This window comes from Ovis canadensis, chromosome 21, assembly GCF_042477335.2.
Source record: "Ovis canadensis isolate MfBH-ARS-UI-01 breed Bighorn chromosome 21, ARS-UI_OviCan_v2, whole genome shotgun sequence".
NCBI lineage: Eukaryota > Metazoa > Chordata > Mammalia > Artiodactyla > Bovidae > Ovis > Ovis canadensis.
Genome location: NC_091265.1, coordinates 58,273,103 through 58,323,577, shown reverse-complemented (window position 1 = coordinate 58,323,577; position 50,475 = coordinate 58,273,103). Strand labels below are relative to the sequence as shown.

The 50,475-nt window shown below is 41.2% G+C and overlaps 1 protein-coding gene across 6 annotated transcripts; it reads left to right on the top strand.

Moving 5' to 3' along the window:
- Positions 1-2,774: 2,774 nt before the first annotated feature.
- ATL3 (atlastin GTPase 3) lies at positions 2,775-46,834 on the top strand. Of its 6 annotated transcripts, none has more exons than XM_069566033.1 (14): positions 3,007-3,100; positions 13,296-13,407; positions 16,179-16,393; positions 16,532-16,675; positions 23,172-23,276; positions 23,779-23,829; positions 26,564-26,620; positions 27,444-27,536; positions 28,487-28,625; positions 38,531-38,658; positions 39,215-39,271; positions 40,350-40,421; positions 40,800-41,231; positions 41,988-46,834. In XM_069566033.1, the coding sequence occupies exons 3-14, from the start codon at positions 16,187-16,189 to the stop codon at positions 42,072-42,074; spliced, it is 1,572 nt and encodes a 523-aa protein (XP_069422134.1). In that variant the 5' UTR covers positions 3,007-3,100; positions 13,296-13,407; positions 16,179-16,186; the 3' UTR covers positions 42,075-46,834. The 6 variants fall into 6 exon arrangements, with proteins under 6 accessions (XP_069422130.1, XP_069422129.1, XP_069422134.1 ...); XM_069566030.1 differs by having other exon boundaries at positions 3,011-3,429; XM_069566031.1 differs by lacking the exon at positions 3,007-3,100 and adding an exon at positions 8,621-8,789.
- The last annotated feature ends 3,641 nt before the right edge of the window (positions 46,835-50,475 follow it).

Below are 50,475 nucleotides of genomic sequence, written 5' to 3'. Positions count from 1 at the left end.
ACAATAACAAAGCAGCTGATAGATTTAGAGGTTTTATTCTGTTACTATATTGAGGGCCTGATATTCAACTTATAACAGCCTAAGAGTTAGGATTGACTTTTCTTTTGACAAACTAGGACAACAAGTTATTCCCCCATTATATACGCAAGCAAAGTAAGGTATTTAAATGACACCCAGGAATGCCAGTTGTCCAGTCTGTCCCTTGTGAGTACCTAGACTGTTGCTTAAATGTGGATCCTGCGAGTCGGTGGTAGGAGAGGAGTCTGAAGTGTGTCCCAGCACAGTGAGTGAAGGTTATTTATTTGGCTGGCTACCCCACAAGGCTGTGAGTCTCTGGAGGACAAGAATGTGCCTTATGTATTGTGGCAGCATTACTGCCTATCACTGTACCTGGTACATAACAAACACCCTGTTTTTGGAAAGCTTTGGAACCTGATTCACAGTGGATCTCACTGCAGAAAACAATTTTGCTATTTTTGTCCTCTGTAACATACTTTAATATGTTGAATATGTATGACTTTGTTTTGCTTTTCCAGAAAGAATATAATTACCAATTTTTGAGCACTAATCATGCATCAGTCATAATTACCAAACACATCTCACTTAACTAACTATGACAACTCTGTGGCTTGAGTATTCAAATTATTTGGCAGATGATGATGAAATGAGTTCAAAGAGGTAAACTAACTCACCCAACTGTACACCTAGTGAGCTAGAGTTCAGAACCAGGTCAGTCTGACCACAAAGGCAGTGGCCTTGACCATTCAAACATATCTATATGTCACCTACTTCTTGAAAACCACAAGGAAAGCTCAGCCTCTGGTCATACTATATTATCTCCAGGGTTTCGATGACCATGAGTACTTGAGAAGGAAACAGTAATAACAAAACAGGCTTCTTGTTTACAGGAGTTGTTTTTTGAGTTGGGACTAATCCTAGTCTACCTATCATTTGTATTGTGTTGTTCCGAGTGCCAAAAACTTCTACAATATATGCAGAAGGCTGAGGTGCTGACCTTGACCTTGATGATGTTATACTGAGCAAGATGTAATGTCAGTATTTGCTGTCACTTCCTGACAGGGTGCATTTCAATGTATCTCTATTGGGAACCCTTAAAATAGAACAGTGGAGAAGGAAATGGCAAACCACTCCAATATTCTTGCCTGGCGAATCCCATGGACAGAGAAGCCTGGCAGGCTATAGCCCATGGAGTCACAAAGAGTTGGACACGACTGAGTGACTACCACAAATTAGAACAGGGTATGTTGTTCAAAAGCAAAAATTAGATATTTAGTATTAAAGGAACAAAAAGAGAGAGTGGGTAGTGTTACGTGTAACATGCACTTTCTTTATTTATCCTTTCAGTAAGTATTTGAGTTTCTACTTTCTGCCTGGCACTGTTTGGGGGCACTGGAGATACAAGCAGTGAACACAAACAAAAATTCCTGTCTGTTTGTAAATTATGTTCTAATGGGAAGACACAAACAAAAAGAAAAGTAAAACAGAAGTTAGATGTTGAGCAGTCTTATAGAGAAGGATGGGAAGGGAAGTATAGGGGTTTCCCTGATAGCTCAGATGGTAAGAGTATGCCTGCAATGCAGGAGACTCAGGTTCGATCCCTGGGTTGGGAAGTTCCCTGGAGAAATGGCAGCTCACTCAGGTATTCTTGCCTGGGAAATCCCATGGATGGAGGAGCCTCCTGGATGGAGGAATCCATGGGGTTGCAAAGAGTTGGATATGACTGAATGACTAACACTATATGCTCATCACCACCATGTTCAATTTAACTTCTTAAATTGTTTATTGCAATTGTGACAAGTCATTAGTCTCTGGCCCCTTTCTCAGAGCATGCCGCATACGCCTTGGATTTGTGTAACATCTTGCAGGTCCTGCTTTCTGTGCAGACAATGTGAAACCCAGGTAACCACTTGTCCTGATATTCACATCTAGTTTCTCCTTGGTCAGTTACTTTAGCTTGAATCTAGATTCGCATAAAATGCCTGGAGGAGGTATTTAAATAATCTGGAGAGTTTGCAGAGAATCAGAAGGAGCAGGGGAAAAGAAAACAAAACAGGACCTCTTTAGGTAACTTTAGGTAGAATTATCTTTACTTCTTCACTGCTGGCCTAATCACTCTGGGAATGAAACACAGATCAAGGGCATAGCACAGCCTAGAGATGGCTGGAAGGAGGTTCTGGGTAGGTTATAAAAGGTAAGACAGAAGAAAGTGGAATTATGTGTCAAGTGAATGAAGCAAGGGTGATGCAAGAGGTGGTGCTGGTGGTGGCGACAGACACTTTAGCCTCTCATCAGCTACTTACCCCCAAGACAACTGTCCCTACCCCAACAAATCCAAAATAACAATATTCTTCAATTGTGACAACTGCCAGTTTTGCAATCACATATGAGCGTGAATAAAAGCATTTTTGGAGAACCGTGTTTTGTATTGATCTACCATACAGTTTAAGTAAGAGTGTCATTGCCAAAGCAACTTCAAGACAAGCTCCAGGAAGCCAGAGGTTTAAAAAATACGGCCATAGCTTAGAAAGAACAAAGCCAGTGGAAGGACTTTCCCTAGAAGTTCTTATGTTAGCTGTTAAGAGTAGCGATGGTGGGCCATCAGGCTTGGGCAGACAGGAATATCGGGAGTAGCTGTAATGGTGATAATGAAGTCACGCCCTCCTCTCCTTGTGAAGTCAAAATCATTTAAAAAACCAGTGATGCTCACGTCATCCGTGGTTGAGGCCTCCCTTCGGTCCTTAGGGTAGAGTGCCGCCTACCTATGGCTCCGGCCAGCGTTAAACATCGAAACCCTCTCAAACGCGGCCGGTGGGGGTCTGATGCCGGTTCCACCAAGGCCTCGGACCTGGGCCTGGCCTCAAGACTAAGCTGGGCGGGGACCACTGGCCGGCTCCGTTCTCCCCGCATGGCCTGCTGGGAGTTGTAGTTCAGTCGTCGAAGAGCCGCGACAATCCCAGTCCCTCTCTTCCGCTTCCTCCCCGCCCCGGATGAGTTCGCCAAACGGGAACCGCTGGCGGGTAACCAGAGAACGAGGGGCTACAATTCCCAAGGGACCGTAGCTCCCAGGGCGCAGCCCCAGGTATTCCAGACCGAGAGTCTGACTCCAGCGCACGCGCACTCGCGTCGGGCGGTGGCGGGATTTTGCCGCGTGCGCTTTCCCGCCCCAGTCCGCTAGGCGCTCGCTGCGCCTCGGTCGACCCTTGCCAACCCTCTGTGTTCTCGCTCTCTCGCGGCTTCGCGCGCCGGTCCTCGCTAGTTTCTGTTCGAGCCCAGGCCACGCCCGTTTCCCGCCTCCAGGGCCTGGTTCGTTCCCGCCCCAGCCCTGCCCTTTTTGCGCCCCTGCTGCTTCTGCTGGAGGCGGAGGCTCCATGTTGTCCCCTCAGCGAGCGGCTGCATCGGGAGGAGCAGGTGAGGCGCCCGATTGCCCCCGAGCCCGCTCCGTGGCCACCTCCACCGCCCTCGCTGCTGTAGCTCCGAGGAGACCGCACGCCCGCGCCGCCACCCTTCCTCGTCCCGGGGTTGGGAGCGCGCGCCCCTCCTTGGTGTCCCTTGGCCGGCTTATTCGGGTCCAGGGGCTGCTCGCGGGGTCGGGACGGTAGGGCACGGGCGGGGCCTTCCTCGGCCACCGTCGGAGGTCGGGCCCTGCGCTCGGGGGAGACTGTTAGTGCCCCTTGGGGCTGCTGCCGCCCGCCTGGCGCCTCCCCTCCTCGCCTGGGGCGGCCCCGAGGGTCGGTGGTCCCGGGGCGTCGTTCCGAGGCTTTGCCCCGCGGGCCCCGCCCTGGTTGAGCTGGGCGCTCTTGGCTGCGGGCCCCTTCCTTCCTGGGCGCTTCGCACACTCGCGGGCCGAGTGGCTCTGGCCTTGTTAACGGACCCAGGGAGCTGAGAAAATATAGATGCCGTATTGTTCAACCTTTCAAAAAGCTGTGGAGGCTGCGAAGTGTCTTTGAGTTGGAAACTATTTTTATCCTAACGACCTTGAGTTACAAGAAGTATTAGGAAGGTTGATTTTCAACCCACACTTATCTCCCTAAAGGAGATAATAGAATGTGGCCTAAATTGATTTTTAAGAAGTTTTTTTAGTACGTGTGGTACAATACGTTCTTTTGCTTTCTTGAGGACATAACGAATAGTGAAAGTATTAAATAAAAACAAATGGTCACCATAAATTCGTGGGTTTTGATTTCATCTATCATTTTACCTGACTTTATTTTTGTTTGCTGTGGGTTCTGTTGAAATGGCCAGACGTTTCATTTGCGAAATCTAAAGGCAACAACAGAACATTGAAGACTCTTCAGTAAATCTCAGCCCTGAAATTTGAACACGAAGTTGGGTAGAATGTTTTGGGAAGGAGAGAAAAGAACTAACGGACCAAAAACGGTTTCCCATTCTGGCTGGCTTTTGGAGAATCGAAACCTATGTAGTTTTAAGCCAAGATACGTATTCAGCATTGCAGTGTTGAATTTCAAATGAGTGCTTTTTTTTTCAGTCCCCACAGAAAGTAGCTCATGGTGTCGAAATCTCTTTTGCTGCTTTAACACCTGTCAAGGAAACGCTTGACTGAAGATCTCTACCTAATGAGGCATTAGTTTCGCAGAGCAGGTTGTTTTATTAGCTATTGTTTACTGTCTTACTGGAGTCGTAAAGTTAAGAAAAGTAGTAGCAGAAAAGAAATGTGATGATGTGTGCTAGCATAATTGTCCTAGTTTTCACTAAACAGGGCTTGTTCAGTTGCTCAGTCGTGTCCCATCCTTTGTGACCCCATAGATTGCAGCATACCAGGCTTCCCTGTTTAGAATAGGCCTTTGTAGAATTGGTTTTCTAAGGTGTAGCACATGCATTTTTTCATTTTTATGATTCCTAAGTCATAGAAGATATACTCACTAATTATTTAAAATGAAATAATGGAGACTTGTAAGAAGAAATGTAGTCTTCTCTACCTCCCCAGTTCCTCAGTGGTAGCCATTACTCACAATTTGGTCATATAGTCTTAATATTTCTTTGAAATATTAGGGAACCCTTGGGCGTGTGAACTTGTTTGAGAATTGGTTTAAAATTTACCTCTGATGACTAGGCATGCCTTTAAAGTTTCTGTGGCCTTGTGTTTCATGTTGAGAAATTGTTTAAACAACACAACTATAGTTTAAAGTTAGTCTGAATTTTAAAACATTTTCCTGACTTTGAGATTCTAAAAGCATATTCTCTAAAAAATATCAAGGGGGAAACATGATGGGAAAGCTTTTAGTTAAAAGGAAAAAAAAATCTTTAGTTGCTATAGAGCTGTGGTTCCCAGCTCTGCTGCACTTTAGAATAACTTGGGTTTTTAAAAACCTGCCAATGCTTGGAGCTAACTCACAGATTCCAATTTAACTCATTGAGGAGCCAGGCAGTAGTGAAAAAGCTCCTAAAACCCAAGCAACTTAATTTTTATATTAATAGATAAGCAAATTTCCCTATAGGTTGTTGCTTAATTTGAATTGATTTGTTGCATTATAGGAAGTATAGTTTGTAATGTCAGTATTTTTGTATTGAGTTGTTACTCTTCTGGGTTTCCCCAGTGGCTTGGCGGGTAAAGAATCCGATTGCCTGCAATGCAGGAGACAGGAGACAGGGGTTCCATCCCTGAGTTGGGAAGATCCTCTGGAGGAGGAAATGGCAACCTACTCCAGTATTCTTGCCTGAAAAATCCCATGAAAAAAAGAGCCTGGCGGGCTACAGTCCATAGGGAGGCTAAAGTATATTACAAATTAGAAAGTAGATTTTACAGACATAGTATGTGAAAAAGCAGAGAAGTAGATTCATTCTTTATGTTTTGAAATGATGAGGAATCCAAATCAAATATTGCCAGTTAAGAAAGTCTTATTCAACTGAAATACAGATAATTCAAACCTTCAGGTAACCAGGTTGATTTTGGTGGTGGTCTTATTTTTAGGGTAAAGTCAAATAAGGTGAATATTGAATTCTTTCTATTAAAAAGATTTTTTCTCATTTTTAGATTCGGTCTCTGCATTTCTGACATAATTGATTTTCATAAATCCATGAAGCACTGCAGAATTCTTAATTGACTAAGAAAAAGTGCTTTTGTTCAACATTCTGTGCGCTAAGCATTCTGTGGAGGCTTCTCTCATAGCTCAGTAGGTAAAGAGTCTGCCTGCAGTGCAGGAGACCTGGGTTCCATTCCTGGTTGGGAAGATCCCCTGGAGAAGGAAATGGCAACCCACTCCAGTATTCTTGCCAAGAGAATTCCATGGACAGAGAAACCCGGCAGGCTACAGTCCATGCACTTGCAAGAGTTGGGCATGACTTAGTGACCAAACCACTACCTGTGCTAAAATACAAAAATTTTCTACGACAGATGAAAATAATCATCCTTGTAAACTTTTAATTAATTAGAATGTCAGTTTCCCCTAGTATTCTATTGAGTTGTGTTTAAATAGTATTTTCATGGAAACAACCTTTGAAATATGTGTATCTACCAGTATACTACCTTGAGACAAAAGGCACTCCCACCATCAGCAAAAAGGAGCCACACCCAGGAGTTCTAGAGTTGGCTGAGAGTTTCCCGGTACCTTTGTATGTGATGATGTGTTTTCTTTGGCGTTCTTTGTGAATTGGGAACTTTAAAAGACTGCCAGCAAGAACAAGGCATGAAAATGGTATGCTTCTGTTTTTGGGTGTGTTGCTTTTGCTCTTTAGAAACTGGTATTTCAAAAGGAGACTGGAAAACTCAGGTCATAACTTTACCCTGAGTCATGCACGCTGCTCAGTGAAATGTTTCTTTAAGTATAGTTAGGATTTACTTTTCAGAACTCTCTGGACAGGAAGGATGAGAACTGAGGCGCGCTCTGCCCCAGTGGTTTTTAACCCAGGGTGGTTTTGCCTGGTTGGGACACTTAGCAATGCCTGGAGGCGTGTATGAGTCTCCCAAGAGGGAGTGCGATTGGTACCTGGTGAGAAGAGGTGAGAGATGCTGCTAAATATCCTACAGTGAGTGGGATAGTTCCCCGTAACAAAGAGTTATCCACCCAAAATACCAGTGGTGCTGAGGTTGAGAAACCCTGGTCTAAACTGTTCAATTGATCTACTAACTTCTGTCTGAATTACCTGAAATAGCAATTATTGCTTCCAAATAACTGGTTTCGTTGAGTTTATCACTGTTTTCAAATATTTGAGGAGCATTTAAACTTCTTTCCCCCATAATGCTTTTCCTGATAGAACTTGTTCCTTAAAATGTATGTTTCCCAGGGTTGGGAAGGCCACTTAGAATTCAGTTGTCTCATCTGCTTCTGTTTAGCCTGTGCTGCTACGTGGTCTTCTGTCCTTTAAAAATTCAGAAATCTAGAAGGCAATGGCACCCCACTCCAGTACTCTTGCCTGGAAAATCCCAGGGACGGCGGAGCCTGGTGGGCTGCAGTCCATGGGGTCGCTAAGAGTTGGGCACGACTGAGCGACTTCACTTTCACTTTTCTCTTTCCTGCATTGGAGAAGGCAATGGCAACCCACTCCAGTGTTCTTGCCTGGAGAATCCCAGGGACGGGGGAGACTGGTGGGCTGCTGCCTATGGGATCGCACAGGGTCGGACACGACTGAAGCGACTTAGCAGCAACAGGATGAATTAGCGTTGTAGTTTCCATAGTCTCTACAAATCTTTCCCAGTAATAATTTCACTTGTTAGTCTTTCAGCCATTCTGTTTGTCTGTCCTTTTGGTGAAGTTGTTCAGTTGCCTAGTTGTGTTCAGCTCTTTGTGACCCCACGGACTGCAGCATGCCAGGCTTCCCTGTCCTTCACCATTTCCTGGAGTTTGCTCAAACTCATGTCCACTGAGTCCAATTATACATCGATTAAATAAGCATATTTAAACCTAGTGGTTAATCTGGATTAAGGTGTGTATTAAAAAGGAGAGGCTAAATCAGTGCTTTAAAAGTATTTAGAAAAAACGTCCATGTCAGTTATTGGAATCCTTTATAATTATCCAAATATTTTCAACATTTCTACATACTTTGAAATGATGACTGATACAGTGTTACTTTGAGCTATTTACAGCACTGATAATTAGCAGTATAATAGTTTTACCACTCACCTTCTTTTTTTTAAAATTAGATTTTAAGCTCACTAAACTTCAATTTTTCCTAAACTTAGGTTTATAAGTTTACTTAAATGTAAACGGATGGTCTGGGAACTGGGAGCCCCCCCCCCCCCCAAAAAAAAGTGTATACTGAGGATAGATATGACTGGTCAGGCCGTATCTTTTGTATGTATATAAAATGTCACATCTGTTGTTCATGTAAGTGAACATAATAAAGCATGAACTCTTCATATACTAAACAGATATTAATTGTTCATATAAGTGAGCGTTACTCAGAAAATGTCAACTTGGAAAATGATTACTTTGCTAAGGGAGAAGGCATATAAGGTTACCACTTAAAGGTTTTTCTAGTACCATCCCTGGAGGTTAGATCTCCAGTATGATTCCAGAGAAATGGAAGTAATTTCACTGCAAATGGGGTGTCTCTCTCTCCCTTAAAAAAAGCCTCAAGTCTTTTGTGGAGTCCTTCCTGTGCAAGTTGCTTTTTTTATCATGAATTTTGATCTGTTCTTTAGCCAGGCCTATACAATTTAAGTTAAACCAAAGCATGAATAGGTTCCGTAACAAGTTTGGCCAATTTGGATATTCAGGAAGTTTTCAGTTGTTGAAGAAGCTGAAGAAGTTTTAGAGCTGGAAAATGGCTTTACCTAACCGCCTGATTTTGTAGAAGAAACTGAGACATAGGTAAGTGAAATGATTTACTCATGCTGTTACAGTGAGTGCGAAACTGGGCCCTGAAGTCTGGCCTTTCCTGATTGTTAGGAAGGCCTCTCTCCTCTACATACTCCTTCACTTGCATAACCATGTTTGCCAAACCAGGAGCTGAAGTTACAGAAGGAAGAGATGATAGTGTTTGGTGGTACATTGCCTATGAGTCAGGAAAGCTGTGGAGGCTGAAAGGCAGAGATTTGAAAGAGTGGAGTAGCTGACAGGATTCACTTTGATGATACCAAATGACTAATGATACTATATTCAGAGTTATAAAATGGTAGAGGTTTAATCTTGACTCATTTTACTGTTGAGACTGAAGGCTGGACATGCCTAGAATCACACGGGTTGTTAGTGGGAGAACTGGAACAGGAACTTGTCCTCTGACTCTTACACCCATTTATTTCTATACAGTACTCCTCCGAGAGTGGGCTGATGGTGGAATATCCAGGTGAATGTGTGCCTTAGGCAGTTGCACATTTGAATCCAAGTCCAGGTTAGAAATGAATGAAGTTGCATCACCAAAGTAGAGGGTGTAGTGAAATTAATTAATTAATGGGCTTCTCTTGTGGCTCACCTGGTAAAGAATCCACCTGCAATGCAGGAGACCTGGGTTCGATCTCTGGGTTGAGAAGATCCCCTGGAGAAGGGAAAGACTAACCACTCCAGTATTCTGGCCTGGAGGATTCCATGGACTGTGTAGTCCATGGGGTTGCAAAGAGTCAGACACGACTGATTTCACTAATTTCAGTGAAATTAATGAGTAGAGAGCTCAATCAGGGAGAGGATGAGAACTGCACAAGGCTTAAGCGGCATTGGTGGGTATCACTGGCTGAAAAGAGGTTGATAAGAGGCTGGAAGGGAAGGAGTGGGCACTGTTGTAGAGTCCAAAGCTTTTAAGAAGTGTTAGAAGTTGTGGGCCAGTGTGTTTTATCACCAGTTAGGGTTGAGTGGGAATCAAGAAAGGCCTATTGCATTTGGCAGGTGAGGTCACTGATGGGCTAGAGAGCGGTTTCAACAGAGAGACTGAGAGGAGACTCAGATGGCAAGGTGATGAGAAGGGAATGAGTGCATGAAGACAGACTTGAAGGAGGCCGACAGTGACAGAAAGGAGACTGGGAGGAGGAAGGGAAGAAACTGACTTTTACCGCAATTCTTCGCGTGCACTGTTAGATTTAGTGTTCACGATACTAGGAAGCTATTATTCTAAGGTAGGTGCTGGGCCTGAACGTGACAGTTTCCTTACTCCCCAGGAGCTCATTACGATATAAAGTTGTAATGAGTGGAGTAATCAGTGAAAATCACTCAGTGGTGTCTGACTCTTTGAGACTCCATGGGCAATATATAGTCCATGGAATTTTCCAGGCCAGAATACTGGAGTGGGCAGCCTTTCCCTTCTCCAGGGGGATCTTCCTGACCCAGGGATCGAACCTAGGTCTCCCGCATTGCAGGTGGATTCTTTACCAGCTGAGTACAAGGGAAGCCCCAGGTAGAATAATAGTATGTGCTAGTAGTCTTTTTTAAATTAATTTATTTTAAATTGAAGGATAATAGCTTTGCAGCATTGTGTTGGTTTCTGTCATACATCAGCATGAATCAGCCATAGGTGTACATATGTCCCCTCCCTCTTTAACCCCCCCCCCCCAATAGTATTTACTAGTAGCAGAAATAGGAAGATTGAGTCCATAATATGTGTCATACGGGCTTCACAGGTGGCTCAGTGTTAAAGAATTCACCTGCTAAGGCAGGAGCCACAGGAGACCTGGTTTTGATCCCTGGGTTGGGAAGATCCCCTGGAGAAGGAAATGGCAACCCACTCCAGTATTCTTGCCTGGGAAATCCCATGGACAGAGGAGCCTGGCAGGCTACCGCTCGTGGGGTTGCAAAGAGTCGGATGTGACTGAGCACGCTCGCAGTTTGCGTCAGACACTTGTTGCTTTGAGATGGTATTCATTTTATAAATAAATGGAACTACAAACGGTTAGATGTGTATCCACAGTCACATTGTGACTAAGAGGTGGAGTTTGCTTCTTTATTATGCAAGTGTATACTGAATGTCTCCTGTCTGTGGCCACTGTTCTGGTTCTTAGGGGACATAGCATTGAACAAGAGACAAAATTTTCTGTCCTCATAGATCTTACATTCTGGAGGTAAGAGAGTAAGGATTCAAGCCCTGTGGGCTCTGTTGATTGCTTTTTCGTGTAAAGTGATGAGCTGTGAGAGGACTGGGTGGGAGGTCAGGCCTGAGGGAGGGTGCAGGTGAGTGATGAAGGACGAGCAAGTGTTGGCTGGAGTTGAGCGGAAGGCACATTTCAGGCCGTGGAAACAAATAGTTGAATAGGCTGTATATTTGAAATTTTGAGGTTAGAACAGCATGTGGATCCTAACTTTCTCCTAGGAGGAGTATAAATTTACTGGGGAGGATGAGGAGAATACAGAATAACAGAAACCAAGGCAGCAGGGTGAATGGTGAAAGGCTTTGACTTACGGAATTAAGATTTTAGCTTTGAGCCATCAATCCATAAAATGTTTTTGATAGCTTTCTTACGTAGTTGCTGTCATGTTATGTTTATGTACTGTAATGAAGGTGTTCAGCCCTAGGGAATGAGGTGACAATTCAAAGCAACACTCTGGAGATGTTGACTTGAATGATCAACCTGATAGGCAGGAAATGTTGGAAGCTGGCATGGCTAAAGGAGAGGGCCCTGAGGTTTTGATTAAGGGCTTTACGGGATTGGGGGGATCTGAGATGCAAAGATAAATGAACAAAGGATATTTACGTGATACCTAAAAATAAGATTTTTACTTGGATGATCAATAATTTAGTTTTATTGTCTTAGGAAGTGAGAGATAAATATGGTATGGTGAAAAGTGAGCACCTGTGTTTGAATTATTGATGTGTATAGTTCAAAATGGTTTTTCCCTTAAGTGGACCCAAACCAAGATCTTTTAATGTCCTATGTGCCTAGTGCACTGTTAGAGAGAAATGCAGGATCTCCCCAGCTCCCTCAACTAAATATAGCCTGGTTCTCTTCCTTTTCACTTTAATATAGGCAGAAAGAGGAAGAGATGGGGAAAGGTTTTATCTTTTTTTTTTTTTTCCAACTGTCCTTAGTGGTCTTCATCTTTTCTTGAAGTGCAGTTCATTGCATACAACTGCATGTATTTCTGTCACGGAATTTTTCTGTCTTGTTTGTAGTCCAGGTAACGTTATCTTCCGTGCCTGTTGCCCTGACAGTACTACCTGCATCCTTAAGGGTGGGTGGTAGCTTTCAACTGTATTACATACATATGTTCTTATTATACATACATATGTTCTTATTTAACAATTGTTTATTGTGTGCCTGCTTTCTGTTGGAAATTCACATTGCTCAATAAACTTTAATGGTGAAATAGATGAGATGGAAGGACCCAGTACCATGAAGTTAATTGTGAAGTCCTGGATGACTCGGTTTGGCTGTCTCTCAGACCCTCCAAATAAGTGACTTAAACAAGGTAGACATTTTCCTCTCATGGGAAAGTGAGCCAGCAGTGGCAGTTTTGCGCCACTGAAGTCCTCAGCCCTACCTCTCTGGTTGCTCTGATATTCCTGAGGTGTCACCCTCACACGCCTGGTCCAGGGTGACTTGCTCCTACTTTTGGATCCAGCCAGCAAGAAGGGGGGAAGATGCATGATCTGAAAGTTGCTGTGTCATCTCCAGTCAGAACTTAGGCACACAGTGATACCCTACATACAGGGTTGGTTTGGAAATGTGTTTCTTCTGAGTATTTATATGCCTAGCTAAAAATATTACCATAGCAGCAGGAGAAAAACGGATGCTGGGGGAGCAACCAGCCATCTCAGGGACTTTGGTACTGCTTTGAGTATTGCATAGCACTCAACCCCGTGCCTTATCCACAAGGTGTGAATAAATTGTTCTCATTTGTTCTTTTATATGAAAGATTGAAGGTCTTCACGCCCCGGATTCACCTGCTGTTATGTCAGTAAGAACTCCAAAAGATTATTCACAAAAATGTTTTTTTATAATGGGAAAAAATGGGAAAGAAAAGTGTGAGTATCTGTGTATTATAATGCCAGCATCACATTTAATCTATAGATACAGGTTATTTTCCAGTAGTTCGCAAAAAAAGTGAAAAATGGCCAGCCTTTTGTTGCTGTCTGATACTGTAAGTTTAAAAAATGAGCAGCAGTGCTTACTTCAGGGGTAGAGTCTGGCAGTCAGCCTGTTTTGTCTACTTTGCCTGCTATCATCATTCAGCCTTTTGTGCTTCCCAGATGAAAGGGTTTCTGGGACCATATGTATGATTTTGGCCATATCTAGCTATCTCTAATATGCTGAAGTGACTTAGCAGCAGCAGCTACTATGCTCAAGTTAATATTTGTTTTTCAATTTACTTAAAATTCATTAGTTTTTTTTTTTTTTAACTTAGCCTCCTTCTAAGCAATAATCCACTAAAACATGGTTTTGTTTTCTAATTCAGTTCAGTTCAGTCACTCAGTCGTGTCTGACTCTGCGACGCCATGAATTGCAGCACGCCAGGCCTCCCTGTCCATCACCAACTCCTGGAGTTCACTCAAATTCATGTCCGTCGAGTAGGTGATGCCATCCAGCCATCTCATCCTCTGTCGTCCCCTTCTCCTCCTGCCCCCAATCCCTCCCAGCATCAGGGTCTTTTCCAGTGAGTCAACTCTTCGCATGAGGTGGCCAAAGTACTGGAGTTTCAGCTTCAGCATCATTCCTTCCAAAGAACACCAAGGCTGATCTCCTTTAGAATGGACTGGTTGGATCTCCTTGCAGTCCAAGGGACTCTCAAGAGTCTTCTCCAACACCACGGTTCAAAAGCATCAATTCTTTGGCACTCAGCTTTCTTCACAGTCCAACTCTCACATCCATACATGACTACTGGAAAAAACATAGCCTTGACTAGAAGGACCTTTGTTGGCAAAGTAATGTCTCTGCTTTTGAATATACTATCTAGGTTGGTCATAACTTTCCTTCCAAGGGGTAAGCATCTTTTAATTTCATGGCTGCAGTCACCATCTGCAGTGATTTTGGAGCCCCCCAGAATAAAGTCTGACACTGTTTCCACTGTTTCCCCATCTATTTCCCATGAAGTGATGGGACCAGATGCCATGATCTTCGTTTTCTGAATGCTGAGCTTTAAGCCAACTTTTTCATTCTCCACTTGACTTTCATCACGAGGCTTTTTAGTTCCTCTTCACTTTCTGCCATAAGGGTGGTGTCTGCATATCTGAGGTTATTGATATTTCTCCCGGTCATCTTGATTCCAGCTTGTGCTTCTTCCAGCCCAGCGTTTCTCATGATGTACTCTGCATATAAGTTACATAAGTAGGGTGACAATATATAGCCTTGACGTACTCCTTTTCCTATTTTGAACCAGTCTGTTGTTCCATGTCCAGTTCTAACTGTTGCTTCCTGACCTGCATACAGATTTCTCAAGAAGCAGGTTAAGTGGTCTGGTATTCCCATGTCTTTCAGAATTTCCCACAGTTTGTTGTGATCCACACAGTCAAAGGCTTTGGTATAGTCAATAAAGCAGAAATAGATGTTTTTCTGGAACTCTCTTGCTTTTTTGATGATCCAGCAGATGTTGGCAATTTGATCTCTGGTTCCTCTGCCTTTTCTAAAACTAGCTTGAACATCTGGAAGTTCACGGTTCATGTATTGCTGAAGCCTGGCTTGGAGAATTTTGAGCATTACTTTAGTAGCGTGTGAGATGAGTGCAATTGTGTGGTAGTTTGAACATTCTTTGGCATTGCCTTACTCATTCATAATTTCCTAATATTCATTAAATACCCAGTTATGAGAATCTGCTTGCTAATGCAGGAAACATGGGTTTGATCCCTGGGTAGGAAAGATCTCCTAGAGAAGGAAATGGCAATCCACTCCAGTATTCTTACCTGGAGAGTTCCATCTAGACCGTGGGGTCACAAAGAATCGGATGTGACTTAACAACAACAGGTGTCCTTTTAACTGCCTAAGAACATCTCCTTTAGTACAGGAAGTAGTGCTTTGCTTCATTTCATAGGCTCCACTGCTGCTTTGTTTTTTTTTTTTTTTTTTTTGGTATGCTTTCCATAAATCCACATAGCTAAGTGGCTCTGAATTTGAAAGAATATCTTTGTGTTTCGAACTCTAGAAGAGAAACTACGAGTTAGTGTTAATTTTGAGCTAAAGAATTGCTTGCCTCTAAAACCTTGACTAGGTTTTTAAGAGTGATCTGCAAAGCATAGTCCCTACAGATCTTTTCAAGTTTTCTCCAGGACTTGTTGGGACCTGTTACTTTGTAGGCCTTAGTTTCTTTATTTTTAAAATGGAGCGATATTATTTACTTGGTAGAGTTCTAAGCATTAAGTAAAATGATGTATGTGAAAGGCTTGGCAGTGGCAGGTGCCCTTTCTGCTCTTGGTGGACTTTGGTTTATTTTCAGTTTGGGACCATTTTGAATGAAGCTGATGTGAACACTCTTGTGTGTATGTTTTTTGGTGGATATACACATTCATTTCTCTTAGGTATATACCTAGGAGTGGAATTGGCTGGGTTAAAGTTAGGTTTAGTTTTAGTAGTTACTGCCTAACAGCTTTTCAGAGCCGTTCCATTCCCATCAGAGTGCATGAGAATTACAGTTGTACCTCTCTGATGGGCAAGTAGTGGTATCTCCTTATGGTTTTGATTTACATTTCTTTGTTAAGTAATGGTATAGAACCTTTTCGTATGATTATTGACCATTTGGATATCCTTTTTAAATTAAATGCCTGTTCATAATCTTTTGCTTATTACTCTTCTTAAAGGTGGAATAGTTGTCTTTTTCTTTGGGATTTCTCTAATGATTCTGGATATGAGTCCTTTGGATTTAGGTGTTAAAATATTTTCTTTTAGCCTGTAACTTGCATTTTTACTCCCTTAATGATATCTTTTAATGAACAAAAGTCTTAATTTTAATGAAATCTAATTAATTTGTCTTTTTTTTTTTTTTTTAATGGTTGGGTGCATTTGTGCTCTGTTTAAAAACTTTTTACTCTTCCATGCTAATGGCAACCCACTCCAGTACTCTTGCCTGGAAAATCCCATGGATGGAGGAGCCTGGTGGGCTGCAGTCCATGGGGTTGCTAAGAGTTGGACACGACTGAGCGACTTCACTTTCACTTTTCACTTTAATGCATTGGAGAAGGCAATGGCACCCCACTCTAGTATTCTTGCCTGGAGAATCCCAGGGACGGGAGAGCCTGGTGGGCTGCCGTCTATGGGGTTGCACAGGGTCGGACACGACTGGAGCAACTTAGCAGCATGCTAAAAATACATATATTTGAAACTTTTTTTTTTAATCTCTATAACAACATAGGTGATGCTATGGAGAGTGGAAAGCCTGGTCCAGTGCAGGTTGTTTTGGTTCAGAAAGACCAACATTCCTTTGAGCTAGAAGAGAAAGCCTTGGCCAGCATCCTCTTACAGGACCACATCCGAGAGCTTGACGTGGTGGTGGTGTCAGTGGCTGGTGCCTTCCGAAAGGGCAAGTCCTTCTTTCTGGACTTCATGCTACGATACTTATATTTCCAGGTAAGGTAGAGTTATTTCATTTCAAATTGGAAAGTGGAGACTCTTGTGTCCAAAAGAGCAAACTCACCTCATGAGTTATCCTTGATGTGTAAAGTTACTTGAATAAGTTTTAATGGAAATTTCTTATTTCTCCTACAGAAGGAAGGTGGCCATTCAAACTGGTTAGGTGACCCAGAAGAACCGTTGACAGGGTTTTCATGGCGAGGGGGCTCTGACCCAGAAACCACCGGAATTCAGATCTGGAGTGAGGTTTTCACTGTGGAGAAGCCAGGTGGAAAGAAGGTAGGGAAGAAAAAGACTTACAAACTAACAAACAGTGAAATGAAAACTTTGATGTGTAGTCTGATAATCCAGTTAAAATGATTTTTGTCAAAATGATATAAGTTCAAGATTTAAAAATAATGCATGAATGCAGTTTAAAAGGCCAGTGGTAACAGAAGGCTTCTAACATGACCTAGTCCTCCATCTGCTCATTTTCACTTCCAGAGGCTAATGCTCTCAGCTGTTCAGAAGTTACTTTACATTCTTACATCTGTCAACATTCACTCCACCCACCCCCCGGCTGTCAGCAGCTCCTCTCATGAGCCTCCTAAGCTTCAGTTGCAGAGCTTCTCCCCAGATTTCTTTGTAAGGGTCAGCTGGGGCAAGGTATATGTCTCCTCAAGTGGAAAGAGAGAATTTGGGGTTACGACTGTTTCTTAAATAGACTTTAACCCCTTCCTTCTGTTTTTAGTCTCACCCTAAAGCATGTTTTCACGGTTGTTTGTGCCTCTCATTTTTTGAGTCTTTCCAAGGCTTAAGATTTCGTATCTCCCCTTCACATTGTTCAGTTTCAGCCTTTTCCTTGATGTTAAGTTATTAAATATTTTGGGAGACGGAGAATTGATGCATGACTCTTGATCACTGTTTCCACAGCTTCTGTTTTATTTTATGAATTTCCTTATTATTTCTTTAAATATTTTGTTTCTCTCTGTTTTAGTGAAGTTTCAGGAGAAAGGTATATTAGAAAACCCTCTAATTTTTTTTCAATGCTTAGATATGCATACAAAAAAATGTATAGCAAAATAGGGAGATTTTTACACTTTTTTTTTTTAAAGGAAGAGAATGTAGAGGAATCCCTGGCAGTCCAGTGATTGGGGCTGTGTGATCACTGCCGAGTGCGTACGTTCAGTTCCCGGTCAGAGTACTAAGATCCCATAAGCCGTGGGGGCGAGGGGGTGGGTGGGTAGGAAGAGCCTGGGAGGAGAATGAGGATTTTTTGAAATATAACATTAGAAACTTTTGCTTGGAGGAATCTTTAGATATTATTTTATCCATTCTTTAATTTTTTTAACAGCTTTATTAAGATGCAATTGATATTCCATTTCTCCCCTCCCAACTTTTGAGCTTTTGTCATATATTTTACTGTAATAACATTGTTTTTATTTTTATTTATGTTTAAATGTTCAGTTATCTTTTAAAGATATTTAAATAATAAGAAAAAAGCCATGTACTTACACACGCAGTTACCATTAACTAACTGTACTTCACTTTCTGCGTCCAGATTTCTGTTTTTTGTGTTCATTTTTCCTCCCACTTGAAGGACTTCCTTTAATAGTTCTTATAGCGCTACTCTTCTGCTGTGGAAATCTTTTAGCTTTTGTTCTGTGTCTGAAAAGTATTTCACCTTTGTTTTGAAAATAGTTATGCTGGGTATAGAATTCTAGGATGGGAGTTTTATTCTTCAGTGCTTCTGAGATGTCAGTCCCCTGCCTTTTTGCTGACATTGTTTCTACTGAGAAATCTGTTATTATCCTTATTTTTGTTTGTCTCTGTTTAATGTGTCTTTTTTTGTCTGGTTGCTTAAAAATTTTTTTTCTTTATCTTTTTTTTTTTAGCAATTTGATTATGACATGTCTGTGTTTTGAGCTTTTTCAATATGCAGATTTATAATTTTTATAAAAATCAAACATTTGGGGGGCCATTGCTTCTTCAAATATTTTTTTGTCCCTTATTGTCTTTGGGGAGTCCTGTTATACATGTATGTCAGTCTGCCTGAAGTTGTCCCGCAGCTCACTGATGCTCCATTCATTGAAAAGATTTTATTTCTCTGTTTCCTTTTGGATGGTTTCTGTTGCTCAGTCTTCTAGTTCACCAATCTTTTAAATCTGTTGTTAATCCCATCTAGTGTATGTTTTTCTTTAAATATCTTTTCTTTATTATTTATTTTCACTGTACTGAGTCTTAATTGTGGCTCACAGGGCCTTTGTCACGGCATGGGGGCTTCTTCGTTGTGGCAGACGTGGTGTCTAGTTTCCTGACCGGGGATTGAACACAGGCCCCCTGCATTGGGAGTGTGGAGTCTTACCCACTGGACCATCAGGGATGTCCCTCATCTAGCGTGTTTTTCATTTCAGACATTGAGATTTTCATCTTCAGAAGTTTATTTTAGGTCTTTTTTTTTTTTAATGTTTTTCATGCCACTTAACTTTTTGAATGTATGAAGTACAGGTATACAGAATACTGTTTTAGAGTCATTTTCTATTTTAAATCTGTGACAGTGATTTTTTTTCTCATTTGGGTGGTATCTTTGCATGCTCATTTGGGTGGTATCTTTGCATGCCTGCAAACTTTTGGTTGGATGCCAGATGTGTGAATTTTAACTAGTTGGATGCTGGATATTTTTGAATTCCCATAAAATACTTAGCTTGTTATATGGGATGCATTTAAGAAACTTGGAAGCTGATGGATCTTTTTGGGTCTCGCTTTTGAATTTAGGGTTTGTTAAATGAGACAGCTGTATCTAAGCTAGAGCTATTTGTTCCTTACTACTGAGGCAAGACTTTAGAATTACAGGGCTTTTGTAGTCTGACTGGAGGGAAGAGGTGCTCTTCTAGGCTCTCTGTGAACAGTGGGTGCTCTTCCCTCTAAGCCTTTTCAATGGCTCTTTCTCCAGCATCAGGTAATTTCCTTACATGAGCTTGTCAAGACTCAGCCGAACACTTGATGGGGACTCTCTGCTTTCTGTGGTGTTCTTTGTCTCTGTAGCCCTCTCCTCTCAGGTGCTGCCTAAGAGTCTCGTTGCCTTGGTCTCCCTGACTCTCAGCTGTATTTTCTCAACTCAGGGACTCTGTTGCTCTGCCTGGGTTCCCCCTCCCCGTGCCCTAGCCAGTTAGCTGTGTCACCTGCAGGGCTGACCTCATCTGTTTCCTTTCTCTCAAGAATCATTATCCTTTGTTACCTGATGCCCAGTGTTTTGCAACTGTTGTTTCATAAAGTGTTAGTTGCTCAGTCATGTCTGACTTATTGTGACCCCATGGACTGTTCTGTTCATGTAATTCTCCAGACCACAATACCAGAGTAGGTTGCCATTTCCTTCTCTGGGGGATCTCCCCAACCCAGAGATTGAACCCCGAGTCTCCTGAATTCAGGCAGATTCTTTATTGTCTGAGCCACCAGGGATAGTAATCATCAAATGAATATGTTGTATTTTATTTACCTATCTCCCTGTTGGTGGGCATTTAGATTGTTTCTTTTTTTTCATTTTGTAATCCCTGCTGTAGTGAACAACCTGAAACATGTTTTTGTGAGTAATGTGCAAGCATGTCTCCTGGGCACAGTTTTTTGAACTGTGTCCATGACCCAATAAAGAGTAGAGAAATCAATTTATTGCTTATGACCAATTTTTTTTTTCAGATTAGTTATTCATTGTATTTTTTAAAATTAATTAAATAATTTTAATTGGAGGCTAATTACTTTACAATACTGTGGTGGTTTTTGCCATACATTGACATAAATCAGCCATGGGTGTACAGTTCAGTTCAGTCGCTCAGTCGTGTCCAGCTCTTTGCAACCCCATGGACTGCAGCATGCCAGGCCTCCCTGTCCATCATCAGCTTCTGGAGTTTACTCACACTCATGTCCATCGAGTCAGTGATGCCATCCAGCCATCTCATCCTCTGTAGTCCCCTTCTCCCGCCTTCAGTCTTTCCCAGCATCAGGATCTTTTCAAATAAGTCAGTTCTTCGCATGAGGTGGCCAAAGTATTAGAGTTTCAGCTTTAACATTAGTCCTTCCAGTGAACATTCGGGACTGATCTCCTTTAGGATGGACTGGTTGGATCTCCTTGCTGTCCAAGGGACTCTCAAGAGTCTTCTCCAACACCACAGTTCAAAAGCATCAATTCTTTGGCGCTCAGCTTTCTTTATAGTCCAACTCTCACATCCATACATGACCACTGGAAAAAACATAGCCTTGACTGGCCAGACCTTTGTTGGCAAAGTAATCTCTCTGCTTTTTAGTATGCTGTCTAGATTGATCATAACTTTTCATCCAAAGAGTAAGCGTCTTTTAATTTCATGGCTGCAGTCACCATCTGCAGTGATTTTGGAGCCCCCAAAAATAAAGTCTGTCACTGTTTCCACTGTTTCCCCATCTATTTGCCATGAAGTGATGGGACCAGATGCCATGATCTTAGTTTTCTGAATGTTGAGTTTTAAGCCAACTTTTTCACTCTCCTCTTTCACTTTCATCAAGAGGCTCTTTAGTTGTTCTTCACTTTCTGCCATAAGGGTGGTGTCCTCTGCATATCTGAGGTGATTGATATTTCTCCCGGCAATCTTGATTCCAGCTTGTGCTTCCTCCAGCCCAGTGTTTCTTGTGGTGTACTCTGCATATAAGTTAAATAAGCAGAGTTATAGTATATAGCCTTGATGTACTCCTTTTCCTATTTGGAACCAGTCTGTTGTCCCATGTCCAGTTCTAACTGTTACTTCCTGATGTGCATATAGATTTCTTAAGAGGCAGGTCAGGTGGTCTGGTATTCCCATCTCTTTTAAGAATTTTCCGCAGTTTGTTGTGATCCACACAGTCAAAGGCTTTGGCGTAGTCAATAAAGCAGAAGTAGATGTTTTTCTGGAACTCTCTTGCTTTTTCGATGATCCAGCAGATGTTGGCAATTTGATCTCTGGTTCCTCTGCCTTTTCTAAAACCAGCTTGGGAAAAAAAAAAAAAAACCAGCTTGAACATCTGGAAGTTCACGGTTTGCATACTGTTGAAACCTGGCTTGGAGAATTTTGAACACGGGTGTTCATGTACATGGGGGTACATATGTCCCCCATCCCGAGCCCCCCTCCCACCTCCCTCCCCATCTCATCCCTCTGGGTTGTCCCAGTGCACCAGCTTTGAGTGCCCTGTCTAATGCATCGAACTTGGACTACTATGACCAGTTTTTTAAAAATAAGAACTAGAAAATATTAGAGTATATATAGTACAAATGAAAATTAAGTTTCAGCTTAATACATGTGCACATTTAATTGTAATATAAAATATATTTCTTACTGTGGGTTATAGTGAAAAACATTGGAAAATCTCTTAAAAGTGGAATTACTGGGTCTGAGAATACCCATTTCCTCTATTTCTCACTATTGTCAAACTGTTCCTGAAGGTCGTTAGGGCATTTTACTATTCCACTACATGATATGTGAATACCATTTCCCTCCAAATACCCAGCACTTTAAGTGTACATATGACTCCCACTCCTCAAAGAGCTTCTCTTTAGTATTTCTTCTTTTTCCCTCTAGTTAGCCTCCTTTTTCTTATTAGCAGATGTTATGATTTTCTTTTTCATTGAAATATAATTTGTCTACAATAAAATCCATCCTTTCAAAGTGTGTAATTCAGTTATTTTTAGTACACTCACAAGGCTGTGCAAGTATTACCATGTAACGCCAGAACATTTTCATCACCCCTCAAAAATAACTCGGTCACATCCCTTTTCCCTCTTCTCCCAGCCCCTGGCCACAACCGATCTCCTTTCCTCTTCATGTTTGCTGTTTCATACAAATGGAATCGTATAAATATGGGTCTTTTGTATGACCTCTTCTAGCCAGCCCAGTGCCCTCAAGGCCCTACCATGACGTAACATGTATTGAGACTTGACTTACTTCCATGGTAAAATAATCCAATGTATGGATATCTACTCCATTTTGCTTATCTGTTCATCAGTCAGACAACATTTAGCCTGTTTCTGTACCTTGGTTATTGTGGATAATGCTGCAGTGAGTGTGGGAGTACAGGTATCTTTTCAATTATAGGAAGTTATGTAGGGATGGTAGATACTACATCTTTTTTTTTTAACATTTTACATAAATCTCCCTTTGAAGGTGGCACTGGGTCATTAAGTTCTTTTTGGAAAGAATGAGGCTTCATGAAACCTGGTTACATAGAGTGAATGATAGCTTTGATTCTGTTGCTTTCATTTGGCATCTGTGGTGTGGTCTCTTTTTTGTAAAGATTGAAATAAATGTTTGTTTTTCTTTTATCAAGTGACCAGAAAACCCTATAAATTAAAGAGAAGTATTCAGCTTTGCAGGGAAATGCCAACAAGGCCATATGTTTTATTTTTATTGGATAAAGCCTGAGTTTAAACTAAGTCAGTATTTTAAATTTGTTTTTCCTCAACAAAAACATCCTCAGGACTGGCTTGGAAAGTGAGCTAATTGGCTTCAACATTTGGCTGTCTTAATTGTTAGGGTGATTTTGCTCTCTGATCATATTGCTCTGTACACCTCTGTTCTGTCAGAGCAGATAATCTTTTCCAGCAAAGTTCTCTGGTCAGAAAAAAACCAAGGCATCTAAATACTTATCTTTATTGAAAAAAATCTGCATGTAAGTGGACCCATGTGGTTCAAACCCATGTCGTTCAAGGGTTAACTGTAATTGTGCTTTTCTGATAGAACCTGCAAGCATGTGCTTCCCCCTTCTCACTTGAACATATTTGTGTGTGTGTGTTTTATAGGTGGCAGTTGTTCTGATGGATACCCAGGGGGCATTTGACAGCCAGTCCACTGTGAAAGACTGTGCTACCATCTTCGCTCTGAGCACCATGACTAGCTCTGTTCAGGTAAGACCACTTGACTAGGAAAACATTTTGTAGAAGAAATGGGATAAAGAGGACACATCTAGTTTCAGCTCTTGTTCTGTTATCAGAATTCCTATGGTGACATGAAAATGTTCTTTTTATACTACAGATATCAGTGAAGCTCTTATAAGTTCAAGAAGCAGCCAAAATTATTAATATTTTTCCACTTTGGTCATAATATAGTTATTCCAGGAGAAGTCTGAAAAGTGGAAATTGAAGTTAAATCAGTTGCATTATATGGGAAATGTAGACTTGGTGTAAAAAAGTAAGAAAATTGTATTTTGAACTATAAAGGAAGAATTATGCGATTTCAGCCTTATATGCATAGTTCTCCAAAAAGACGGATAATATTACTGTTCAAACAGACCTCGTGTTCCTATATGCAGACCTTTGACTGTACAAGCTTCTGTTCACTGCTTTAGACTTACTTGATATTCATCTGAAGTAGACTAGAGTAGTATCAATCTGAATTTTTGTTTTCTAGATTTATAATTTGTCCCAGAACATTCAAGAAGATGACCTTCAACAGCTGCAGGTATGTATTCCTCATAAAAATGTTAATAATGTCATTTGGAAGTTTTGAGGCCGAGGTGCATTTTAGAACTGAGTAGTTTCAGCAGAAGATTGAAGCGTGGAGGAAGGTGTGGGCTCGTGGTAACCCTTCACTCTGTGTATCTTTGATTGGAGTGGTCAGGGATGCTCTTACTGAGTTAAGCAGGGGACCGAAAAAAGTGAGCAGGTAAATCCTGCAGATATTTTGGGGGGAAAGTGGTGCAGGGAAGGAAGCAGCAGGAAGGCAGAGCGTGAGGGGTGGAGTGTACTTGGTGGGGTCCAGGGACAGCACGGAGGCCAGCGGGTGGGGTTGGAGGATGAGACAGGAGACGGGCGAGTGGCAAAGTCAGAGAGGCGGGCGCTCGGCTTCCAGTGATGCCCTGCTTTGTAAGGACTTGGGCTCTTCCTCTGGGTGAGATGGGAGCCGTGTTTTGATCAGAGGAGTGATATTGCTTGACATGTGATAAAAGGATCATGGTGACTGTTGTGTTTATAGAGTATATTTTTAGAGGTGCAATGATGCATTCAGTGAGACTGCTTATGAACCTACTGCAATAATTCAAGTGAGGCTAAATAAATTAATATTTATAAAAGGCATAGGGTCATTGCCTGGAAAATAGTATGTGCTTAACATGTGCTAGCTATTACTTATTAAACCTGTTACTGTTATTAGTCATTGTCCTCTCTTCTCCGTAGCAGCAGTTCTTACACGTTTTTCCTATAAAATCCTCTTCATTGGGTATCCCAGAGTTGGATGCAGTCTGGCATGCTTCTCGAATTCTACTCCTCCCACTGGCATTCAAGAAATATATCAGAATATGAGAGTGAGGGTGTCATTTATTATAGAGATTACCTTGAATTAGTTTTAATTTATATGCCTTTAAAAAAAAAAAAACTCCACAATTTTGGCTCTTAATGTTACTGTTAGCAGTTACTTGTACTTCATAATTGGTGGTTCTACACCAGTGCCATGATTTGGTGGTTGAGAGCTGTTGCTCTGTGATACGTATTCGTCAAAACTTGTGTTTGATACCTTTTCACCTGAAACTGACCCCTTTCTAAGCTCCTTTCTTTCACACATTTTTTTGGAATACCTAATTTGTGTGAGGGCTTCCCTGGTAGATCGGTGGTAAAGAATCCACCTGCCAGTGCAGGAGACATGAGTTTGATCCCTGGGTCAGGAAGATCCCCTGGAGAAGGAAATGGTAGCCCAGTCCAGTATTCTTGCCTGGGAAATCCCACAGACAGAGGAACCTGGCGGGCTACAGTCTGTGGGGTCGCAAAGAGTCGGACTTGACTGAGCAGCTAAACGACAGCAATAGCAATTAGTGTAAGGCAGTGGGCCAGGTGCTGTAGATGCACTGGTGTGTGAGGCACACTTGATTCCTTATGGATGTTGTGGTCCAGTCGGTGAGAGGGTGCAGGAATGACTAGGCACGAGTGATGTGTCAGGACGACTGCATACACGTCAGAGTGCCACAACCTGGGTGGCTTAAAACAGTAGAAATGTATCATCTCACCGTTGGGAAAGCTGGAAGTGATATGTGTATATCATATATATACAGACTTCCACCCATTTCCTTAGTCATTAGCCCCGCTCCCTCACCTCCTCTTTCAGGGTAACTGGCGCTTTAATTTCTGAACCTTTCAGGGATTCTGCTCAGAGACTCTGCTTGTTACTTTTTGGCCCCTGCCTCATAGATTTCTTATTCTTAGCGGGGTGGAGAAAGCCAAAACCCAAGGCAGTTCTCATTTGTTCTCTTTCTAGAGTGTGACGACTCTTCTTTTTCATACCCTTTCTCTTCCTCTCTTTCCTGTGAGTTTATAACTTTTGCACTTCATTTTGCTATACTTTTCGGTGCAGCTGCATGGAGAAATAGAGGTTAATGTGTAAACCCTAAATTGAAAGAATTCCTTCATTGGGTCTTCCGAACGGCATGCATCCTACAGGTCTGGCACATGCTGTCCTCGGTGCTGGAGGTCCCATAGTGCACAGAGCATCCCTGCCCTCATGGACTTTAAATGCTAGTAGTGAAGACAGACATTAATCAAGATGAGTAAAGGTATAGTGTGTTAGATAGACAAGTGAGAAGAAAAATTTGAAAGGACGCGGGATAGGAAATCCTGGGTGGAGAGGTGTAGTGTTTTTAGGTAGACGGCCATGGGAGGCTTCATTAGGAAGGAGTCATTGGAGTGAATACCTGAAGGAGTGATGTAGCTGTTCAGGTGTTTGGGGGGAAGGACGTTGCAGGCAGAAGGAGGCATCTAGGATGGCAGTGCACGCAGCAAGTTTGAGGAACATCAAGGAGGGCAGTGTGGCCAGATCACACTGCAGGGTCTGGCTTTTATTCACAGTGAGGTTGAAGGCTTTCGAGCAGAGACATCATGTGGTCTAACGTTGCGTATAACAGAGCCACTGTGGCCGCTGTGTTGAGGAGAGTCTGTGGGGCTGACACAGTGGGAAGCTATCGCAATATTCTAAGCCATGTGGAAGTTGCACGTGGTTGGATTTTGGGTTTGCTAATGAATTGGAGTGAGGAATTTCTGAGAGAGAAATAGTCTAGATTATTTTAAGATTTGTGACTCCTGTGGGAGTGTAGAATTTTGGTCTCATATAAGTAGTATTCAGTCTGTTAAAAGAATTATTTGCTAAAGAACAGCCATTAAAATACTCCATGTAATATTGCCTTACAAACCATAACGCTTCTTTTTTAAAGCTCTTCACAGAATATGGTCGTCTGGCAATGGATGAAATTTTCCAAAAACCCTTCCAGGTAGGCTGTTAACTGTAAATATAAGTCACATCTTTGTTTTAGTTCATAGATGAGCAAACTATAATCCACAGGCCAAATATGGCCAGCTGCCTGTTTTTATATGACCTGTGAGTTAGGAATGGTTTTTTAAAAAATATTTTTAAATGGTTGAAAAAAGTCAAAAGAGAAATAATATTTCATGGTATGTGGAAATAATCTGAAATTTAAATGTCAGTTGGCCATAGTGAAGGTTTTATTGGAACACAGCTACACTGATTTGTATTGCCTATGGCTGCTTTTTGCTACAACAGTCTGAAATATTTACTCTCTGGCCCTTTACAGAAAACGTTTGCTGACCCCAGCTTTAGCTAAATTGCTTTATGAGGATGAGAATGCACAGTAACCTCAGTAAGATTAAAAGATCTCTAAGCATTATTTTTTATTTTAGTTTCTTTTCCTGTCTGATATTAACAGATCTCATTTTATGATTAGCTAGTGCTCTTTTTTTCCTTGTCCTTCATCATAGTCTTCATACTTGCCTTTTGAGCAGACCCCTGAATGTAGCATTTTCCCATCAGTCTGTTTTCATCAATCTTTTCCTCTTAGCCCATGAGGACAAAAATATTAGATGGGATATACTGACCTCCCAAATGGCTTATACATGTCCTTCTAGTCTTTATAGGGTTTCTAAGACATTACAGGGTAGGATTAGGTAGATAAATCCTTTAGCACATTTTCTTGCCCCTTTTGAAGAAGGTGGCATTTTGCAAAGAAGTGTTTCAGTGGTTATTTTGAAAATACATTTATGCAGTTTTATAATGCATTCTGCTCTTTTTCTAAATAGACACTGATGTTCCTGGTTCGAGACTGGAGTTTCCCTTATGAATACAACTATGGATTACAGGGAGGAATGTCATTTTTGGAAAAGCGTCTACAGGTAAATAGAAATATAGTCTTCTGAGGAAGTACCTAAAAGTAGTGATAACTTTCTCATTTGCCTTTAGCAAATATTTAAATACTTTGCTTCAAATATTTAAAGTATTTAAATATTGTAATACTTTAGCAAAGTATTTAAAGGGATTCCCTCTTAGCTCAGTTGGTAAAGAATCTGCCTGCAATGCGCAGGAGACCTGGGTTCAATTCCTGGATCAGGAAGATCCTCTGGACAAAGAAATGGCAACCTATTCCAGTATTCTTGTCTGGGAAATCCCATGGACAGAGATATCTGGCCGGCTACAGTCCGTGGGGGTCACAGGAGTAAGACACGACTTAGCAACTAAACCACTCTCCACCACTGTATTTAAAGCAGATTATGGAAAGTTACATTGTGCGTTAAATACTTAGGAATATTAATTAGCACAAACTGATATTATTCATGGTAAGGTTATAGAACCCGTGTATGTAACTCACAGGGATTGGAGAGAAAAACCCCAGGCAAAAGCCCAAACTTTGATTGCAATTTCCATTTCACAATTCACATGTGAGTCTATATGTGCTTTTGGTTTCTGGTGTGAATACAAACAGGCTTAGCCTGTTTTCCAAAATTTAAAACACAGGGGTCCTTTGTCAGTTACTGCTCACTGGTGCCCACAAGCCTTTCCTTGTCCTTTGTGCCCACAAGCCTTTCCTTATTCTTCCTAAGTCTTGTGCAATACTCTTTTAAGAAAGTCTTTAGTACCTGTTCTTTGATAGCTCTAGGAGCCAAGCCATAGTTAATCAAATTTGTGCATTTATTGCTTCTCAGGGTTCTGAGGTTTCTCACTGGACAGCACCTGGGCCACTATGATCTTTTAGAGTTGGAACGTCTTCTTCCCTTTGTCCTATACTAGTGAGTGCTGGTTAGGAAAAACACATGGTCGTTTGTAAACTGTTGGCCTTTATCGGCAGGTAAAAGAGCATCAGCATGAAGAAATTCAGAATGTCCGGAATCACATCCATTCCTGTTTCTCCAGCGTCTCCTGTTTTCTGCTACCACATCCGGGACTCCAGGTGGCCACAAGCCCTGACTTTGATGGCAAATTGAAAGGTGTGTTGCAAATGATGTTATTTATACATGTGATTTTTATCTTTGGAATTAAAAAGAGTGACCAGAAAATATCAATTGTGAATAGTAAGTCCTTAACAGAAATACTGTGTTCTTTTAGAAAGAATAGTGTTTAGAGTCTAGTTCAGTGTTTTCCTCTTGCCTTAGTGTGACCATCAGAATTATATTATCTTAGTTTCTCCGTCTGAAATGGTTGTGGTAATACCCATTAATGATCTTTCTAAGAATGATGTTGTGATTCCTGGTTTACAAGAGATAAAAATGCTAGGTAAAGGAAGACTTAACATTAGTCAGCTCATTTTTATGAAGTAAAACTAAAGTCCCAAACAAAGGTAGTATGATGCACGGCAAGGCTGTTGTTTTCATCTTACTTGTGATTATAGCAAACTTGATGCTGGGTCGTGAGTTACTATCAGGAAGTGCTAACCAGACGGTAGCTTAGGGAAATCAGAGGCGGGACTCTTGGGTTCCACTGTCTTATTTTTGATCCTTCCTCACTGAAACCTTGAGTCGTTTGATGGCTGGTCCTCAGTGTACCCATGGGTTTAACCAAGCACTTTTGTTTAGTTCAATCACTAAGTCCAGTCTGACTATTTTTGCGACCCCATGGACTGTAGCCCACCAGACTCCTCTGTTCAGGGGATTTCCTAGCAAGAATCCTGAAGAGGGTGGTCATTTCCTTCTCTAGGGGATATTTCTGATCCCCTGAGATTGAACCCATGTCTCCTGCATTGGCAGGTGGATTCTTTATCACTGAGCCACCAGGGAAGCCCATTTGAGCTTCTTAGGTTCCTAGTAAAATTGAAATAATAATAGCTGCCATTTTTAAAGGCCATTTGTATTCCCAGTGGTCAGTCTCTGCAGGCTGCTGTGACAAAATACCATAGACTGGGTAGTTTATAGAAAATAGAAATTCATTTCTCATGGTTCTGGAGGCTGGATTTCCAAGATCTGAGTGCCAGCAGGATCCGGTGAGGTGGTCTTTCTGGCCTCAAAACGTCTGGTTGTATCCTCTTGGGGGGAATGGGCTAGAGAGCATGGTAGGATCTCTTTCACAGGAGCACTGATCCCACCTGGCTTCACTCCCATGACCTAATCACTTCCCAAAGGCTCCGCCTACTAATACTATCACCTTTAGGGGTTAGAATTTCAACATGTGAGTTTTGGAAGGACACAGATATTCAGACCATAGCAGCAACACTATGTGGAGTAGGAAATGGCAGCCCACTCCAGTATTCTTGTGGAGAATCCCAAGGACAGAGGAGCCTAGTAGGCTACAGTCCATGGGGTCGCAAAGAGTCAGACACAACTAGAGTGACTAGCACCAACACTGCGCTAGTTACTTTTAGACTTAATGCTCCCAGTAATTCCATGGAACTGATATTATTGCCTTTATCTTACAAATGAAGAAACTGGCTTAGAAAAGTTACATAACTTGCTCAGAGTACTCAGCTAGTAGGTGGTAGGGCAGAGATCCACGTCCAGATCCTTCTTGCTCAAAGCTGTAGTGTGCTAGAACAGAAGTTCTCCTGTACTGGGCAAGTCACTTAGAGGATTTATACTGCTTAGTTACTAGAACTTGCCTTGTGAAGTGGAAGTTTTTTATTACTTTGTATTAAACATAAAATGCATAATTTTCAATTTATGTAACTCAGTGGATTCAAGAAAGTTAATATGCTCATTCAGCTTAAGATTTACATTCCAGCTGGTCTTATTATTGCAAAAAAAAAATTGAGTCTGAAAGGCTTACTTTTACCTTCTGTTTGCCGCCTGTGTGACATTTTATGTAGTTGGCAGCTTTCCTGAGTGGGAAACTTTCATAGCCTATAGGTTGGCAGTTCAGAAACCCAAGGTGGGGTCTGCCTTTGGAGAGAAATCTGCTCAGGCAACACTGGTGCTGAAACAAGAGCAGCTGTGAGGGAATTCTCTGAGTTGCTGCTGCTGCTGCTGCTAAGTCACGTCAGTCGTGTCCGACTCTGTGTGACCCCATAGACGGCAGCCCAACAGGCTCCTCTGTCCTTGGGATTCTCCAGGCAAGAACACTGGAGTTGATTCTCTGAGTTGAGTAGGTGAGAAAGTTGAGTTTGTAGGTGAGGTGTTCTTTAGGATTTTAACCCTCCATTATTAGACATGCATTTACCAAATCTGAGCTCTGGTATATTCATCACTGGTAGGGAAGCTATCCAGTGGAATCTTAACTGAAGATGGTTAAGAGAGGATGGGAGGAAGTAACTCCTCATACCTTTTGTCTTGCTTTAGGGTTGTTTCAGGTTATTGGGCATCAGTTCAGTTCAGTTCAGTTGCTCAGTCGTGTCCGACTCTTTGCAACCCCGTGAATCGCAGCACGCCAGGCCTCCCTGTCCATCACCAACTCCCGGAGTTCACCCAGACTCATGTGCATCGAGTTGGTGATGCCATCCAGCCATCTCATCCTCTGTCGTCCCCTTCTCCTCCTGCCCCAAATCCCTCCCAGCATCAGGGTCTTTTCCAGTGAGTCAGCTCTTCGCACGAGGTGGCCAGAGTATTGGAGTTTCAGCCTCAGCATCAGTCCTTCCAATGAACACCCAGGACTGGTCTCCTTTAGGGTGGACAGGTTGGATCTCCTTACGAGTAACATACATAATATACAAACATGACATTCCTCCATATTATTCAACATCTAAATATTTCAGAATATTCTGTTTTAAAATTAATTTTCATCATGTTATTCTAGGGAACAGGAAGAGCCTTTTACAGTTCTGTAACCTTGACTTTTGAAATTTTCTGTCACCCTTGGGTATGTATTTTATGTTAGTTTCCTAGGAACTGCTGTAAAAAAAATGCCATAAACTAGGTTTCTTAAAGAAATTTATCCGCTAACAGTTCAGGAGAGCAGAATTCCAAAATCAGAGTATTGTCAGGCTAGGCTCCTCCTGGAGGCTCTTGAGGGGAATCTGTCCTGTCCTTCTCTTGGTGGTCGCTGGCAGTCCTTGGAACCACTTGGCTTTAGTTTCATCACTCTGCTCTCTGCCTCTGTGGTCACATGGCCACCTTCTCTGTTCTCTCTTCTTGCAAGGACACTGCTCTTTGAATTTAGGTCCCACTTTCATCTAGTATGATCTCAACTTACCACGTCTGTAAAGCCTCTATTTTTAAATAAGGTCACATTCTGAGATTCCAGATAGACATGCATTTTAGTGGGGGACACTCCAGAGTACACAGATTTACAGGTATGAAGGGTTTGTCACTAAACATTAAGGGTGCTAAGCTTCATATTATAAAATAGGGAACAAATTCTATATAAGCAACCTTTAGTCTTATAATTATTCACTATGCGTGATAAAACGATAAAACACATTTTTAGGGTTAAAATCCTCTTTTACTACGTGGAAAGGCAAGTCCCAAAGGAAGAAATATAGATGGTCAAGCATAATTCATGAAAATATGTGTTGCCTACAATAATCAAGAAAGTGCAGATGTGTTGGTACAAATTTGTATTGTCTGTACCACAGTAGCAGCATTGTAGATGTTCACAACTTTTGACCCAGTATTTCACTTTTAGGAAATTTTCCTAGGAATTTCCTAAGGAATTATGCATATATAAGTAGATAAAAATATGTGGACAAGAATAGTACCCCTGTTGCATTATTATAACAGTGAACTATTGGAAGCAACCCAAATATATATTTCTGAGGAATTGATTCAATTACGGTACATCTCACAAAGGGCTGAAAATAAATCATTTAAAAGGAAAAAATAGATAGATGGATCCATCTGTATTTACATAGAAAGATGTTCATGATATGTTGTTAAATGTGGAAAGTGCAGAGTAGCATATATTGTATGATCCTAAGGATTTAAAACTGAATATTTATGAGGTTGTTTTTTAAAAAGGAAGGTTTTGAGAAATAAAAATTTCCTTTGTTTATTTCACTTTAAAAATATGTTAATAGTTTGCCATTGTGTGTCTGTTAAGGAAACTGTAGTCATTAGGAGGGTTGTTGATGAATTCTTGTTAGCTCTGCAAAGGTATATGTATGTGGGTATTTGTAATTTTAGGGAACCTTTAAAACAAGATATTGAAGGGTTTTGAGTGAAGAGCAAATTGAGGATGTTACATTGCAAGTAGTGTGAGACTTGTGAATATTTGGCAAGTAAGTGCTTGGCTGAGAAGCACATAAACTTCGTTGTGGGGGACCTTTAAGTAGAGTTGATAACATTTCTCTGAGTTAAAAAAATTACCTAGACATTGTATTTTCTCAAGTATATACTTGTACATTGACTTGGTTGAGATCCTGCAGCTCTGCTCTATATAACCTGGATAAGACATTAGCCTGAGAATGTTTAGGGGTAATCCAGAAAAAGACCTTCATGTAGTTTTTGTAGAACATTTAAATTTATTAAGAACTGCATTCTGAAGCTGTTTCTGCAAATGTTCCCCTAATTACTTCAGGGATTGTTTTACTGGTCTTTATTTTTTAAAAGAATAACCATTTATTCAGAGGTGAACACTTGCCAGACAGTCTTAGTTATGGTATAATCAGTGCTAAGCTGCTGCTTCCTACAGTAGTTAGCTAGGAGATTAGCTCATTTTTGAGACTCCTTTTCAACAGACACAGGATGACTGTCATCACCATAAAGAAAACTGTCTTCCTTTTTTACTAGAGCAGAGAGACGTAATACAGTAACTACTGAGACATTTAGCTAGAAATTAAACAGAAGACCTTGTAGGGAGCAATCTTCTTGGACGCCATGAGATGTTGAAATTGTATAAGTCATGCGACAGTAGTTCTTGTCTGCTCTTAAGTCTAAAACTCATATTTTGGTGGTACAGCCTTCATAGAAACATTAATTGCTGAGGGTCTGTTAAATCTGGGTAAAACCATGGACAGTACCATTTGTGGTGTCTATAGATCCTGCTGTTTCTTGCGTGAAATATTTCTGAAGCTCTCAGTCTTTCAGTGTGATGACCATTGAAACCTTTAAAAAAAGTTTTTCCGAGTGGATAATGCAGTCATGTGTTTTAAATCCCAAAAAGGATTAAAATGTATTCAGTGAAAAGTCTCTTTTTTGTAGGCTTCCAGAGTTTCTTTAGTATATGCAAAGCAAATATAAATGTGCATAAGATAGCATATTATTAATATGCTTATTTGTTTTTCACTTCAGGGTTTTAAAGAATTTGTCCCACTTTTTCTTGAAATTTTGGGGTCCCATTTTTTCACATTATAATTTATGATCCAGTTACAGTTCAATTCTGTTCAGTCACTCAGTCGTGTCCGACTCTTTGTGATTCCATGGACGGCAGCACGCCAGGCTTCTCTGTCCATCACCAACCTCCAGAGCTTGCTCAAACTCATGTCCATCGAGTCGGTGATGCCATCCAACCATCTCCTCCTCTGCCGTCCCCTTCTCCTCCGCCATCAATCTTTCCCAGGGTCAGGGCCTTTTCCAGTGATCCAGTTTGGATCCAACTTATTTTCTGAATGACTACCTGTGCGTCTCAACACTGTCGAAGAGTCCAGCTTGTCCTCACTGGTTGAAATGTCACCTTTATCAAATGTTAAATGTAGGGATCGACCCCTTTTTAAAGTTGGTATAGGGCCATATTTTGGTTCCATCCTGAGAGGACTATGAAATTATGGGTATTTAGATGGAGATCGGTATCTGTTTATTTAGGTATCTCATTAAAAAACATATTTTTTGATGTCAAGAGATCTTATGATTGATTATTTAAGATGGTGTAGAAATCAGTGATTAGAAGTGTATGTTACTACTTAGAAAAAAAAATCTTATGCAGATTTCAATTTATGAGCAATAAGTAAACTCTGATAAAATTGAAAGCATGGGGAAAAATTAATTTTATTTGACCTCTGGAATTGGGGAAGGACTCTTTAAAATTAGAAGGAATAAAAGAAATTATCAAGAAAAAGTGCTATAGTTTTGAATAAATAATCTTATGCATGTTTATAAAAAGGCAAACAAAATGGAGAAAAATTTCAGTTATCATAGTATACATAAAGAACAATATATTTATTTACTTGCTGAAGAGTATCTAAGATAAAGGCCCTAAAAGTTCACTGAAAAGGTAATCAGCTGATGAACAAATATGGGAGAGAGTTTGGCCTAACAAGTAATAAATAAAAGCAAATTAAAAGAATGATCTGCTGTTAAATTTTTAAATATGCTGTGTGATATCCAAAAGAATGCATCAGGATTACATACAAGAAAGAATACACATAATGCGTATATGTAAGTTATGAAATATAATGAATATCATCAACCCACTACCCAGCTTACTATGAATATCTGGAACTAGAATTGGCACGCTTTCTGTAATGGACTAAACGAAATGTTTCAGACTTTGTGGGCCATACAGTTACTTAGATCTACTTTGTAGCAAGAAAGCAGCCATAAACAATTGTATTAATAAATGTACTTGGTTATATTTCAATAAAACTTTATTTATAAATATAGTTAGCTGTCATATTTGGCCCAAGGGCTGTAGTTTTCCAGTCTTTTATCAGGAACATTATCAGTGCTGTTTTATATATTTGTATGGTTCTTTCCTTCTGCCTGCCTCTCTGCAGAAATAACTACTATTCTAAATTTTGCTTATGCTGTCTTGTCCTTAAATTTAAAAAGTTATTACTTGTGTGTGAAGTGAAAGTCGCTCAGTCATGTCTGACTCTTTGGGTCCAACCCCATGGACTATAGTCCACCTGGCCCTTTGTCCATGGAATTCTCCAGGCTGGAATAGTGGAGTGGGTAGCTGCTCCCTTCTCCAGGGGATCTTCCCCACCCAGGGATCAAGCCCAGGCCTTCCGCACTGAAAGCAGGTTCTTTACCAGCTGAGCCACCAGGGAGGCCCTTGTGTTTGATTCACTTAACAGTCTTTTGCTAAGTTTCTTCAAATTTTTTTTTGAACTTTATAAAAATATAGTATGTGGCCAATTTGCGTTTTCACTGTGAGCTTTATTTTTTATTTTGTTTTCTTTTAAATTAATTTATCTATTTTAATTGGAGGCTAATTACAATGTTGTTGTGGTTTTTGCCGTACACCAGCATGAATCAACCACGGGTGTACATGTGTCGCCCCATCCTGAACCCCCTGCCCACCTCCCTCCCCACCCCATCCCTCTGGGTTGTCCCAGAGCACCAACTTTGAGTGCCCTGCTTCATGCATCGAACTTGGCACTGGTCATCTGTTTTACATATGGTAATATACATGTTTCAATGCTGTCCTCTCACATCGTCCCACCCTCATCTTCTCCCACAGAGTCCAAAAGTCTGCTCTTCACATCTGTGTCTCTGCTGTCTTGCATATAGGGTTGTCGTCACCGTCCGTGTGTGCTTAATTTTTAAGGCTGTCTGTATTATTGCATGTAATTGTAATTCATTCAGTTTCATTGTAGGATAACAGAGCCTTCTGTGAATATAACAATTTATTCTCAGTGGAAGCTTGGGCTTCTCCAGATTTTTTTGCTATTAAGAATAGCACTGCTATGAACATTCTTGTGGATGTGGATATATGGGACTTTCCCAGGTTATGTGCTTAAAAGCGGGATTGATGGATAATTGAAATACATATATCTTCACCTTAGGTAATGCCGAATTGTTTTCCAAAGTTCTTATTCCAGTTTACACTCCCTTCATCAGTGTTATAAAAATTCCCATTGATCCATATCCTTGGCAACACTTGATGTTAACAGCCATCTTAGTTTTGTTAAATTAGTGATTATAGAATAGTATCTCATTGTGATCGTAAATTGCATTTCTCTGATTACTAATGGGGTTGAATATCTTTTCATGTATTTATTTCCATTCACGTTTCCTTTCCTCTGAAGTTCTTCTTGTCTAGTTTTCGATTGGGTGTTCTTTCTCTGCAATGTCAAGATTCTGTATGTCTGTTTTAAGTTGTGAACCTTATATTCTGTCTTCCATATCTTAGTTTTCTTCCGATCTCTCTCTGCTGTTCTTTGTTATATTATTCAGATTTTTTTTTTTTCCTCCAGAGGAGATTTGATATGTGTTTGCTTCTTCAGGGAGCCAGGGGCTTACCATCCCAGGACCATTGCAGTCCCGTTTCAGGATCCAACTTAATTCAGGAATTATTTTTGCACAAAGTTTGTTACCCCATTATAGTGAATGGCCTCAAATGAGCCACAGCTTCACATGTACTTAGCTCAGTACTCTGGTTTCAGCTCACTCCCCACCTACTCAGCCCCTTGCAGCTCTCTTTTTAGACTTTGTAGACTCTCGTTGTAGACTTCCAAGTCTACAATGGAATAGAATATATCTTTCGCAGGATTTTGTTAGGAAGAAGATCCCTTCCGATAATCTGATGTTTAGTACTGTCAGAAGCAGAAGCTGCAAGATACGATTTTTCGCCAATCAAGTCAGTAAAGGTTTTAAAAACAATAAAAATCTCGTGCGTTCATAGTAATGAACAAGCCTTCTCATATGTTGGTGATAGGAATATAAGTTGGTACAATCTTCTACAAAAGCAGTTTAGCAATATATAAGAGCCTTAAAAAGGAAGGGGAGAGTATTTTAAATGTGAATTTTGATTGTCTGATGGTGGATTTTATGGATGGTTGTTATTTTTTAAATAGTTTTGAATATTTTGCAGAAATTTATATTTTTCTCACATACCTAGTAATTCCTCTTAGAAGACCCTATAATCTTTAGAGATAAAATAACCTGAAGTTTTTTTCTGCGGAGATTTTTATGGTGATCCTTGTAGCTGGAAAAAATTTAGTAAACCACTTTTGTTTTATTCAGTGCTCTATCCCCAACTCGTACAACAATGCCTGCCACGAAAAGGTGGTGAAAATCTGTTAAATGAATACATAAGACTCTCCATTTTGTAAACTTGGGTTATGCAGTGTTAGGAGTTCCTACTTGTATGTGGGCTCCTGTCTACTTTATTTTTGGCTAATAGTTTGAATTAGTTGAATTCAGTAACTTGAATTACAAAGATGCTGGATCATATAAATCAGATTCCTTGCATTTTCATACTTGGGCCAGCTAGTTCTCACTTTGAGGAAAGAACTCTGTTTAATAGCTTCCCGAACCTTCTGTGGGAACTCTATAGTATAGAAGCTGGAAAGAAGCTGTCATGTTTGCTGAAATAGTAGTCTTTTCCCTTTGCGGTGGCCCAGAGAAACTCTCTGAGGAGAGAATAGAAAATAAATATCATGAGATTCAGGTGCTTCTACTTCCTTTAACGTTAAGAAAATGAACAAAAGTAAAGCAAATGGATAAATAGCGATTTATTTAAGGGGGAGAGTGAGGGTGTGGCAAAAGCCTGGCCTGGGAGAACCTGAAGGGTTGATAAGGATTTTCCTGAAGATGTGTTAATGAAATTCTTTTTTTTTTTTTTTAAGATTTTTTTTTTTTTAATATGGACCATTTTGAAGTTTTTATTGAATTTGTTACAACACTACTTCTGTTTTATGTTTCGGCTTTTTGGCCACAAAGCACGTGGGATCTTAGTTCCCCGACCAGGGATTGAACCCCCACCTCCTGATTGGAAGGCGAAGTCCTGACCACTGAACTGCCAGAGAAGTTCGGTAAAATAAAAAGTAAAATTTCTTGGACGTGTAGGGAGTAGACGTGAATCTCGCAGAGTGAAAACCAGGGTAGCGATATTCTGCGTATTCTTTATGGACTAGAGAGGACTTAATACTGCAGAAGGGAAGGAGTCCGCACAGGCACGTGAGAACAGAGACCCGCAGCAGCCTGGTCATTGCCAGAAAGGGCCAGGCTCACAGTCTGAGACCCTTGCCCCTCCCTTTCAGCTAGAGATGTTAGAACAACCAGATGGACCGAAGATTGCGCTTTATGCTCCCCTTGGCTGAATAAATCTGTTTGGCTTATTGTTTCCTTTTTCTTGGTCCTGCGGACAGACATTGCCAGTGAATTCAAAGAACAGTTACAGACACTGATACTGCATGTATTAAACCCAGCCAACTTAATGGAAAAGGAGATCAATGGCTCAAAAGTCACCTGTCGGGGACTGCTGGAGTATTTTAAGGTAAATATGGGGTTTTCATCATTAAAATATTTGACTTTTGGTGAAACTGATATAGGTTATGAACTAGGTTTCAGACTCCATTGTCCTTCCAGGAGTGGGCCACTGGGTGGCAGTATTGGTCTAGGCACCAAATGGATGTTCTCTGCACTCTCTTAGAGCAGTGGTTACTGTGGCTAAAGGAAGACTGTTCTCACGGAAGATGGTGTGGAGAGGAGGTGGTTAGGAAGTCGCTGTGAGTGCGAGACGGCACCTAGATGTGACACGGCTACCTCACGGCGGACGGTCACTGCCCGCAGGCAGTGGTGAGGCCAGCGTGCATGGGGAGTCTGGCGGGAGCCACAGCCTTGGTAGGCGTGTGCTGCTTTGAGAACATTTTTAGTTAACTAAAAAAATGCTAACATGCACTCAAAGGTGTGCTGTGTTTTTGCTAATTCCTGGGTGTGGATCTAGGTCTTTAGGAAAATGCAACTGTATGGTCACTGTTTCTGAAAAGTAAGCTGCAGTTAAATATGACAAATGGCGTTTTTCATAATTGTTTTTATGTTTATATTCTAAGGCATATATTAAAATTTACCAAGGAGAAGATCTCCCTCACCCCAAATCCATGCTTCAGGTAAGCAGTTCTTTGACAGTCCTGGTATTTCCCCTTTTCTTTTTTTAAAAAACTTTTATTTATTTTTGGCTGTGCTGGATCTTGCTGCGCGAGGGCTTTCTGGAGCGGGGCCCGCTCTTCGTTGCAGTGACGGGGCTTCTTAGTGCAGTGCCTTCTCTTGTTGCAGGGCCTGGGCTCTGGGGCATGCAAGTTAGTTCAGTAGTTCTGGCTCACGGGCTCTAGAGCATGGGCTCAGTGGTTGTAGCACACAGGCCTAGTTGCTTTGTGGTGTGTAGAATCTTCCTGGACCAGGGATCGAACCTGTGTCCCCTGCATTGGCAGACAGACTCTTCACCACTGAGCCACCAGGGAAGGTCCCTCTTTTTCATTATGCTGAGGTCTGTTCACGTTTAGCATGTTTTCAGCAGTGTGACTGCCTTCAGATGTTCTTGTCTGTATTCATGGTGGTGGAGTTAGAACAGAACAGCTTCCCCCAAAAAGTACTGTATGCAGGTTAAACATGCCCCACTCCGTTAGACAAATCGTTCTCCTGTTGCCTGTTGTCTGTTTTCGTAAAATGTGTCCTGACTCATCTATTTACTAATCAGGTTTTTCGTTTTCAGCAAGTTTTATTATCAACATTTTGATGTTTTCAAGATGTCATTTTGTGAATACATACGATTTCTGACTTACACGTGCTGAAGATAAGGTGGTTTATTGCCAAATGTTTATTTCTTTAGTAGACAAACGTTTTCACAAAGGGAGTTAGCGTGTAAGATTGGTATTGTAAAGATAATTTTTTTCTCTTCTGAGTTACATCTATTTCTTAACATACAAAATAGAAGCAAAGGAAATATTTTCAGAGGTTTAGTTTTATGACAAAGATTCTTATGTATGAGAATTTTTTTTTGGCAGAAAATCTGGCAGAAAAGGTGTATTTTATTTAATCAGTTGGACTTTGTGGAAACCTGAAAAATAACAGAAAAATCATAAAGAAGGAAGAATGGGGAAGAGAGTGAAACAAAACGTCTGTTTGGTTGTTTGTGGAAGAATGTGAAAAGAGACAGAATTTGTAATTTGTGGTTTCCTTTCTTAAAAGGCCACTGCTGAAGCCAACAATTTAGCAGCTGCAGCCTCTGCCAAAGATGTTTATTACAACAACATGGAAGAGGTACGTTGGGCATAAGTCTTATTCTGAAATATCTAACCTGGGCAATATTTTTAACTTCAGAAGTCCAAGCTTGATCCTGCTTGTCTTATGATGATGAGGCAACATTCAGGTTATCCTGGTTTTTGTGGCCTTTTAATTACGACCCTTTCTAAGCAAGACTTTCTTACAGTGTCACTGCTCTTGCTGATCAATATCACCCTGGTTAGTAAGTGTGCTTTTCAGAAGAATTGAACGCAGACTTTTATTGATCTTAGTCATCGTTGTAAAGTTCGTTTCTAGTATCTTAAACTTTTCTAAGCTTTTCAGCGTTTTCACTTGTTTTATTTGGCACTTGTTTCTGAAGGATTCTTGACCGCGTTCTGTCTTTATTCTTGTCAGGTTTGTGGGGGAGACAAGCCTTATCTGTCTCCAGACATTCTAGAGGAGAAGCACTGTGAATTCAAACAGCTTGCTCTGGACCATTTTAAGAAGACGAAAAAGATGGGTGGGAAGGATTTCAGCCTTCGTTACCAGCAGGAGCTGGAGGAGGAGATCAAGGAACTCTATGAGAACTTCTGCAAGCACAACAGTAGCAAGAACGTCTTCAGCACCTTCCGGACCCCCGCAGTGCTCTTCACGGGCATCGTGGCTCTGTACATCGCCTCCGGCCTCACTGGCTTCATTGGTCTTGAGGTGGTGGCCCAGCTGTTCAACTGTATGGTTGGACTGCTGTTAATAGCGCTTCTCACCTGGGGGTACATCAGGTACTCTGGTCAGTATCGTGAGCTGGGCGGTGCTATTGATTCTGGTGCAGCGTATGTATTAGAGCAGGTAAGTGGTGCCAGCCCAGGAGGCTGACAGTTGATAACAGATAGGTATCCATGCTTCTATTGTAAAATATCTCCATTTGGAAGAGTTCAATAGTGATAGAAGGCATGAGAAATACGCCTTTTTTTTTTTTTGATAGGCCTTGTATTTTATTACTGTTCTTTAGGATGTTAATGTTTATTCCTAATATTTTGTTTCCATGCTTAAAACCTGCTCATTAATGCAAAAAACTTTCCAAGTTAATATACATTGTGTTCTTCACGGGAAACTTAAATACGTGTTCATCAGACATAATTCCTGTGTGAGTATCTCCTACATCCAAGCTTAGTTTGCTTCACTGAAAGTCATGAGCTTTGAAAAATATGAATTTAGCGAAATGTTCTGTTTTGAGATCTGCCAGCGGATGGCATCTCTTTCACTTAAATCGCTTCATCAGACCTGTGGCCCTTGACAGTGGCATGATCTCCAGGTTTACAGATTTGAGACTCTGCTTTGTTTTTCTGAGTAGCAGGAACAGATGAGTTAAGTTAGAGGCTTGTGGTGAAGGCTGGCGCGCTGCCCACCCACTAAAGGTTCAGCTGACCTACTTTCTGGGGCATCAGCAGCTGCCACAGGCTCCCTGACTCCTGCATTTTCATTCCCTAACTTTCTGTCTCAGTGTAGACAGAGATTTTTGAAAGTTTGTCTGTAATGGCTTGCTCTTTTGACACTGAGCTGTAATTTTATTAACTGACGTGTTGAATAAATGGACTCTTGCAGGCCACCTCTCACATCGGTAATTCCACTCAGGCTGCTGCAAGGGATGCAGCTGCTGGGAGACCACCCTCGGATAAAAAAGCTCAGTAGCATCCTGATGGGAGGATCGGACGAGAACCCTTCTAGCTCCCTCTGATTTCTGGGCTTCTGCCACGGCCACAGGCCAGGTCTCCAGGAACGCAGACCCGGGACCATCTGGGAAGAGCCAAAACATGGAACTAATAAATGAACAGACCTCTCCTGTGGTTTCAGATTCTTAAACACACTTCCATTTCTCTTGGAAGCATTTCTTTTCCTCGCTGGTGTAGATCCAAGCTTGTGTCTGTTTTCTTATTACTCTCTGCTTTGTGCACTTTATGGGGGAGAAAGCTAAAAGAACAATGGAAATGCGATTTTAAGTCCTTTATGTGCCGCTTAGTGCCTTTTAAGATTGAACCCATGCTTTCGAGGACTTAATCGGGAGGAAATTGAGGACACGCACGTGAAAGACGTTATTTTGAGATGAACTGTCAGTTTGTTTGTACCATACTCTTTTGAGAAGGATTCCTTTTTAAAAAGTTTACAAAACTTGGCAAAAGCTTCAAAACTAAAGACTGACTAAAAATGATGCTATTACAGTTTTTAAATCTTATGATATTAGAGAATTGTGTTTGCCACATAATATGGAAAAATTGTATTTAAATCTACCGTACACTGAAATTTAAGGTCTGTTTCCTGGCAGGCTGGCAGTTTTGTTAGAACATATTCTGGGTTTTTTTGTTTGTTTGTTTTTTTGTTCATTCATTCCTATAGCTTCTTTCTAGAAAAGAGGCAAACATGCCTTGAAAAACCAGAGCTGCTCATAATAAAAGGAATGAGTTTAATACTTTAAGGAAAACACTTGAGTTTAAATGAACCATGTGACCTCTGATAAGTCATCTGAACTTGTGCCTTGGTCAGACTCACTGATTGTAGGTCTATAACACATATGTGTATTGTACATAACTCACACACAGTTGTCATTCATGAGAACAGAACTTTATCGAGGGCTAGAGGAAGGATTTTTACCAAACATGCTGCCTTTAATTGATGTCCTATTTCATGTGGCTTAGCAGTACATCAGGTCTTTATCCACAGTGTTTATTTGTAGTCTCCTGCTCACGGTCTGATATTTTTAATAATGAAGCTAAAACTGTCAGTTTTATTTAGTGAATCATCTTTTATGTAACTTTATACGTGACTAGTCTGGTAGCTTTAAAATATCTTTGGCTTAGTAAGGACCAAGTCCCACCCAAGTATGCATATATAATACCTAGAAAATATAAAAATTCTTTATTTACCTTGATTGTGTGATAAAAATTTTTGTCTATCAGTTGCCTTTTCCTTTGTTTATCATGGTGAATTGTTGTGGATTCTAAAGCTTCATACAACTTGCCTGCAAGTATTTATATAAGCATTCAGGTATATGAGCCTTAATTCTTTTTTTTTTTTTAATTTTAGTTTTTTATTTTTTAAATTTTAAAATCTTTAATTCTGCCTTAATTCTTAAGATAATTTTTTTTGTTGTGGGAGGGAGGTAGGGAGTTTTAGGCACATTCCGAGTGTAAGTTCTATATTCGTGAAATATGAATGGATGGTGGAAAAAAGTCTTTTCTAGTCTGTCATATCTTTATCAAAGAGTATTTTTCTTGACTATTTTAACACTTTACCACTCAAGTATTTTTATAAGTTTTGAATTAATTCTAAGTGTTTAATGTATTTTTCATATTTACATACCATCTGGCCCTGAAGTTCTTGCTATTTTTTTCAGTCATGGTTAAATTTTAGAAAAATTCCAACTAGTTCTAAAAACTGTTTACTTGCATATCAATAATACTTAGCTTTATTAAATTAAAACCTTAGTTTTGAAATTTTGGTGCATTTTCAGGTGGCCTGTCATCTTCCTGAAGATTGATACTTATTTGCTAAAGGCCTTACAGATGTTGACATACTTAGCTTTTAATGCACTGTATAAGCATGTTTATAGGTTTCAGAAGAGTTGTCTAGAATTATCCTACTTCTAATGATGAGAAAAGGATGCTGTTTAAAACTTGTTTCAATACTAAAATACTAGATTTTTTAAAAATAAAAAAACAAGCAATCATGTATGATTTAATGAAACCTTAGAATTTAGTTACTGTTTAAATTCACCAAATTTCTGTTCTGATCATAAAGGAATAACTTTGTTTAATTACCCTGGGGAAGCCTTTTTTTTTTTTTGGTCTTACTTATTCTGCCTCTGGAAATTGTTTATAGTTTTCTCAGTGGGGATTTTTATGAGTTTTCCTTTGGCCTCTCTATTTTTTTTTTTTTTTTTTAAGAGAATTGATGACTATATCAACTTTTCCAGTAAAAGGTGCATTCTCATTGCTGGCTGTAAGTAGTCCCGGGGAGGTTTATGACCAGGTTGCAAAGAATGCCTTTTTCCTTTTACCTCCCCTCAGCTGTTGCTTTGTGGGTCAGGGACATTACTTAGGACCATGAGGTTTTCCTGGTGTTTGTTTCTCTGCCACTTTTGCCTTTCCATGCAAGCATTTTTAGTTGGCACATTCCTACTAACATATAAAAGGTTTTCAGAATTTTCTATGAAAAGAATTCATTATCAGTTCAGTTCAGTTCAGTCACTCAGTCGTGTCCGACTCTTTGTGACCCCATGAATTGCAGCACGCCAGGCCTCCCTGTCTATCACCAACTCCCGGAGTTCACTCAGACCCTTGTCTGTCGAGTCAGTGATGCCATCCAGCCATCTCATCCTCTGTCGTCCCCTTCTCCTCCTGCCCCCAGTCCCTCCCAGCATCAGTCTTTTCCAATGAGTCAACCCTTCGCATGAGGTGGCCAAAGTACTGGAGCTTCAGCTTTAGCATCATTCCTTCCAAAGAAATCCCAGGGCTGATCTTCAGAATGGACTGGTTGGATCTCCTTGCAGTCCAAGGGACCCTCAAGAGTCTTCTCCAACACCACAGTTCAAAAGCATCAATTCTTCAGCGCTCAGCTTTCGTCACAGTCCAACTCTCACATCCATACATGACCACTTAGGAGAGGTTAAATGTTAAGTTGTTGTTTTTAATACTTCCAGTTAGCTTCTAAGTAAAAATAATAGAATCAAAATTTCAGTTCTTTTGCTGAGGACTCTTTCTAGATTGATGTGTAGACAGAATGAGGGAAAACGATCATGTAAGATGATGAATCAGCCTCAGAGTCATACCTTATTTTAGCAGTATCCCAAGAAAGCTGTCGCATGGAGGTCTCTGTGGTTTCACACTTGGTGGAGTTGCTTATGAGTATTGTCTTTGTTTTACCTGGTCTTTCCTTTTTTGCTCTTTCATGAAGTAAAATGCTTTAGGTGAACAAACAGACAAACTGCCTTGTGCTGGCAGTGCATTTAACAGGCCATCCCCAGCATTCCACCTGGCTTATGAAAATGGTGTCTTGAATAAGTATGACAGAAAAATTACGTGGTTGATTTAAGTCCAGGCAGAAGTGATTAAAAAACAAATAGTTTTATTTTTCCCTGGTTTTTTAAACAAAAAAATGTAACTTGTATGGATATCGTAATAGAGCTATTTTTTTCCCCCATGGAACTATTGAAATGTAATTTAGGATTATTTAGAATGGCTGCCATCTAAGGTAGCCAACACAGGTTGCATCAGTTGGCTTAATGTTTAGATCCATCAAAATTTTAGTCAAGGAATAGGAGCATGGTGAAGAAAAGCTTCAGTTACTAACATACCAACTATTTGTGTAAAATGACATTCCGAAGCCCATTTGTAAGAGACCGTTTGCAGTTGAATAGTTTTCCTTCTGTGAAGTCATATTGTAGCTGTGTTTTGAATGGTGGCTCTCTTCTATCTTGACCTGCATGAAACAACCCTGGGAGGCATTCAGATTGCTAGCATTGTACCCAGGGATTGTCTCAGTGGATCTGGGTCTGGGTTGTGGCCCTGGAATCACCACTTTTAAAAACAGCATCACAGGTGGTTCAGAGAGCACAGTGGGAGAGACTGCTCTGAGGGAAAGTGCAATTCAGTGCTGCCTGGAGGCAAGTGGACACCTTTTGCCTGAGATTCAGAATAGGTGGTCTCCTGCCAGATACAATCACTGAGAGTTTAGTGTTAGGAGTAATAAGGATGCGTTTGGTCCAGAGGATTACCCAAGCTCTATGAAAATGTTTCTCTAAATTAGAAAGACCTAGTGCCTTCTCTGGAAAATGAATGGACAAGTATCCTATTTACCAACAGGTGTACTTAGGATTAAAAAAAATAGTTTGAAAGTTGTTTTTCTTTGAAAAAGCAAAAATTTAGCACTGTGACTTGAACCTCTGAATCTTTTCATGCACAGAAAACCGTAAGCCATAAGTAAAAATGAGCAAAAAGGACAGAGAGGATCATCATTTTGAAAATTAGTGACAGAGTACCCCTTACGAGGGGCCTTCAAAATTAAGGGCAGAAAGATGTTAGAAGAAATGTTTCTTCTTGGGAAAGCAGTCTCACATGCCAGAACTAAAATTATAAATATAGTGTTCTTATGACCAGGGGAAGATGCATCTGATTCCCAAAATGTTCCAGTTACATAAATGCTGTCATGGACTTAAGCCTTAAAGGAGTTAATACTAATTTTGAGCATATACAAAATTTCTTGTCTGATTTCTCTTTTCTTTAAGAAAATGATTTGTTAAAAGCACTTTCTTCCTCCTAGACTTTTTGAATGGCTTTAAAATTTAATATACTTTTTAAAAAGTGCAATGGATTAGATTATGCTATTAGTATATCAAAAGCATGTTTCTGTTTCTTAGTTTTAAGGTCATTTAATGAAATAAAGATCACAGCACCGTGTTACTTGTGTTTTTCCTTTCTCTTTAATATGGGAAGATGTGTTAAGTAGACTTGGACTTGGTAAAGTGAATAGGGTTTCTACGGGAATGAAAAACTGGTGTCAAAGGTGGCAGTGAGTCAGCTTTCTCTGTCCTGCAAAATAATACCGCACTAGTATTTTAATCTCTAGCATAATGCCAGAGAAAGCTGTGCTGTTGACAGTATTGTGTAAAACGGAGCACAAATTTTATAGTTACATGGACTTGTGAGGACCTTTGAATTTGGAGCACTTTCATTTAGTTGCCTGATCTGGAGCCAACTGGTTAAATGGTTCATCTCTGGGAGTGGGGTGAGGTAAATACAGCTCTACTGAAAGCTTTCCCTTTTCACTGGCAACCTTGGAGGCAGTGAAGAAGTTGTTTGAACTCAAATATTGACTGATCACTTTACAAAGCTCATTCAGCCCTACAATAAAAAGATTTTTTTCCTAGTTGGAAACATACACTGGGTGGGGTCAGTAGCCCGCCATCCCTGATCATACCAGGCTGGGTGTTGCACTGAGTTCACAGTTTAGTAGGAAAGGGGCAAACTCACAAGTTAATGTAATATGGAGAGTATGGGGAGTGTTGACCCTCCATCATTGTAAGCTGGGGGGGAAGAAAGGAGCAGGGTGGGGAAAGTGGTCATGGGTGAGTGAGAAGTCAAGTAAACTATGACTTCTCTGGTGCATTGATAGACACTTTGCCTTTGATTACTATAAACAGTTTGCCAAAGATAAGTCCAATGCTGATTAGTTTAATAAAAGAATTTTTTAAATGAGGAAGCATTTGCTTGTAATTGGATGTCTAGAAGTTAAACGAGTGAATTCAAATGTCAACAGGACTATCATTTCCTGTTTGCAGTGATTGCTCAGTCGTGTCGGACTCTTCGTGACCCCATGGTCTGTAGCCTACCAGGCTTCTCTGTCCATGGGGTTTTCCAGGCAAGAGTACTGGAGTGGATTGCCATTTCCTTCTCCAAGGGATCTTCCCAACCCAGGGCTCGAACCTGGGTCTCCCACATCATAGACAGATGCTTTACTGTCTGAGCCACCAGGGAAGTCCCTGTTTACAGTGGCTGCATCGTTTGCTCTTAATGTAGATTTCTTCCACGCTGCTGGGGAGGGCAGGAACAAAAGGTTCCAGGCTTACAGCATTCCAATTGACTGTCCCCAGAGGAAAGAGGCTTTTTGACCCATTGCCTATTATAAGGTTTGTGTGTATTTTATATACACACAAACCTCCATCCTAGAGGAAGATTCTGACTGGTCTGCCTTGGGTCATATGCTCCTTCCAGGGTCCCTGGCTGCCTTGAGGGCTGGGGCATGATAATGAGCCAGATGTAGGTCACGTGTGTCCCTCCTCAGGGTGATAGGGGGTAGTGTGACTCGTGGCTCCACCAGAACCAAGCAGAGTCACCAAATGAGAGAATGCTGGACAAAAGCAAACATCCTCTGCTGTTGTCAGTTCCCCAGACTGGCCATTTAGTGGAATGAGAGCCTGGAACGTCCCGGGAATGTGCTTTTAAGGGGAAATAGAGGTGGTTATGCTGCACATTTACTAGTGGAAGCTCTTCAGGGCCTCTCAATAGGGGTTTATTTTCACCTCTTCAGTAGGGCTTGAGGGGTTGCAGACCTAGGCAATTCACGAAGAAGTTACACTTCACCTTCCTTTCCTAGAAGCCTGATTTTTCTGGTCAAAACGAACTGTCAGTCAGTGTCCTTACATCGCCTGCCCCGAGTGCCCTGGATACAGATCACAAGCCTATTCGTTTGGCTGGTGGGGTACCTTTCCCCTGAGGAGCGATCTGGTTTGGATTTGCCTCAGAGCTTTCAAGTCACATAACGCTCTGTAGATTCTGCTCCCTTACATGCGGTTTGTCTGCCCACACTTCCTCCCCCCCTGCTCTCCTCTTGCCCTGGCCTTGCTTCTCATACCTGCCCCATCTGCTCAGAATCCCTGCAGAGTCTTTTAGGTCTGCTCTGCCTGGCGGTCTGTAGTTGCCAAGTCATGTCTGACTCTGTGACCCCATGGACTGTACCCCACCAGGCTCTGTCCCTGGGATTTCCCAGGCAAGAATACTGGAGTGGGTTGCCATTTCCTCCTCCAGGATATCTTCCCCACCCAGGGACTGAATGCGCATCTTCTGCTTTGCAGGTGGATTTTTGATCGCTGAATCACCAGGGAAGCCCTCTTGGCATGTAACCTTGTGCCATTCTCTCAGTTACTTCTTCCTCAGAGACAGCACAACAATGGATTCTCCTGGAGGAGAACCCTCAGAAGACAGAGAATGGAGAGATGGCAAATAATGAAAAATTAATATTTCCCACCTGTCACAAGAAGAATGGGCCTCCATAGCTGTGGCTGCAGAAAAGACTGGAAGAGGCCTTGTAGGCAGATAGCAGTTTAGTCCTGGCTGTTTTGAACTTGGCCGTCCACCCACATCATGGTGATGGGCTTGGAATGGGGCTTAAGGACGGACTGCTTTGCTGATGATGGTGGTGGCAACACATGGTAGCTTCTCTTGGGGCCTTTCCTACAGAGCTCCACTTTTGAGAGCTGTGTGAAAGGTGAAACCACACTTCCTGACATCCCTGCCCCTTAGTGGGGATATTGTTTTCCTGGCACAGTCGGTGGGGGGGGTGGGGTAGGGGGGAGGGAAAGAAAGTAAAAAAAGTGACATCTGGGCTGATTGAAAGCAAAGATTAAGGAGAGGCAGGAATAGGTGTGGTTTCCTCAAAACCAAAACTTTCCATTCTGAGTTTGGATGGCCTTTCAGATAATCTCTTGCTCAGTACACATAATATGATTTGTTAGGTGAGTAGTATGCCCATAAAACTTTGGTGTTTCTTTCAGTGCTTCTGACCTCCCTGCTGGGAAGCTGGTTTGTGGATAAGCATGTACACCTGTTAACAACAGCCAACAGGTCCCCAGTGAGGACTTGCCCCAGGCCAGACGTCAGGCTCCCACTTTATAAGCCTGGCTTCATCTGTTGCCCTCCCTTTGGGGAACATATTTTTATTGTTACATTGTGTGCATGCTCAGTCCTGTCAGACTCTCTGCAACCCCATGGACTGTAGCCCCCCAGGCTCCTCTGTCCATGGAATTTTCCGGGTAAGAATGGGAGTGGGTAGCCATTCCCTACTCCAGGGGACCCAGGTATCAAACCCGTATCTCCTGCATCGGCAGGTGGATTCTTTACCACTTGAGCCACCTGAGAAGCCTGTCTGAGAGCAATGCTGTGTATATTTTTATACATTATCTTACATATTGTACAATATCATCAGCACTCCAGTTTGCAGATGAACAAACTGAGGCTCAGAGAGGGAAGGGTGCTCTTGACCCTGTAGGTAGCCAGGTTCAGGATTTGGCCTGATTCCAAGCTCAGTGCCAGCAGCGAAGGGTCAGGAAGTAGTGGTATACCAGAACAACTTTTACCCCTGCAGAGTCACAGCCCAGTGCACAAGAAGGGCCTGTGTTTGGTCATTCATTCCTTCATTCATGAAATGCCTACCATGTGCCAGGTTGGTGCCAGATTTGAGGGACATCTGATGGCTTGGGACCCAATAGTTAAAAATACTTTCTCTCTGCTAGGCCCTTGCCTTTAAATGGCCTTAAAATTTA

Bases quoted from the DNA above. Each gene is read 5' to 3' on its own strand.
- ATL3 (XM_069566027.1), top strand. The intron at 16,676-23,171 runs GTAGGGAAGAAA...TGTGTTTTATAG, and splicing joins AGAAGCCAGGTGGAAAGAAG to GTGGCAGTTGTTCTGATGGA. The intron at 39,272-40,349 runs GTAAGCAGTTCT...CTTTCTTAAAAG, and splicing joins ACCCCAAATCCATGCTTCAG to GCCACTGCTGAAGCCAACAA.